The 70,492-nt window shown below is 46.2% G+C and overlaps 2 protein-coding genes and 1 long non-coding RNA gene across 5 annotated transcripts; 1 reads left to right on the top strand and 2 right to left on the bottom strand.

The window, feature by feature from the left end:
- Positions 1-11,176: 11,176 nt before the first annotated feature.
- Positions 11,177-13,086, bottom strand: LOC116577755 (C-C motif chemokine 2-like). Its single transcript, XM_032321412.1, has 3 exons — positions 12,953-13,086; positions 12,096-12,213; positions 11,177-11,696 (listed from the first exon to the last, which is right to left on the bottom strand). The coding sequence occupies exons 1-3, from the start codon at positions 13,026-13,028 to the stop codon at positions 11,591-11,593; spliced, it is 300 nt and encodes a 99-aa protein (XP_032177303.1). The 5' UTR covers positions 13,029-13,086; the 3' UTR covers positions 11,177-11,590.
- Positions 13,087-15,833: 2,747 nt separating this feature from the next.
- Positions 15,834-47,644, top strand: LOC116577756. Of its 3 annotated transcripts, none has more exons than XR_004280609.1 (5): positions 15,834-15,935; positions 40,232-40,385; positions 41,804-41,877; positions 42,205-42,364; positions 42,630-43,090. It is a non-coding gene; the product is annotated as an uncharacterized LOC116577756 (long non-coding RNA). The 3 variants fall into 3 exon arrangements; XR_004280610.1 differs by lacking the exon at positions 15,834-15,935 and adding an exon at positions 47,469-47,644 and having other exon boundaries at positions 40,207-40,385; positions 42,630-42,865; XR_004280608.1 differs by lacking the exon at positions 15,834-15,935 and having other exon boundaries at positions 40,207-40,385.
- Positions 21,062-23,011, bottom strand: LOC116577754 (C-C motif chemokine 2). Its single transcript, XM_032321411.1, has 3 exons — positions 22,848-23,011; positions 21,955-22,072; positions 21,062-21,593 (listed from the first exon to the last, which is right to left on the bottom strand). The coding sequence occupies exons 1-3, from the start codon at positions 22,921-22,923 to the stop codon at positions 21,482-21,484; spliced, it is 306 nt and encodes a 101-aa protein (XP_032177302.1). The 5' UTR covers positions 22,924-23,011; the 3' UTR covers positions 21,062-21,481.
- Positions 47,645-70,492: the final 22,848 nt, after the last annotated feature.

Here is a 70,492-nt window from a genome sequence, read left to right as displayed (position 1 = left end):
TTTGTCCCCTGTGCTTCTGAGGGACTGGCTGTAGCGTGGAGGTTCCCACGACCCACCTCTTCGGGTTTGATTGATGTGCTACAGCGGCTCACGGAATTCAGAGAAACACTTTTACTTATGTGATTACTGGTTTATTGTAAAAGATTTCACTCAGGAAGAGCCAGATGGAAGAGAGTCATAGGGCAGGGTGTGGGGAAAGGGCATGGGGCTCCATGCTGTCTTAAAGGGCACCACTCTCCCCAAATTTCCACGGACTCAACAACCAGAAGCTGGCTGAACCCTGTCCTTCTGAGGTTTTATGGAGGCTTCATTATATAGCCGTGATGGATGAAGCCACTGGCCGTTGATGATGCCTCCATCAGTCTCCAGAGTCCCTCTCCCCTCCTTGGAGGTTGGGGGTGTGGGACTGAAGGTTCCAACCCTCTAATCACATGGTTGGCTCCTCTAGCAACCGGCTCATTCTTGGGTGTTTCCAAAAGCCATCACATTAACATAAGAAAAGGCCTCGTTAAGGCTCTCATTACAGGAAACTCTGAGGGTTTTAGGAGGTCAGTGCCAAAAATAAGGTTGAACCTCAAACATACATGTCTTATTATAAATCAGAATATCCCAGTATTATTTACAGCCTCAAGACCAGCTGCGGCAGTGAGGAGGGGGCCTCGTTCACCCTACTAGCCCTCCTCTTACAAGTTTCGTGAGAAGAAGTGTCCCATCAGATTCCCAGAGGAGTTTTCTAGGACCTATTGTATCGCTGAGTGGGTGTGCACCCAGCACAAGGGCTGGGGCGGGATGGATTCCCTGGTGGGCAGCCAGATCCTCCCACCCAGGACCGCTGTGCTCCTTCCCCAGCTACTGAGCGTGTGCATGGGCAGCCAAATGCTCTGAACTGTTCAAACTGCCTTTGGCTGATGAGGGCTGTATTGCCTGGAGTCATGACCTTTTCCGGGAGCAGCTAGCCCCAGTGACAGATTGATACGGAGTATGAAAGCCTGGGTCTTCCTGCCCAGTTCTAAAGCTTCCTGTGGGATTGGCCAAGACCTGCATTGTGACTTCTACAACACACATTCTCTCTATTGGGTCTTGCTTCTTTACCCTCCAGTAGTCTCGTGCTCGCTTCGGCAGCACATATACCCTCCAGTAGTCTCTTCATGACAATTGCCATCAAAGGGTCTGCTCCCCAGAGAAACCTTTTGATGATATCCCTAGTTCTGGGTTGGGCATCTGTGTGCCATTAGAAGACTTTAAGACCCGCCCCTCCCCCACGCCGCCAATATTTCATACCCACACTTTGGTGCTCCAGGGGCAGGTGATGCTGTGCCACTTAAAAGGGAGTTAGGTTTAGGATTCCTTGAAAGAACAGATAAAGCGTTTGGCATCAGGGATGTGAGCGAATTCTATTTAGTTTTTTGCAAATGGAAGGTACTTTCCTTTCCATCTGCTCTCGGGTCTTGATCCCCTCTTCAAGACTTGTCTGGGACCAGCAGAGCTGCTGACCCCAGTGAACTATCATGTGGTCACCCTGCTGGTGGTCTGTTGGCATCTGCCTCCTGACGCTGGGAGGTGAGTCCCTGATCCGCTTTCCGGGCTGAAGTCGCTAGGTAGCAGGAGAGGTCCGGAGGCTTGCTGCCCCTGAAAGGAACTCCAGTGATTTCTCTGAATAAGTGCCATTCCCTAGAATTTCTCTGCTGGCTCCTGTACTTCTACCTGAGTCTCTCAAAGAGAAGCTTCTAAGAAAGGCTCAGTCAGAAAGAGGGTGGGTGTGCCAGGGACCTCGGCCTGCCTGACTTGGGAGCGCGCATACAGAACCTTTGCCCAGCCTTCGCTGCTCCAGTGGGTGGAGATAGTCCTGTGTTCCAAGAAAAGCGCTCTCAGGGCAGATTTTGTGAGGTCCTTTGTCAGAGTTCTTAGTTCCCTCCCTGAAACTCAGTGATTCTCAAATGATGGACGGGGTTAGTCGAGGCCCAGGGTAAAATAGTGAGAGACACAGGCTCTAGGGATAAAATGGAATTCACCTGTCTCCCTGGTCAGTGTTCTTCCCGGTGTCTCATGCTGCCTCGTGTCACAGCCACTACACATAGTGATCCAAGGTTGGTTACATCGCCTCGTGTCACAGCCACTACACATAGTGATCCAAGGTTGGTTTCGGTGTGAGTGGTGGCCCTTAGAGCTATGGAAAGCAGTGAGCCTGCTGGATGGAATGCAGGGAGGGGGCCATCGGGCCTCCAGACTGGTAACCTCAGACCATATGAGGTTACACCAATAGGGCACCTGTGACCCTTTCCTGCTAGGATGACCAGATGCTTTGGGAAGGTGTTAATTTACATATTTTGTTCCAGCATAATTATCAATTAACTTTAATTAATTAATTAATTAATATGATTTTAACTATATGTTATATAATATACGTTATATATTTATATATTATATAAAATTAATTATAATTTTATTATTAAAAATAATTAATTTTATTCTCAAAACTGTCTTAATTGGGGGTGATTAAAATGACATGTTGCTATGACACGTTCATCTAATTACTATAGGAGTGGAGCACAAACTCCTCACCTTCCTAGACTGACTGACCTCAGCCTTCCTTCCCAGATTCCCCCACTGCCGCACTTTGACCCTGACCCTAACACCTTCCCAATGGGCTTCCACCCAATTTGATGAACACATCACATTCTAGGCCTTTGCTCAAGCTGTATCTGTGTCCTTTCTACCAAGCCAGAAATACCTTTTAAAAAAACCCTGCACTTGTCCATCCATCAAAACCTGGCTGAAGTCCCAGGATGTAGCCTCTCTCAGTGCCTGTAAAGCCTTAGTCTCTATAAAGCTCTCGTCAAGGGCCATCTAGACTTCCTCTGATTTCCCAATGTTTTTATTGTCTGAGTATTTGCGACTGGAGAGCAATCAGGGCGGAAGGTCAGGCGTAGGGAGAACACCGCAGGTTGTAGCAATAGGCTGTTGGAGAGGCTTGGGACAAGCATGAGGTTGACTAAGAAAGGCTTTGTGATGGGGGTCCTTCTGTGTTGAGTGGCTCAAGTACTTGGGGTCTGGAAGACCATTCTTGGGGGCCACAATCAGAAGGATGGAAAAGGTGTGTCTGCTCCTCTCAGACTTACCCTGAATCTCATTGAAGACCAGTTGGGCCAAAGGCCATTTATCAGGAACACAGTCCCTTCCACTAACCCCACAACCATACCACTCACCCCTCCTTCCATCTTTCTCCCCCCACCAGCTCAATATAGATTCCCCACAAACATTACAAGTGTGAACTGTGATGAAAAATATCTATTCTTATATATTCTTAAAATAACATTTACTTTCATTTAATTTTATGAATCATATCCTTGGTTTATAAGAGCAGTGTTTTCTTAAAAAAACAAAACATCTTCATGGGGATGATCCTTGCCAGGACTTTCACAAAATTCTAGGGAGATAGGGAGATGAGAAGTCACATTACTCATACTTTGCAAGGGTTGAGGTGGGGCTAACAGAGCAAAAGGGACCTACCTGACCCAAGCTTGATATTTTAAAAATGACTGATACTCGTGGCAAAGAAGTTTTAAGATGTCAGTAACTTAAATGCAGTATATTTTATTAAAATGATTAAACAAAAGCTTTTCCTCTTGGAATGATGATGAGATGATCTTAGAATGAATCTTAGGAAGACCAGGGAAAATGAGTCAAGCATTTCTCAGGCTCTGGTTTGGTTTCAAGAAGGTAAATGTTTATGACTTTGATTGGGGTCTTGAGCCAAGTACCTCATGGCATCCTAGAAACACTTCTCCCTGGGACCATTTCCCTTGGCCTGTTTGGTGGGAAAGAGGGGAAACAATGGGACGGATCCTCTTCAAAAGTTGTGTCCATCTAACCCTAAAAATTCCAGGACCACCTGCCATGGGGTAAATGGGTTGCCATGGGAGAGGAGGAAGGGGACAGAGGAAGGAGGGAAAACTGGGGGTTAGCTGTCCCTCCTGATGGCCCAGTAAAACCAACCTTGCTCATGACTCAAAGAAACTAGCGTAAACTGAACAAGTCTCCAGGCAAGGAACTAGGAGTGAAGATTTCCTGTTGTGGAAATTCATAGATTGGATTACAGATGTCGAACTCTCAGAGACCATGGTCCCAAGTAACTTTGACACAATCCTATGTCTGACTCTGCCCCTGGGAGACGAATTTTGGGACTGAGAGAGGGTGAGTTTTCTTCGACTTATATCACAGTTTTCTGCTGCTGGTGATTCTTTTGTAGTTCTGTATGAGTGAAAGACTTCCTACTGGCCACCTTAAAGCAGCAGATTGTTGGGCTAGAAGCTGAATCTGGGGGAGAACTTAATAGAAAGGATGAGCCACTAATGATATGTAAATACTTAAAAGCATGACTTTGTAAGAAAAGAAGGATATTTCAGAGACGGTAAGGAAATGTAAGAGGTGCAGGTAAACCCATCTGTTCTGAGGTCCTGTGTCTCTGCCTTCGACTCAATGTCCCCAGCTGGGACCCATCCCCACCAGCAAGGGTATGGGAAGATCTTGGTCAATGCAATAAGCTCTATTTCTGTCACTATGAGGAGCTATGTGGATGTGTGATAGTCCCAGTACTGTTCACCAAATAGTCTCCATTCTCTGCTTTCTGGATAGTTGGTAGACTTTCATTTCTTCGTCGCTTTTGGTTGATTGGGACCATTAGCTAGTTTTGACCAGTAAGTGAGGAGATAAAGTGGCAAGCCTCATTTCTGAGCCAGAGTTTGAAATTGCCCATGCAAAAATCCCAAGAACATTCTTTTCCTTTATCACAATAAGCAGTGATATTCCCAAGAACAGCTGTTCCTCAGTCAAGAATCCCAAGTCTAGGGGCGCCTGGGTGGCTCAGTGGATTAAAGCCTCTGCCTTCAGCTCAGGTCATGATCTCAAGGTCCTAGGATAGAGCCCCATATCGAGCCCTGCACCGGACTCTCTGCTCAGTGGTAAGCCTGCTTACCACACACACACTCTCTCTACCTGCCTCTCTGCCTACTTGTGATCTCTGTCTGTCAAATAACTAAAAATCTTTAAAAATAATTAAAAAAAAAAAAAAAAGAATCCCGAGTCTATGAGGTTAAAACTCTAGCCCATACATGATAGATATTTGGTACAGTGATATTTGGTACTAACCTTTGTTGTTCTAAGCCACTGGTAATTTAAGATTTTTTGCTACCACAACATGCATTATCTCACTTGGATTGACACGTGTAATAAACTGAAGTCATCAGAGGATGGAGAAATGAGTCATGATACAAATACCTAGACCACATTCCTGAGCGGAATCAAGCATGTCACCCTGAGATTCTACTGAGACCTCATTCCCCTCATCTCACCCCTGCTCCTGAGGGTTTCCAGAAATGCCTGGGTTGCACTTGTGGGAGATGCGGGGTCTCCAGGTTTTTGGCTGCTGTGGTTGAGCAAGTATGTTTCCTTGGTAGATGTAATTTCACAACTGCTGGGTGATTAGAGGGCCTTATCAGCAAGTGACTTTCCATTTTTGTGTTTTCCTTCCCGAACTTTGGATTTGACATGGACCACAGATACCTCAGTGGGAATAAACAAACTGAAACTTAGATGTCCAAGTTCAGTAACTGCCCCTCCAGCTGCCTGGCTGTCTCCATAAGTGGGGGCGGCTTCTTACCCAGCCAGAAGTGACCTAGGCTGGATCCACTACTTTCTCTGGTCTGGTGTCTGAAATATGTAGGGCGTTGGTGGGGAATGACTGAGTGATAGGAAGGAAATGAGTTCCTCATTGTGAAAACAGAATCTTAGCTTTCTGAGTGTTTTCCAAAGAAGGATGAATGATCAGTGGAAAAGGATCCCAGGAATCGGGCTTTTTTTTTTTTTTTTTTTTTTTTGGGCAGCTGTGTTCTAGATTTCCTCTAATAATGTGAAGTTATACACAGAATTGAAGAGATATTAATTTTAACTTTATTCTAACCCTATCTGATTTTTTAAAGTTTTTATTTATTTTTAGAGAGAGAGGCAGCAGAGGGGTGAGCACAGGGAATCTCAAACACACTGAGCTGAGCATGGAGCCCAATATGGGGCTTGATCCTAGGATCCTGAGATCCCAGCCTGAGTCGAAATCAGGAGTAGGGAACTCAACTAACTGAGCCACCCAGATACCACTTAGCCCGATGCTAAAAAAAAAAAAAAAAAATGAGAGACCTGGGGACCAGCAACATAATCCCTAAGGCAACATGGTGTGTTTTAGGCTGAGCCTGATTCTAGAACCTCTGTCTTGTGACTCCCCATGTTGTGAAACTTTTACCACATCATAGTCCCTGGACCCCTTTTCCCTTGTGCAAAACGGAACCAAGTAGGGTGCGCTACCTCTCTTCCTCTCAAGGGTCACTGAGACCACGTCTGCAGTTTCTTATTACTTTGGGAGGAAGATTACCCCAAATATATGTTAGCATAAAAATTCTAACCCTGTGTCTGAACAGACATTTCTGCAAAGAAGACATCCAGATGGCCAATAGACACCTGAAAAAGTGCTCCACATCACTCAGCATCAGGGAAATACAAATCAAAACCACAGTGAGAAACCACTTGACACCAGTCAGAATGGCTAAAATCAATGAGTCACGAAACGACAGATTTTGGAGAGGATGCGGAGAAAGGAGCCCTCCTACACTGTTGGTGGGAATGCAAGCTGGTGCAGCCACTCTGGAAAACAGTATGGAGGTTCCTCAAAAAGTTGAAACTAGAGCTCCCCTATGACCCAGCAATCACACTACGGGTATTTACCCTAAAGATACAAATGTAGTGATCCGAAGGGGCACAGGCACCACAATGTTTACAGCAGCAATGTCCACGATACCCAAAATATGGAAAGAACCTAGGTGTCCATTGACAGATGAATAGATAAAGAAGATGTAGTGTATATATATATACAATGGAATACTATGCAGCCATCAACACCACCCCCCCCCCCCGGAAATCTCGCCATTTGCAATGACATGGACAGAACTAGACGGTATTATGCTGAGCGAAATAAGTCAATCAGAGAAAGACAATTATTATATGCTTTCACTGATGTGAGGAATTTGAGAAACAAGGCAGAGGAACATAGGGAAAGGGAGGGAAGAATGAAACAAGATGAAACCAGAGAGGGAGACAAGCCATAAGGGACTCTTAATCTCGGGAAACAAACTGAGCGTTGTTGGAGGGGAGGGGTAGGAGGAATGGGGTGACTGGGTGATGGACACTGGGGAGAGTATGTGCTATGGTGAGCTCTGTGAATTGTGTAAGACTGATGATTCACAGACCCGTACCCCTGAAACAATTAGTACATTATATGCTAATAAAAAAATTCTAACCATGTTTCTAGCAATTAGCAAGTTCTCAGTAATGATGCCAACTTGCTCAACGTACACAAGCAGTACATTGCTTCATTTCCTGCAGGTTCACTTATTTAAATACTCCAACAAACCTACAAATTAGGAATTCTAATTAGGTTCATTTTAAAGATGAGACAACAAGGCTTAGGGAAGGTAAGCAACTACCTCTTTCATGAAATCATTTATAAAAGTGAAGTCTGCTTTTCAGAGCTGCCCTGAGAAAAACCAAAGTTCTCTTTTTAAAAATTTTCTTACTGTTTATCACATTATCTTGTATAATACTCTTGGGGCAACCAACTTGAGTCCTTTGCACGACGATTAAAATGGGACAGGTTGGTGAAAGTACTTCCAGGCATCAGTTGGTCACAACAACGCCAGCCTATGCTTCCACAACAAGCATGGAAATCTCAGCATCTCACTGCAAAAGGTATTTCTTTGTTGTTCATTTCACCGCCTGACATTGGTCAGGCAGCTTGCCCAAGGCACTCTTTTCAAAGGAGTAACTCAACGATCCAGCTTCTTATAAATCATAGCCAGCATCTGGGACATGGAAGCTCATGTTCCAGATGCTGTCTGTGATTTACAAGTAGCTGGGTTGCCCCATGTTCACTGAGGCAAGGGAGAGAAGGCTGATAGAATGTACAGGGGGCTTTAAAGAACCAGGCATGGAAGCAACTTCTACCACATGTGTCTCCACCTTGTGGTCCTAAGTCATCCTATGGCTCCAAGTGCAAGGAAGGCTGAGAAATGAAGAGGAACACATGAAGACTTGGTAAGAACTAATAGTTTCTGTGCAGTCTGTCCTTTGCTCACTGCTTCTTAAAATAGCTTAATGAATCAACCAATCCCCAAGAGAGACCAACCCAAAGTCCTATAAAGTCATTGCACCAAAATAAATGCCCGGGATCTCTGGATGGCAAGTGGTCCTCTCTGTCAGGTGAGGGCATGGATCTACTTTGTTCAGTGACCTCTGAATTTGCCCCTGACATAATATATCAAGTTTGAGGAGGACAGGTACTTGCAACCAACACCTTCACTGGTGGAGGGCAAGATGGCACATCACTGGCCAGTGCTCTGTAGAGACCCTGCAGTCCTTCAGGCAGATGTTGTCTAAGTCCCTTACCTTCGGTTAGTCTTGATTCTGCAATCTGGGGAAGCTCTTTTGTCTTTTTGATCCTGGGTCCTGATTGCTTTCATGAGGTCCTTCCTTCTACATTATTTCTCCTGGCCACCTCTGAAGTGGGCATGGAAGGAGCATAGTCTCCTACAGGGCTCTGCAGCGTTGGAAGATGGCTTGCTTGAAGTTTGTTTTCCTTTTGAATGGTCAATGGCTATGTGTTTTTAGTGCAGGATTTCATGGGTTTTTTGGCAATATAGTCTAGTTCTCTTGAGAACTTAGCAGGCTTCTGATCTCTTTCCATCCAGCCAAATCTATCTGCCAGTAGTCACAGCCCATTTCTTTCTAGATACATTTCTAAAATTATTTTTCTGCCTTTTCCTCTCTCCTCCTTCCTCTTAATGAGGCTTGAAATGTCAGGGTGACAAATTTAATCTGATTTTTGCCTTTATTCACTTCATCCAACTCAGGTTTTTTTCCTGGATTTTTGTTACTGAAATCTTTTTACCTTTTTCTCCTTAAATTAAGCCTTTTCTTAGTGTTTGGGACGTACAAATGACTATAGATGGCTTTTCCAACAATGTAAGATTCTGTTTCATTGTTGCTTTAAAACAAGTCAATGCTTTCTTGAGTTCATCTCTTTCTCTCAACACCCTGACCAATACAAACAAAATCAACCAATGCATTACTAATGCATATTTTAAAAACTTGTTCCTTGGAGCTGTAATTTCAGCAGAGAGGACCCAACAGCTCTGACACTTTGTAACAAGATTCTCCATCGTTTCAACCTGAGATAGTTTCCTCACTGTCGGCTGCCAAATGTCAAGTCAATGCTACACATTTTAGGTTTCTACTGGCTACACACAGTCATGACACCAATTCCTCTATTAATTGGGGTTAAGCTAAGCTCCCAACTTCATGACTTAATATAACAAAGGATTATTTATTTTGTCTGTCACAGAATAGGGTAGGCCAAGTGGCTCTCCTCCAGTGGTTTAAGGGCATGGGATGCCTCCATCCAAAGGCCGAGATAATTTGGAGCACATTGACTCCAAGGTCAACATGACAGAGGAAGAGAAGCCCAGAAGTATGAGCTGTCATGGGGAAGTGGCTTACATCATTTTGGTCCTCACTTGGTTGGTTGGAATCCAGTCATATGGCCCTAAATAAATGCAAGGTAGGCTGGAAAATGCTGAAGAGCACATGAGCATTAGGTGGGCATTTACAACTTCAGCTCTTTCCAAGCTGGTGCATGTCCAATAGCTAAGTCTAGGAGGTAGGAAAGTTCAGACCAAAGTCACTCTTCATGTCTAAGCCGGAGGCACAGATCAGGCCCAGAGACTGCACTGACCTGAAAGAGGACATCAGGGTGTACCCTTCACACTTCTGGAGACAGGGCTGAAACCAGTTAAAAAGTTGGAAGGGGCACTTTGTCCACCCAACACTCTGTATTAGAATCTTTGGTGATGGTACTTGGAATTCTGAATTTTCATTAATGTCTAAGAGATGTTGATGCCAATATGAGAGCCATAAATCTCCACAGATGGGGGCCCAGTCATGAAAAATAACTTGCCCTAATTTACTAGGCACATTGGTTTTACACCCAGACTGATTTTTGAGTCCCATTAAACTCCATGCCCAGTTATGGATCAGCTTCTGTTCCTGGTTGTGGTTTGGAATTTCTCTTTAACGCTCTGTGTCCAAAGAGGCCCAATGAGGACAATGAGTTCAGAATTCCTTGAAAATGAAAAGACAGTCTTGGCAGGGAGAGTGTAATCAGATTCCTTCAGGCCCTGGGCACATGGAACCCATCTCTTCTTCCTCATTCTACGACCTGACACTGCTTGATATTTGCCTGGACCACGGGACTTGCTGTGTTTCATCGCACTAGAGTATCCTTCTTTTGCCTGGTTGGGCTACTGTTGTTCCCCACTGGCATTTGAGATGTTTGGGGTTGAGGACAATTGGGAGGTAGGGAGGAAAGGGCTGTTGGACCTGGCCTGAGCATCCACGAGTCATCTATGAATTGTCTGCTTGCCACCAAAGTGTCCAATTTCTCCTGGCACCTTGAAATTTCTATGGGAGTTTTGAGCAACCCTCTTTCTCCAAGAAGCTCAGCTTAAAGTTATCAAGGGGTTTTCAGCATGTTGCCTTGTCATGCCCTCCTTGCTCATACCCTTCTGACCCTCCTTGCTCTTCCTCAACATATAGAGTTAGAGATTTTATATGACATGTGGTTCCCAGATGTGGAAGGGAAGGTCTGAGGTACTACTCTGTTAAGTCCTTCCTTGGTTCCTCAATGCAGGTGATACTTGTATTATTCTAGATTCAAGGGTTAGAAGAAAGAATAATGCAACAGCTGAGGGGAGAGGCTCTTGGGAAGGATGTGGGATGGTGAGAAAGGAAATAATTTCAGAAAGGAAAAAGGTATTTGAATGAATGGCTGAAGCTGATGTCAGTTAGAGCTGTGGAGTTGGCCAAACCTGGCCCTAGGCAACCTGACTCCTTGCTGTGCAGGTTAGCCCAGCCTGGGGAGAGACCAGAGTCCATCCTCTGCTCATTCCCCCAGAACACTAGTCCCATCTTCTGAAACCAGCCCTCCTCTCCCTGGTACTCCCACCAGCTTTATCTTGTCCTTTAAAAAGTCATCAAAGTCAAGTTTTATCCAAAAATACATTTTACGTAAAAATTCAAGAGTTGTACATATAAAAATACTCATTTCTAGAATAATCTTATGGTTTCGTAGGGACATCTCCTCTTAAAAATTAAGTATATGTGTATTTGCTTTGATTCGTGCAAAGATCTTCATGTTACAATGAGGTAGAGAGGAAGGGAGCATCCGGCTGTTTTTAGGGGGCTGAAGTCATGGGATATGTCCGAGGGCTTACATTTAAATTACATTCAATTCCAGAGCACATTAAATTAAAATATTAACAACTTAGAAGACATAAAGAATTACTTAAGAAAAACTATGATTCACATTATTACACAAATCTCATATTCCTTAGAATTATAATAGAACAATCTCAGAAGGTATGTTGGAAAAGATAAGGAACATAAACGAATTGTTTCCTGGGTACTGCCTTGCCTTCACTGTGGGCATGAATGTTCACGGCTTTCGGGTTTGGGTTTTCTTGTCCAGGTACTCCATGAGATCCCAGACCCACTTCATCTTGGGGTCAGCACAGACCTCCCTGGCCAGTTTGGTCTTGAAGCTGTGGGAAGAGAGGGCCATTAGAGTGCACTGAAGATTCAACCTGGGAGTGTAACTCACTCTGTGGGAAATTGGCCTGTCGCATTAGCCTGGGGTGATGCAGGAGGATGATGGAAGGAACTCAGGGGAAGCAGCTACTTTTGCTTGCCCGGGGAGAAACCAGCCTGTGTCCTGGATGAAGGAACCAACATCTGAACTAACAGCTAGACAGGGAGCTGGGAATGAGAAGTCTCTATGTTCTCCAATTCCCTTTTCCCACAAAAAATTTCTGGGATTGGATTAGAGCTGATCTAAGCATCTGAGGGTTAAACTCCAACTCGTCTTATAATAAATCTATCCACTGTCTGGGAGCAGAACTCAAGGTCAAGGGTTGAGTGCGGGTGATCATGGGGTCACTCACATCACAGCTTCCCGGGGACAGTAGCTGCTGGTGATTCTTCTGTAGCTCTTCAGCTTCTGGATGCGGATCTTCTTAGTGGCAAATCTATAGCAACAGGTGGCTGAGCTATTAATCCCGTCTGTTGAAACAACAACAAGGGTTATTTAGGGTGTGTGCTAGAACTTCCTATTTGTAAGGTAGGGAACGGTAAGGAGGAGAGTCGAAGGAAAGGGATCCTGGCCACTCTAAGTGCTGTGTCTCTGGTCTGAACCTCTCAGTCTCATCGGCACGGACTGTGAAATGGAAGGATACCATCACAAACTGAGAGGGGAAGAGGAAGTGGCGACAACTCTGGGTGTTGTTAGGGGGACTCATAGGAAAGCCCAATTCCTTAGGATGGGGGACTGCAGCTGTGGGTCCCCCTCTGGTCTCTGAGCAATCTAGGCCTGGTTGTGAGTTTCCCTGATCCCCAATGCCTCTGTGGAGCCCTATCTCTGGATGCTGGACTCAACAAAGCACAGTCCAGATTCTGGGTCTCCTCCTTTCCTTTCTACCACTTCTGGTAATACCTTGCACACCCTCCACCAGAGTCCCCCTCTTTTTGATCACCCCAGTTCCCCCAAACATGGCTACAAGGAGCAGGGGCACTGAGGGGATGATGGTAGAGCTGGAGACCTGGAAGGACTGGATTTGGGGTCCATGGCTGGAATTCCCGGGAGCAACCGAGTGATCAGTTTCACTCTTTGTCCTTTTCTGACTCTCCTGATCTCAGAAAGCAGTCATGGACAGGAGACTGTGTGTGGTCCTCCTGCTCTGGTGGCCCATGAGAACCCAGAGGTGTGGTGATGGGCTTCAGGGGGAAAGCGAGAGGGCCTTACCTGGCTGGGCAAACACCTGGGGGCAGAAGGCAGTAGCTATGAGCAGCAGGCAGAGAAGTGTGGCGGCGACCTTCATGTCGGCGGGGAGCAGGGAGCTTGGGCGTGAGAGCTGGAGGTTTCTGGGTTGGTCTTAGCCTCTCTGCTCCTCTGGTGGCTTTGCCCTCCTTTTATAGGAGCAGACAGGAATAGAAAGAAAGTGAGTGGGTGATAGGCAGGACTTCATTTTGGAATGAATCATAGGATGGAATGGTACATGTGCTGACCCATTGCCCCGCCCTGGGAAAGATGCTAGAAAACGAGAGAGAAGGCATGATTGATGTTGGCCTGACTTCCACTGAATTCAGGGCTGGTATGCAAGGTGTGGGCTATGCCCAGGCGGAGTGTGATCTATGACTCTCACTAAGGGTTCTGCTTTTTTGAAATAAAATGCTTCATGTAGAAAAAGAAAGGAAGTAGGGTTACCAAATCAAAGAGATGTAAGGGATTTCCCCAAATTTTCCTTTTCAGATAGCATCTCTAGGACACCTGGTTCCAGAAATCCTTTCCTGCTTTAAACCCTGCGGGCTTTTCTTAAATCCAAAAAACACAATAATAGAACATAAGCAGAAAAGCAGGTTTCAGTATTCTTAGAATAATACCTAAAATTGTAGCATCTATTGTCATAATCAACTTCCCTCTAACCACCCATCAGAAAACAGTGACTGAAAGCAAGAGCAATCATTGATTTTGTTCTTGAATAAGCCAAGGCAGTTCTTCCTCGGGGTTTTTTTGTTTTGTTTTGTTTTTTGTTTTTACATCTTTGCAGCTGGGTGATGGCTGGGATTGGGGTCATCTCAAGACCTTCACTCAATGTCAGGTGTCTGAGCTGGCAGGTCTTAAACAGCTGAAGGTTGAATCCAACGGAATCTTCTCTCCCTTCCAACCCCCATCTCTCCGGGGGCCCCTCTCCATAGCTGGATGTGGATATTTTACATGATGGTTTAAGTCTCCCAAGTTCAGAGTTAGAGAACACAGACCACATCTCTTAATTCAATGAACATACAAGAATTTGCAGGCAGGTTTTTAAACCACTACCTGTTCCATAGGCTACAAGGCACATAATAAGATCATGGAATGCCATGGTTTTTAAAATATGTGATTAGCTAGGAAAATATCTCTCCAAGTAAAGCAAGGGAGGGAAAGCCAAATTTATGAACAAAATCAAAGTATACCTACTCAGTTTGAAGCAGAGACAGGAGTCTTCACATGCTTTCCCCCACATGTATTTTAAGGATCCAAAGACTGGATTTTGAAAACCAGTAGTCTGACTGCCCATCTCAAGCTGCCCCTCTCTAAACACACACACTACAAGCTCATCAGCCAATTGCTTATGATATCAATGAAGAAGGGGCTTGATGGGAAGCTCTTAGCTTTGTCCATCTTTTCTACTGTTTTTCAGTCTTTATTTATTTCTGCTCTGATCTTCATTATTTCCTCCCTCTGCTAACTTTGGGCTAAGGTTACCCTTTCCCTGGTTTTTTGAAGTATAAAGTTAGGTTTTTTATTTGAGATCTTTCTTTTTTCTTCTTTGTCTCTTACAGCTTTTGGCTTAAAGTCTCTTTTGTCCACTGTAAGTATGGCTACTCTTGTTCTCTTTTGTTTTGTTTTGTATTATTTTTTTTAAAAGATTTTATTTATTTATTTGAGAGAAAGAGTGTAAGAGAGAGCACGAGCTGGGGTTGGGGGTTATGGGGCAGAGGGAGAGGGGGAAGCAGGCTCCCTGCTGAGCAGAGAGCCCAATGCGGGACTCTATTCCAGGACCCTGGGATCTTGACCTGAGCCGAAGGCAGAAGCTTAAATGACTCAGTCACCCTGGTGCCCCACTCCTGTTCTGTTCTGGTTTTCATTTCCATGGAATATCTTTTCCATCCCTTCACTTTGAGCCTATATGTGTCCTTCAAGTTGAAGTGAGTCTCCTATAGGAAGCATATATTTGGTTTTTTTTTTTTTTTCATTCTATTCATCCACATATGCCTTTTCTGGAGAATGTAATCCATTCACATTTGGTGAGTATCCATAGGTAAGGACTTGGTAATGCCATCTTACTGTTTTCTATTTTGTAGTTCCCTTGTTCCTTTCTCCCTCTCTTGCTGCCTTCATTTGTGAATTGATTATTTTCCATAGTGGTATGCTTTGACTCTTTTCTATTTATCTTTTGCGTATGTAATATAGATGTTTATTTGAGGTTACCATGAGGTTCACATAATACATCTTACAGATTTAATAGTCTATTTTATTCTTGTTGCTTAACTTGGACAGCATACAAAAGCTTTACCCTTAGGGGCACCTGGGTGGCTCAGTCATTAATCATCTGACTTCAGCTCAGGTCATGATCCCAGGGTCCAAGGATTGAGTCCTGCACTGGGCTCTCTGCTCAGCAGGAAGCCTGCTTCTCCCTCTCCCACTCTCCCTGCTTGTGTTCCCTCTCTCGCTGTGTCTTTCTCTGTCAAATAAATAAATAAAATCTTTTCTAAAAAAACTTTTACCCTTTTATCCCTCCTTTTATGTTTATGTTACAACTTTACCTCTTTTTATATTGTGTAACCATAAACAAATCATTATAGTTATAGTTATTTTTTATACTTTTTGTCCTTTACCCTTTATAGTAAAGTTAAGTGTATTTGAGTGTTCTGAATTTGACTATTTACTTAGTTTTCCTAGTGTGATGTATATGTTTTCATGTTACTAATGAGCATTCTGCCCTTTCAGCTTGAAAAACTCCTTTCAGCATTTCTTGTAAGGCAGGTCTAGTGGTAATGAAGACTTCCAGTTTTTGTTTGTCTGGGAAAGTCTCCAGATATCCTTCATTTCTGTAGCACAACTTTTCCAGGTAGTGTTTTGATTGGCAATGTTCTTCTCTCAGTGGTTTCACTACGTCATCCCACTGTCTCCCCACTGTAAAGTTTCTGCTGGTAAATCCCGATTACCGTCCCAGGCTTCCTTTGTAAGTAACAAGGTTCTTTTCTCTTTCTGCTTTTAAGATTCTTTTTGCCTTTGGTTTTTGACAGTTTCATTCCAATATGTCTTTGGAGAAGAGCTCTTACAGTTGAGTTTGTTTGAAGACCTATGAATTTCATGAACTTGGATATTGAAATCTCTCCCCAGATTTGGGATGTTCTCAGACATTACTTCTTTAATGAAAGAAAGTAAGCTTTCTGCTCCCTTCCCCCTCCCTGTCCTTCTGGGACTCCAAAGACTGCTTCTTTTGATGATATCCCATAGATCATATAGGCTTTCTTCAGCCTTCTTTATTCTTTTTTCTTTGTTCTTCTCTGACTAGAACATTTCTAGGCGCTTCTTCACAAGTTCTTTCCTCTCCGTGGTCCACTCTGCTCTTGATGATATCTATTGTGTTTTGCATTTCCTTCATCCCACCTTACACTCCAGATCTTCTTTTTAATGGTTCCTCTCTCTTTATTAAGCTTATTTGGTTTCTGTTTTGTTTTCCTGATTTTATTAAAAGGTCTTTATTAAAAGGTTCTCTTGTATCTCACTGACTTCTTTAAAAATGTCTATTTGAAATTCTTTTTCCAATACGTCCTGGATCTCCATGCTTTCGGGGTCAGTCACTGGAAAATTATTGTAAGCCTTTGGTGGTGTTATGTTTCCTTGATTTTTCATGTTCCTTGAAGCCCTGTTTTGTTTCTTTGAATTTGAAGTAGAAGCAGTAGTCACCTCTTCTGGTTTTCACTGACCAACTTTGGGAGGCAACTTCCTTCCATCAGCTCTGCTAGTGATTTTGAAGCTTTCTCAGAAGTTCTATAGATAGGACTGTTCCATGCTTCCTGCTTCCTCTTGTGACAGAATTCTTAAGCTTGCATGCCTTCTCTCAGTCCTGCAGTACACCCGGCTAAGTGCCAACAGTCTGCCATGCTTTCCCAAGGGTGGAGCTAAAGTCCATGTTTGTGGTCTCGCCCTGGATCATGGCTGCAGGTGGCTTTCTGTGCCGGCCCCCCAAGCTGTCTATCACAGCTTGCCCTTTCCCTTGTCAGGAACACTCACAGGAGGCTAGCCATAGGTTGGAGGGGGTGTTTAGGTGAGGGTCATGGAGTATGGGGGTGCCCATGGGCCGTTTAAGGGGGATCTGCTGCTTTGACATCTCCAGTGGCTTGCAGGCAGGCTTCTTAATGGAGTCTGTGGTGTCATTAGTGGGATCCATGTCCCTTGAACCCCGTCAGAGTCTTATCTGTGTTTGGCCAGCTCCTTTTTGCCCACTCAGTCATGCAGCTCAATGAAACAGTGCTTCAGAGGAGGCAGGAGGCAAATGGGTCTCTTTGGCAGCTTTGTCTTAGCTCAGAAGCTGGGGAAGCTCCCCCCAGTGCTCTTGCTTCCCACCACGGGAGAAATCACAGTTTGAGAGGGTCTCTCTTGGCTCTGGTTGGTGTCTCTTTGGGGACAGAGGGGTGCAGGTAATGTCAAACTGTTCTTCTTACCCTCTCCAATGCATGCAAACTTGACTTGTTGTTGTGTTTTTTTCTGAGAGTGTGCTGGAACTTCTCTGCCTAAAACCTGGGCTTCCACAGATGTTCTCTTATTTGTAAGAGATTGCCTAGGGCAGTGCTTTCTGAGGGGCTCCCAGACCACAGCCAAGAGAGGTCCCTGCAGGTTCTACAGCCAGGACTGGTATCTATATGCTTTTGACCCGATGAATGGGTGAGTGGCTCCTTCCTTGGTGCATGGTGCCAGATCCCACAGCCCCCAAAGTAACTTTTGTCCATGGATAGGTGCAAAATTGTTGTTTAGGGGGAGATATGAGCAAGGGACTTCTTATTTGGCCATCTTACTGACTTCAGTCCTTTTTCTATTATCGTTTTGTGATGCACAGAGAGTACCATTTTATTAGACACCATTTTATTCTGCTTTTTTTCTTTTATTATATATACATTTTTAGTTATTTTCTTAGTGATCACTCTGAAGAGTAACATTATCATGTATCACAACCTGGTTAAGATTAATGCCATCTTAATTTCAACAGTATGAAAGCTTTGATCCTTTGTAGCTCCACCCCTCCCCACTTTAAAGCTTTGATGGATGGAGAAAAGTGTCATGAGCTAAAGAATGCAGGTGGACTCTAAAAGTTAGAAAAAGTGAGAAAACAGATTCTCCCCCAGAGCCTCCAGAAGGAGTGCAGCCCTGCTGAGTCATTGCAAACTTCTGAACTCCAGCACTATAAGGTAATATATTTGCATTGTTTTAAGCCATTAAGTTTATGATATATTGTTACAGTAGCAATAAGAAATTAATAGAGACTTTGATACTTGGAAGAGGAATGTTGCTGTAATGAATACTAAAAATAATAATAATAATAATAATAATAATGTAGAAACAATTCTGGAATCCAGCAGAGGCTGGAAGGATCTTGAGTACAATAGAAAAAGCATAGATTTCCTGGAAAAGATCGTTGGCAGCTGCAGGAAATGAATACACCGCACTTGGCATTCCTTCTTAAACCAGGGCCTCTTGCCAGGGATTCGTGCTAATAGTTTCGTCACACGGAAAGCAAGGACTCCCATGCTTAGCTGCAGGAAAAAAAATGGATTGAAGATTGAAAAAAAAAAAAAAGGTTTGGAAAGGGAATGTGAGCAGATTTCTTTTGGGCTTGAGCTCATAGACAGACCCTCTCACAGCTTCCCCTCCTTTGAGACCCCCCATCTCAAATCTACCTGGCTTCAGAGGGTCTCACGCTCAGTAAACTGTACGGGGATGTACCATTTGCTTGCCCTGCATTCCCTTCCGCCTCCTGGCATCCACTGCCATGAGGGATTTAGTCCCGGTTGGCAAACAAGGCTGCAGATTGGAGAGGTAGAGGAGAGGCAGGGAGGGCTGGTGGACAGGGCATTTGGGTCAGTGAGCTCCGTAGAAAACAGCCAATAAATCGTCCTCTGACTGATGTTTCAGTGGACTTTGGGGAGTGTTACTTGGAGCTTTGATGGAATCCCTCAGCCCAAACCAGGTACCTGGACTGGCTTGAAGATGGAGAAACAGAATCCCATTTTTTCCTCTTCAGCTCCAACTGGTAGAAATGGAAGTTTGCCAAGACATGCATTCGCAGATCCTCGAACCTTGGTTCTGTGGAGTTCCTATTTGTAACACATTATCATCCCCACTTTGCTGGTGGGGAGTCAGAAGACTCAATCTGCCCTGAATGACAGAGTGAGTCAATCCCAGTGCTGGGATGAGAACTTGAGTGCCTCTGTCAGCCAGCGTTTTCCTCAGCTACAGAAGGCATTGCCCAGTTTAGCTTGATACACCAGCCATCTCCCCACCAGATTGGCCTGATGAATCTGCACATTTACCACACAGAACTTATTCAGTAGGGCAAGATATTAGGGCACCTTTGTGGTTCAGTCTATTGGACAGCTGCCTTGAGTCAGGTCATAATCTCAGGGTCCTGGGATAGAGCCCCACATTGGGCTCCCTGCTCAACGGGGTGTCTGCTTCTCCTTCTCCCTCTGCCACTCCATGCAGAGGGGCTTGTGCACCATGCTTTCTCTCTCTCTCAAATAAATAAATAAATAAATAAACAAACAAATAAATAAAATCTTTTTAAAAATAGGGCAAGATATCTACTTTCCTTAGTGAAAAGGCTGTCTGTACCTAGAGGGATCAAATACCTTCCAGGTAAGGTCAAATGCCATTCAAGGGAGTATAGACCTTAGGCGGACATTCAGGAAAAAGAGGCTTATCCATATAAATGGATGATCCCAAGCTCCTTGAATTGAAATGGGGACAGTGGTGGACAGAAGTACATTCTGATTTCAGGGAAATTGTCTCCTTAGAATGTGGGTTGTAGAAGGGACTTCTATGTCTTATGTGATGGTTCCTTCTCCATCTACAATGCACAGCATTTCACTCTACCTAGTTCATTCTTCTCCAAAGTTGCTTCTTGGGTTTCATATTCAGGAACACATCACCTCTTGCCTCGATCATGGCAGTAGCCTCTCCCTTGTCCATACTTCTCCAGGCTTTTCAGAAGCCAGTAAGTTACTGGCTCACTTCTGAGCGTCCAAACATGACATGTCCTTACACATTGGTGCAAACATTTTCAACATCTCCTTTTAACCTGTGAGGTTGAGTACTGACTTACCACACTGACATTCAGAACCTTTGACTCAACATTCTTTCCTAAACTTCCCCATCCCTTGACACAGATATGGACCCCCACTCCCATCTGATGGGTTTTCACCCTCTTTTATGTACATGTCATCATCATTTCTAACTCAAGGTGTTGGCTTCCACTCTTCTTTCTCCTCTTCTAAGGTTTTATTTATTTATTTGGAAATGAGAGAGAGAGAACGCGTGAGCAAGTGTGAGGGTGGAGATGGGAGGGGAGCAGAGAGACAAAAGAAACTCCATGCTGAGCACAGAGCCAAGGCAGAGCTCAATCTCATAATTCTGAGATCATGATCAGAGGTAAAATCAACTGTTGGACAACGTTCAACCAACTGAGCCACCCAGACTTCCCCCATTTTTAAGATTTTATTTATTTATTTATTTGGGACAGAGAAAGTTCTTCTTCCTCTTCTAAATGATACTGTATTATTTTTCTAGAAAAATCTTGTGCATTCATCAAAGATAAGTTGAAGTCATATCTTCTTTATGAAATCTTAACATAACCATTTTAACAATGGTCATTTAATGACTCCATGATTTCCCAAAGTTTGCAGTGTCTATATTACTCTGAGTTGGAGATGACTTGGAGGAAGAGAGACTGGGGGCAAGTATCCCAGTTCAGGGGCAGTAGCCTTAGGTTATGGGAAAGATTGAGGGCAGGGGTCAAGGGCTGTGAGAAAGGAGATAGGGGTGTTATTAAACAGAGTACAAGGATAACTAGGATCTAGGCAGTTGGTCTCAGGGATTGGAGTGGTAGGACTGGAATGCCTGACTGAGTCTGGCCTTAAAGGTTCTTCTATAGTTACTCAGAGGAGCCTACCCAGTGGAAAAGACCAGGGCCAATCCACAGTGTCATTCCTCCCAACACAAACCCACCCTCTGTAACCATATTCCTTCTTCCTTACCAAGATTATGCTCAGCTTTTTAATTTCCTTCAAGAAAACACCAGAAGTCAGATTTTGTACAAAAATATATATATATATGTATATTGATCAATAGTTACAGAATATACATTTCCACAATACCATTGTAAGCAAGCTTTGGAATTTAAAACGTAGTCTTGCCTTAATGATCCCTGCAAGGATCTTCACACCAGCCCAGGGGTTGGAACTGGGGCCCCCAGAGGAAAGTAGTTTGTTTCCAAGTCTCCATATTAAATCAAATCAAAACAAACAAACAAAAAAACACACACTAGTATCCATGGGAGATAAATTTAAAACATCAATAACTTAAATAAGATTAACATTACTTAAGGCATCGTGTGCATATCAATATGGTTCATAACCTTTGCAACTGTAATAAAATATCAGAGGGCATTTAGGGTAAGTTAGAAGAAAATAAATTAGTTTCAGATTCTTCGGTTTTCAGAGTGAGTATTCATGGCTTTGCAGTTTGGGTCTGGGTTTTCTTGTCCAGGTGTGCCATGGAATCCCGGACCCACTTCTGACTGGGGTCAGCGCAGATCTCCTTGTTAAGGAATGTCTTGAGGCTGCAGAGGAGAGAGGATGGAGTTAGATAGAGTCCCCCTGAGATCTCTGCCTCAGACTCCAGCCCATTCTGCCCTGAGCTGCTGCCATGGGAATGAGAAGAGGAAGGCAGGTGGAAAGAGGGCACCTAGGCAACTGTCCCAGTTTTAGCCATCCTGACTTCCTGCTGGGGAAATTGGGAGGATGTGTATAAGCTCCTGGATGGAGAGTGATGGTGGGGGTCTGTTTTGACCTTGTGGCCTCAATATTCCCATTATGGATATTAGATTAGATGACCCACATCTCTGACTCTAAGTTTGTAAGGCTTTCTTCTCGCTCCCAGAAGAAGAAATGGACCAGGGAGGGCTGAGGTGCTCAACTTACATCACAGCTTCTTTGGGACACTTGCTGCTGGTGACTCTCTTATAGCTCACCAGCCTCTGCACTGAGATCTTCTTATTGGTGAATGTATAGCAGCAGGTGACCGGAGAATTAATTGCATCTGGAAATAAGACCACAAAGAAAAAACATTTTAGGACACCCCGTAGATTCTTCTGATCTTAATCGTAGCAGAAAGGAGCAGTAAGGGGAAGGCAAAGGGAAGTGAGGAGTGGAGGTAGGACCCATACATCCCAATATTTCTGCCTATGCTTCAGAGCTTGAATGTCATACAAACTCAGTTTCCTCTACTTTATAATGGGTGCATAGCACCCATTAAGTATTATAAGCGGGAGTTGTTAAAACTGGATAATTCCTGGGAGTGTCCTTAATCATCAGTCCTGGGAAGAACAGATAATCCAAATATCCAGGGTCAGGGAAGATCAGCTGAGGGTCCCCCTCCAGGCTCCAAGTTATGAGTTTCCCTGACCCCCAATGCCTCTGTGGAGCCCTGTCTCTGGATGCTGGACTGAACAAAGCACAGGCCAGACTCTGGGTCTCCTCCTTTCCCCTCTACCACCTCTGGAAATGCCAGGCACACCCACCACCAGTCCCCCTCTTTTTGATCACCCCAGTTCCCCCAAACATGGCTACAAGGAGCAGGGGCACTGAGGGGATGATGGTAGAGCTGGAGACCTGGAAGGACTGGATTTGGGGTCCATGGCTGGAATTTCCGGGAGCAACCGAGTGATCAGTTTCACTCCTTGTCCTTCTCTGACTCTCCTGATCTTGGAAAGCAGTCATGGATGGGAGATGGTGGGTAGTCCTCCTGCTCTGGTGGCCCATGAGAACCCAGAGGTGTGGTGATGGGCTTTGGAGGGAAAGCGAGAGGGGCTTACCTGGCTGGGCGAGCACCTGGATGCTGATGGCGGCAGCCGTGAGCAGCAGGCAGAGAAGTGTGGCAGAGACCTTCATGTTGGCGGGGAGCAGGGAGCTTGGGCGTGAGAGCTGGAGGTTTCTGGGTTGATCTCAGCTTCTCTGCTCCTCTGGCTCCTGGGGCTGCTCTGCCCGCCTTTTATTGAGGCTAAGAGAGGGTGGAGCTAAGAGAGAAAGTTTGGCCCAGGGCAGCATTATTCTCAATGAATGACGAAGAGGAATCAAAAATGTGCTGAGCAAGTGTGGGGCCCTTGGGAGGTTTCCAGGAAGTAGGAGGAAGCAGTGAGTCCGGGCGGGACACTTTTTCCATCTGCTGCTAAGACGAGCAGAAGTGGAGGTGGGCGGTGAACAGTTATGTCCAGAGCGACTACAGATGTGAACAAAGCAGATTATTCTGAGGAATTCCAGTTTCTCTGAAGTGAAAACTCTGCAGTAAAAGAGGAAACAAGGAAAGAGAGGTCACAGGAGAGGACAGCATCTCAGGCTCCCCCTCACTCGCCTGTCTTTAGGCAACAGCCCTTGAGGTTTCCAAGCCAGGAATGGGTCCTGATGCCTTCTTGCTGGGTTCCCCAGCAGCGTACTAAATCCATTTGCTTCTTAAAATCCAGCACAATCGAAGCTTAGCAGAACTATAGGATTTTGTAACCATAGAACCAAGTTCTAAGTATCGCTGGGTTTAAGACTTGGAAGAAGCCATATAGATCATATAGGGCTACAAAGAAATTTCCATGTCATACTCAGACAGGGCTTACTTTGTGCTGGGAAGACCCTAAGCCCTTTACAAATGCCAGGTCTTTCAATTCTCCAATCCCACCTGGTAGGTAGGTATTGTTAATTCCCATTTTATGGATTAGACCACCGTGGCACAGAGGGGTTAAATAACCTGCCAGGGTTCCCAGGGCACAGTGTCTGTGACTCATCATCCAGCTGGCTGTCTGCTGATACACCTGGGTGTCCTCGGTCCTCCACATCTGCCCAATTAGCAGGCATCGAAAGGCAAACCGAAGAACATTCCTTGTGGTTTAAGTCGCTGTGGGATTTGGAGTCTGTGGTTAACAGCACAGGCAGCAGCAGGCACCAAGGGCATCCCTGTTGTGGGGGGCTGGTATCCCAGGTCCTTTCTGTTTCCCAGGGAGCCGGAGTGAGCAGAGGAACGGTATTACAGAATTCAAATGCCTGCCTTAGCACTATCCCCAGAAACCCCCAAATCACCATCATAAAACCCTAAAGACCTTCACACTGATTTCAGCGAATTCCTTTCTTTTGCAAATACAATAGGATTCCGTGAGGCCCCTTAGCGGCTGAGTCAAGCCTGAGACTAGAACTTGCAGTCTCAGCTCTGTCCTTCCAGGGCTTCGTGCTTCTGAGCTCACTTTTGCCCAGTCGGCCATGGAAGGATCTAGTGACTCTACTTTCTTAAAGGACTGTGGAGACGAACCCTCTGAAAAGGCACAGAGCTTCCCAGAAGAAATACTTGCCAGTCACTACCTGTGGGATAAGAAATGGGTCCTCCTGAGCGTGACCGTGTCTGGTCCACAGTTGGTGGTCAGCAATGGCAAGGGAAAGGGAGAACCGCTGGTTTGGAGTGCCTCCTAGCAGCCGGGCCCTGTGCTGAGGGCCTTCCCAGCATTGCGTCAGTCCCCCACACCCACCATCTTCCTTGGGTGGAGACCGGAGCTAAATAATTTGTCCAGGATCTCACAGGTAAGAGCAGGTGGAGACAGGCTTCCCACCCAGGATGCTCTGACTCCAGAATCCTTACTCCCAGGTGCTAGGCTTGTCTCCTGATGGATGCTGGTTTCCTAGAGAATCTGAGAGCAGAGACTCTGCAGAGAGACCATTCTAGACTCTTGGGTATAATTGCGAAAACACAGAATAAAGAGAACAAGTCAATATGTGTGCTGCTTGGCTTGTACCCCTCCTGGAGCCTTATTTTCATTCTGTCTTGCTAGTCCTCTAACCCCCTGCCCTCACTGAAAGCCCTCTGCATTTGGCTCAGTACTCTGCCAGTCCATTCTTCTTAGATGAATAAAGCATGTTTTGGAATGTAGACTGTGCAGTTTCATCCATGTCTTCCCAGACCACCTCACCTTAACTTCCCAGAAGTTTGCCCTCATAGTAATGCAAACCCTTCCCTAATCACGCAGTTTTCCCTGCCATGGGCTGAGAGGGTTGGATCCCATTTCCCCGAGGAACCCACCCATTCTTTCGGTTCTGTCCAGGTGAACAGGTTTAAAGATGCTGAGATCCTGGGTCAGCCATGTCCCGGTCAAGCCTAGAACCCTGGAACATGGAGCCAAAAACTCCGGAGAGATGACAAGCTCCCACATCTTCTCTTCCATGTGAGGAAACTGTATTCCAGAGGGTGGGGGTGGGGGGAGGGGTGGGCAACTGACCAGGGTCCCACAGGAAATCTTCTTGGCTTTTCAGAGTATTTAGATGGACCTCTAATGCTTTGAAACTAAGTCTCTACTTCCAAGAAGGATCATCAGTTTGGGAGAGTGACTTGGTCTCTGCCGAGTGTGAGACAGTAAACAGATCCAAGATGGGGGGGTGGGAATAGGAGAGAAAGTGTCTGGATAGCTATCCTCCTCCTACCTCCCCTGTCAAGCAGAGAGGCTCGCCTCTGCGGGAAGGTCAGTCACGGAGGAGAAACAAGTGGAAATTCCCACTCTGAGGCAGCTCTGGAAGTTCCCGGATCCCATGGAACACAGTGCGTTTGGCTGGAGCCTGCATTCCAGTTGCTGGGCCTGGAGCCAAGGCCATCTCACGTGGAGCTGTGCTGGGAACGTCCCAGCACAAGATCTGGGTTGGGTCGCTGCTCAGGAGCATACAAGGGAAAGGCCCAAAGAAGGGTACTGAGGGAGGCAGGGTCAAGATTTGGCAACTCCCTGAAATATGCAACCCCTCCTCCCCCCGGGCCCCTGCCCATCCCCTCAGAGATGAGGAATGGAAAAGTTCTTCTTGGTGAATAATCTCTTTTCCTTCCTTCCAGTGGGCTGGTTCCCCATAGGCATCCTCCGCGTGGACTTTTGTCATCATCCCAGACTCCCACTCATTGTCAGGGGTGACGGAAAGAGGAAATAAGACTGAGCTTTCTAGAAATATCAGAAACAGCACCTGGCCCTCTGCCTCGGCTCTCTTCTGCAGGTCCCTTGCTTCCCCCTCTTCATCTAGCACAGTGCCCCCTTGCCTGTGCCTTCTGTGTCCCTTCCCCTCCCCAACCCTGCCACTTAGGCCTTTGAGTGAGACCCACAGTGGGCTCTGCACTGGTTAAGTTCTTCCTAGACACCTCCTCCAGGCCTCTTTCCAGGTTTGCTTTTAGCTCCAGGGATACCAGAACCAATTTTCCTGGGGCCCCCTACTCTGGGACTCCTGTCCTTTCAAGGACTAGAAACCTGTATTCTTGTGCAGAATGCCAGATGAGCACAGGACCTTAGAGATCATCTCCCTGTTTTCTTGATGAGGAAAGCGAGGCTGAGAAAGAGGCAGTGGGAGGCCCGGTTGGCATGGAAGGCGGATGGCATAGCGTGTGTTCATTTCCAGGCTTCCAGTGCCGCACCCTTGTTCATAGCCGGCGCTGTCTCCCTAGCAGAGCATTCGTGCAGGTAGCACCAGGAGGGGGACTGGGGTAAGCCAACCAGACCTGAAGCTTGTTTTCCTGAAAGAAGGGTTAAGTATCCACGGGCAGTGGGGCTGAGTGAAGTTCACCCCAAGCTTCTAGCTGTAGGCATTTCCAGTGTCCTGGGCTGGATCTGCCCCAGGTTTATTTGCATGCAGGACTCATGATACTACCTGGGGGTTGGGGGAGTGAGGAGGGGTGCATGGTGGTGGAGGGGGGCAGTCGGGGAGGTGGAGATAGCCTTGGGAAGAGAAAGGGAAGATTCACCTGCAGTGGCTGGGTTGGTCGTGGGGCGGGAGTGGTGTCCCACCTGAACCAGGAGCTGGTCCCTTAGACTCCCCTCTGGGCCAGCCCTCATGGAGCAGCACCTGCGCCCTGCAGTGAGAGGCTGCCCTGGGCCAGGGGGCGAGTGGAAAGAAACTGCTGGGATAGTCACAGCGTGAGTCACCGCAGCCCCTCCGAAAGACAGTAGCCAAGGGGAGCAGAGTAGGGAAGAAGTCACTTTCCTCAGTTGGGGATCTCATTGCCGGAGGTGGCCTGAGCAGTGTGGGGGTGTGGGGGTTGGGTGGGGGAGGGTGGCTGGTGAGCACACTTGAGATGCCCGTGTGAAGGTGCTGACCTGGGGGTGGACCTTATGGTCATGAAAAGCAGGCAGATAGAAACAGAGAAACATTTCACAACCTCACTGAATTTTTGCTTTCAGGGAGAGTCTGGAGACAAGCGGCAATTGCAAACTGGACAGACGGGGCTGGGAGTCCCTGCTAAGGGCTCCAGAAGGTTACGTGGTGGCTCCCTTAAGATGGGCACCCGGGTTGGGTTGGCAGGTTCTGAGGTTTGGGGGATTTTTCAATGGGGAGGGGCGCATTTTGGAGGTGACTTGCAGCCACTGCAAATTTAAAACCCTGGCATGTCCCCTTGGGATTTTGTTAAAGAGCCAGTTCCGATCTCTGGGTCTTGGGTGGGCCCGAGATCCTGCATTTCCAACCAGGAGATACTGTTGATACTGGGCCAGGGTCCTACTAGAACAACCTTAAAAGGATTGAGTGTGGGAAATGCTGGTCAGGTATGGGGAATAGCGAGCAGTTCATGCTGTCCAGTCCGTGGTTCTTATCTGGGGCTCTTGGCTCTTGGCTAGGCTTTGAGAACCATCTGGAATTGTCTTCCACACTTATGTGTTGTGTATTTCTCTAGAGAGAGCGACCATAGCTTCCATCAGATTAGCAAAGGCATCTGTGACCAAATAAAACTAAGTACCAAGGAACCTATCAAAAATACAGAGTTCTGGTCTTCACCCAAGACCCGCTGAATCACAATCTGTAATTTTATGATGTAAACCTGTATTTTTTTTCCCTAAGCTGTCCCTCCCACCCCTCCCAGCCATGTTTGGACAACCCTGGCCTAAAGCAAGAGGTACACAAAATAGGGGCGGTGCTGGCCAGGTTGGGCGGCCCCAGCAGAATGAGGCACAGGTAGAAAAGGGCAAAGAAACAAGAGGAGAAAGAGTGAGTGAAGGGCAAGGAAGAAGAGGCCCCCTGGACTCATGGAGAGAATCCTGGGCAGTGTCAAAACCCCAGGGCCAGAGGCCCGAGTCTGCCTCTGTCTGGCTGTGTGGCCTTGCATAAGTCACTTGACCCCTCTGAGCCTCTTCTGTAAATTGTGATTAGTAAGACAGCTGTTTCCAACGTTGTCATGAGACTTGCATGAAATAATAAGCCAAGGGTGCTTTGTAAGCACCGTGTAAAGAGCTGTGTCACTCTGAGGACCTGAGCAAACTACAGTGGGAGGGCAGCCTGGGGCGCCCATGCCGGCCCGGGCAGCAGGTGCGCCTCCCTCCGCCTTCAGGTCGGGCTGTGGAAGTCCATTGGACATGCGCGTTACAATGCGGTGAGGTTTCGATTTCCTAAGTTTTCTCTCATCCCTGTTCTCTTGTCTTCTTGGACAGAAGGAGAGCCTTGGGCAACCGAAAAAAGCTGTTAGGACGGAACAACCCCAGAATCACGTTCGGGCCCTGGCTTGTCACACAGCCAGCTCTCGCTGGAGAGCTCACGTCCCAACAGGCCCCTGTCTGCCCTAGAAGCTCGTGTGGCTCTCTCGGCCTCTGCCTCTGCTTCCAGAGCCCTCTGTGCTCCAGCCCGCCTCGAGGCTCTCACCTGGGCTGGATCCCAGCCCCCAATGCATCCATGCAGTTAAGTTCTCCTGAAATACTGTTTGAACCTACAGCCCGTCCGGGAATCTCGAATGGTTTCCCCAGTACCTGAATTAGAGGATGGTCTAGTGTCAGACAGGGAAACGAGTAGAGAAACAAGACTGCTGGTTTCCCGAGTTGCCCATGGCTTCTATTTGGGGGAAGAGGTAGTGGCAAGGGTTGGGGGGCCAGCAAAAAGGCACTAGGCAAGAGTGATTTTTAGGGGCCACATGGATTCTTCTTTGGGGACGAACAGCTTCTCTCTTTTGGTTGCAAAATGCCGCCTCCGGAAAAGCGAAACTTCCCCGGCCACAAAAAGCTCCTTCTTTGTTAATGGTTTCAGCTGGCGCGCTGGTGCGCTGGTGCAGCCCCAGCTGGCAAAGCTTTGGCTCTATTCATGAGCTTCTTCTGCATTTACTCTAAGGCAGAGCCCGAGAAGAGTCTGCAGGAGCACGCAGATGGGATCTGCCTAGGGGAGGGAAGAAGTTGAGGGGGACGGTTGCGCAAAGCACAACCATTTTTTTTTTTTTCTGACTTAAATCGAGGATTTAAAACAAAGTGTTACCAAATCATTCAACTTTGCAATGTCCATGTTGCTCAAAAATAGAGCCAAGGGGACGAGAGAAACGTCACAAGCACGCTGCTCTCGGAGCTCTTGGTAACGCGGTGGGGATGGCAAGCAAGCAGGGGACAGACACACTGGCAGACGGGGACTCGGGTGTGTGTTCACTCTTGCGTTCACTCTTGCATTAAAGCCTAGCCTTGGCCATACCACCGGTGGGATGAATGAATGAATGAATTTGGGGAAAATCAGGACTGCTGGTGCCGTCGAGATTCCTCCCTGAGAATCCCTGCTGAGGTTCATTTAAACTGGGGAAAAGAAAGTTGCCCAGGATTTCGGTGCCCTCCCAGATCAGTGCAGAAGAGCCATGCAGATGCTCGTGTGTGCTGTGGGAAGTGCCTGGTGACACAGATCTTAACTTTTCCAGCAAGACTGCCAGCTACATTTTTTGCTTCTTTGTTTGGAGAAATCTTCCTGAGGCTAGAGAAGTAGGCATTCGTTGCATTATGGAGAGTCACTCAAGGTCCTGGGGCAAGGGCGGGGGAAATGTTGGGTGGTCAAAGGGAGAGACTGCCCCTCCCAACCCCCTTGCTCTGCAGAGCTGGGCATGGGGGAGAAAATGGATACATCTTAAGGACAAAGAACATCTTAAGGGGAGAGGAACTGAGGCCACCTCTTTTGAGTCCAACGTGATCAGACACTCTCTCTGTTGAGGCGGTCATCATGCTTTAAGGCTGTGTCCAAACCTGCCAGGGTAGATGGATGTGCTGCCGCGTTGGGAGCCCCAGGGCGGCCCGACGGCCAAGACTGGAGGGGGCACAGTAGAGCGAGAAAGAGGGACAGACTTTGGGTGGTGCAGGGGACAGTAATCCACGGTCACTGGCAGTGCTGGAAGTGATGGCAGCCAAGAGCCCTGGCCACTGTGGTTGAAATACCACAGCAGGACTTGGCAGCTGGAGCCAACGGGTCCCCACGTTTCTTGGGAACTATGACAAAGTTGGGAGGGGACGCTTAAGCCCAGACTGTGCGATTTCCTCCTAATCAGGACGACTTGGGGTTCTGGTAATGAACTGAACATCATAAAGGAACTGAGAACCATTTGCACCCCAAGATGACAAAAAAGGACCATGTCAGCTACACACACATTTCTTTGCTGTGGAAAGTTCACCGTTTCAGCATCTCACAAGCTCCCAATATAGAACGTACTTCTATCCCCAAGCAATGACATGCTGGGCCATGACACGATTCTGATTTTGTGACCATGATTACCATTGGTTTTAAGTGTTTACCGAACGCCTTCTAGAACTCCTGTGTGGTTAACAAGGAATGATTTCAAAACTGTGGGCCACGAGGCACCCGTGACTCTAATTCTTTGCATGTGTTTTATGATTCATAGAATGCTGTGACTCTAACAAGAGCATTGCAGTGTCCATGAGGCTGGGATCATCATTCCCATGTTACAGATGTGGACACTGAGGCTCGGAGGTTGACTTGCTCAGGGACGAGGGAGCTGAGAAGCAGCAGGGCTAGGACTGAAACCTGGGTGTTCCCACCCCAAGGCCAGTCTTCCCCATGCCTTTCCAGTCCTTCCCTTCTGCTTATCGCCCTCACCCTTCCCCCTAAAGCTCACCTCTGTCCACCCTGTCCACGGAAGCTTTGGAAAGGAGGTGGTGGGTGGGTCAGGGGAAGGTGAAGAGCAGGGGTGTAGAGGCACAGATAGGGAAGTCCTCCAACAGGTCCCTGTTCAAGCGAACTCATCACATCATTTTAGCCTCTGCCGCCTGGCCACTCTCTGGACTTTGTCATCTCCCTGAACTTCTGCATTTCATGAAGTTCATCTTAGTAATCCATTTCTTTGACCGCAGCCTTCTGCTTCCTTCCCCTTCAGCAATTCCACAGGCCCTGTGTCAGCAGGTCCAGGCCCCTCCGCCCCTACCTGGCTTCCTTTCCTTCCCGGCTTGCTCATGTCTCATTTCCGCAGGGGTCCGTCCTGTCTCCCCATGGGCCAGTGCCCCATTGCGGGCCATGTGAAGGCCCCCTAATTCCTGACCCTCGGGCCATCAGGCTGGCTGGAGTCTCGCCATCCTAATGACCACACCAGCCACGCTGGCCCCACGTGCCTCGTTCCCTCTGTCCTCTGAACCCCGCACAGGCACAGCACCCGTCACCAGGCCCTCACATCTCAGGCTCCAGGCTCAGGACACAAAATACCTCTTGGGGAAGCAGAGGCTGTGCAGTGGTTAGAATTCCCCCGTGCCCACACCCCCATTCTCATGCTATTGCCTCTCTTCTCTCCTGCTGTAGAAGAGCTCGTCCCTCGTGTCAAGGGGCACTGCTCCATCTACATCCATGAGCTGTTGCAGACTTTTCCAGAACCTGGCATTCTCCTTTCCTCCATGCGATTCCTGGCTCTCTCTTTCTACTCTTCCTTCCCTCTCCCCAGCCAGCAATGCTCAGGTCTTCATTGTTCAAAAAAACGTATTTCCCTTATGCCTGCCTTCCCTCAAGCAATGCCGTGCTCTCTTTCCTCCGTTTCCTGGGAAAAATTCTTTCTTTCTTTTTTTTTTCAAGATTTTATTTACTTACTTGAGAGAGACAGAGAGAGAGAGAGAGAGCGCAAGCATGAGCAAGGGGAGAGGCAGAGGGAGAGGGAGAAGCAGGCTCCCCACTGAGTAGGGAGCCCGATGCGGGGCTCGATCCCCGGACCCTGGGATCATGACCTGAGATGAAGGCAGATACTTAACGACTAAGTCCCCCACCCAGGTACCCCAACCTGGGAAAAAGTCCTTGAATAACTGATCTCTATGTGTGGTCTCTGTATTCTCACCTACAATGAGGTCCTCAAGCAGTTGCCATGTACTTTCTACATCCATCGCTTGAGCTGAAATCCTTAGGGTCTCATCAGGGACCTTCTTATCTCTTCCTGCAGTGGAGTCTTGACAACTCTGATCCCGGGGATCACTGCCCCGTTAACACCATCTGCAGCTTGCTCTTCCGGGAAATGCTGCCCACTGTTGTGTCCAAGGCTCTGTTCTCTTTTCGCGTTCCTCCCTGCTGCTCCCTTGGATACTGTGCTCCCTTGTTTCTCTGCTCTGTACCTCCTTGGATATCGCTGTTTGCAAGGCGCTCGTGCTTCAACTCCCACTGGCGTGAGCAAACTGGTGACCCATGACTTGGTTCTGTTTGCATGGTGAATAAAAAGAAGACAGTTGGGGTGCCTGGGTGGCTCAGTGGGTTAAGCCTCTGCCTTTGGCTCAGGTCATGATCCCAGGGTCCTGGGATCGAGCCCCACATCGGGCTCCCTGCTCAGCGGGGAGCCTGCTCCCCCACCCCCCGCCACCCACCTGCTGCTCTGCCTACTTGTGATCTCTCCCTCTCTGTCAAATAAATACATAAAATCTTAAAAAGAAAAGAAGACAATTAATTGCTAACGTGTAAAATCAGATGGTTTCTCACTTAAAATTGGGGGCATCTGGTTTGTCTTGGTAGAATCGGATCTGGCAGCACCAACCCCCAATCCCATGTGGCAGAAACCCATGACAACGGAGTGACAGCTGTCCCTTTGGATGGAGCACCGGCTCTTGGCTTCCCTGGAGATGGCCCTCCCACCCCCAGGGCTGCTCTGTTGCTTGCTGCTGGCCTCCTCGCACTCATGTGTCTTCTCTACCTGGCCCCCGTGGTAGCTAAATGTGTTACCCTGGGTCTAGACTCTCTTTCCTCTGGACTCCCATATTCAAACTCTCATTATCCAGCACAACTCTGCAGGCAAGCTCTAGACTTGTACTTCTCTCCACCTCCTGGGCCTGTACACCTGGGTGTCCCCCACTTCCAAGGGGACATCCTTCCTTCTTGGTATCTCCCCTTTCCCTCCCTCTCTCCCTTCCTTTCCTTCTTCCAACCAAGAAGCATTAAACCGCTGTGACGAATGAGACCTCTCTACCCAAGAGGGCTTCAGGGAATCAGTTTGGTTGGGAGATATGGTAGAGGACTGTGTTGGGGTTGGGCATGCCTACGAGAAAATCTTTTTCCTTAGTTTATTCCTTTGGGGTGGCTTTGGGCAGAAAGTCTATGGAGAATTTTTTAGAAGTTTTTATTTCAATCCTTGTTAGTTACCATACAGTGTGATGTTAGTTTCAGGCATACAATACAGTGATTCAACAATTCCATACATCACCCTGTACTCACCGCAACAGGTGCCCTCCGTAATCCCCATCACCTGTTTAACCCATCTCCACCTCCCACCTCCCTTCTGGTAACCCTAGGTTTGTTCTCTATAGTGAAGAGTCTGTTTCTTGGTTTGCATCTCTCTCTCTCTCTCTCTCGTCTATGGAGAATTTTTGAGGAGGGGTTTTAAGTTCCCCAAACCATGCCTTGATGCTATCTCCATTTGCCTCTGCTTCCAGGTACAGTGCTGAGTGTGAGGAAGACAGGGACATCCTCAGCCCCTGGTCTCGTGCCACTCCCAGACCAGCCTCGCCCACTAAGAATTCACCCATCTGCTCCCAGAGATGGCCAAGCTTGAAAGCAGGGCTTAGATTTCCACGCTCACCTCCTGCTACATCCATTTGGCCTCCAAGCCCTGTCCGTTGCACTACTGAGGCATCTTTAGCAAGCATTTCCTCTTCCTTGTCCCAAAGGACCTGCCTTCCTTTAAATCCTATTAAAACAATTGAATATGATTTCCTGCCAAACAGAAGATCCACCATCTGGTCCATGCTTTGTACTGATAGCAAATCGATCTACCCCAAGCCATCAATCTGGTCTACCAAGAGAGTTTCAGCAGCTCTCTGTTTTGACTTGACGGAGTTCAACTCGTTCCTAGAGCCATTCCTGGAGCTAACTCCTTCCATCTAGCCATCAGGCCGAGTGCCTGGCCATGGCTTACCTTCCAGACCACATCTCATGAGTTATTTCTTTCAGTTACTCTAGGATCTAGTTAACACCTAATGGCTCATTCTCGAAGAAACCAGCCCAGGCTCTCATTGTTTCCTCTGCCTGGAATGGTTGCTGGGCCTTCTCCAAGAAGTCTTTCCAGACTCCTTTTGACATGTGAGCCTTTGTGATCCCGTATGTTACACTTTTCTTTCTATGATGTTGGGAGCACCTTGTATTTTAAAGGTTCTTTATCTGTTTATCTACTGCACGATGCTGTAAGCAAGGATAGGCAGGATCTATCTGTTCTCTGACTTTATCCCAGCATATAGGAGAGGGCCTGACATTCATTCATTCATTCACCATTCATTTATTCATTTACTTAACAAGTGGTAATTAAATGCTTTGTCCATGCTAGATAGGAGCTCTGTACGAGGCCCAGGTTCGCTGAACGCATGAATGGAGAGCTTGGGTGTGACGAGACCTCAGCTATTAAGGGAGTTAAAACCTGAAAGAAATCTGACTCTGATGTTTTGACTGTATTTTGACTGGGTCTGAGCTGTCCTGGGCATTGGCCCAATGGACACCTCCCACTGACTCAGTGTGATACCTTGGCTAAGGGGTTAGCTATGTGGGTCCTCAGCCGTAGAAGGGAAATGGTAAAATTATGACCCCCTGTGTAATGCCGAGGTTCCTTTGCTCCATCGCTTCTCTTCGAGGGCAGCTGCGGAGGAAGGAAGTCTCTCAGTTCTGGAAATTCCCCCATCGGATGGGCCGTTTGGCTTCATGCCCACAGGTCAGAATTAGCATCATTGCACCTCCTACCCATAGCAACCCTGCGGGATGGGCAGGTCTGGGGACAATCATGCCATCACAGGGAGAGGTCAAATGACCTACCTGCCTAAGGTCAAATGTGAGAAGGTACCCGAGCAAGGTTGGAAGGAAGCAGGTCTCCCGTCTCTGTGTTCCGAGCCGGCTTGAACTCCCCCCACCCCCCTCACTGCTCTGGCGGGCATCCTGGTGAGAAAGTGGGTCTGGACACCCAGAGTAGAAACCCAGTGTGGTCTAGGCTAGGCTCTGCTCTCCCATCTTGGCCCACACTGCACCCCCCCCATTCCTGTCTCTCGGATGGGTTTTGCAATGCCATCCTTCTTCTCTTCCTTGCTCTGGGCCAAACATCAAGATCCTGCTTCCCTTTCTAGACATCCGCGTCTGCTGCTCAGTTTTCCTTCCAGTGGTTTTTGCTAGTTCTCCATTTCTCTTTTCTCTCTCATTTCATTTCTGTCTCCTTGGGACGCATCATCCTAATGAGACATCCCGTTTTGAAGGATGACATAAGTTTTTCCGGGAGTGCTTGAGTCTGTAAGCCTTCTAAGAAAAAGAAAGTCATAAAACCCCCTCTCTCTTCCGTTATTTGCATCTGGCAAAACAAAGGAACCGCACCTGCCCAAGCCCCTGCTGGCTTCTCAACCAGGCCCACAGGGAAACCAAGAGGCAGCTCTGACTCTAGAGCTTTCCTGCAAGCCAACCAGAGCTCAGAGCGACTAACTCCCTGTGAATGTAAGAGACCACCCTGTCTCTGGTGGGTGCAGCCCCAGGTGAAGGGGCTGTTCGATGGGTGCACTGCAGCTCTGGGTTGAAAACAGAAAGGCGCCAAGGAGGACGTTCAGCACCCACTCCCCATCTTGGAGACTGAGGCTCTTACAGCCGGAGGAAGCAGTGACTTACTCAAAGTCACAAATCAGTGACGGCTAATTGGGGCTGCCACCTCAGTCTCTGATTCCTCTCCTGGGAGGGGGTCTTTCCTCTCCCACAGGGTTCTTGGAGCATCAGGGCACTCTGGTAAGTGAACTGCAGAATGGATTCTGGATCAATCCCTCACGGTCAGTTACTTCATGCCTTTGAGCTTGATGACATTGCCTGGAGGGGGTCATATCGTTGGGTCACATGCTGGCCACAGAGTCTTTACTCGTGTGATTTTGGCCCTCTGAGGTGCTGGTGAGGGAAACCGAGGCAAGGACCTCTTAACTGTTGGTCATCCACATGTCTGTCCCCAAAACGCACAGTCACCTGCTTGTGTCACAGAGTGGGAGATGCTCTGAAGCCAGCAGGGGATCCATCCCCAAGGAAGAGTCGTCCTCAGGGTTGCCACTCCCATGACTGTGGTGGAGGGACGCCGCACCTCACAGCTGGTCAAGACTGGTCAAGGCTGTTTGCCTATCATCTCTCATTTCCCAGCTCCACAACAACCCAGGGGGATAGACACTCCGTGTTCCCCTTTGCCAAGTGAGAACTCAAGGTTCAGAGGAGTTAAGCACCTCAGACGGGGCCCTGTAGCTAGAACCTGCCAGAACCAAAGCTCTGAATCTGGGGCTTTTGGGCTGTCCTGCTCTCCCACACAAATTCATAGTCCTAAAGCTCATCCGTCCTGAGCATCTCCCACAGCCAGGTTTCCTCAGGCCCTCCCAGCAAGCTGGTGAATTCCCCCCTCCCCGAGGGTCAGTGGTGAAGTAGCTAAAGTGGGCTGCACATTCGGGGCACGTTCTGTGGCCCGGGCTTGCCCAAGCTCGCAGCCTGGAGGAGAAATCGGGAGCCCTCCAGACTGACGGGCCAGGCTGGGACTTCCTGCCCAGAGGTCTCTTTCTCTCTGCTGAGTCCCGCTGGGCCTCTGAGAGAGACAGAGAGGCCTTCTGTCGGAGCAGCCTGGGGTTTCCTGTTCCCCTCACCTCTTCAGGACTCTTCAGGACCTCCGCTCTCCGGAGAAGGAAGCTAAGCCAGGAGTGGATAGCCAGTGAGGATTGGACAGCAGGGCTCTTAAAGGAAGATTGCATTCATTCATTCACTCATGCACCCACTCATTCATCCATCCCTGCATCCTTTAACAAAGCTCTATAGTGATCTATTCTGCGAGAGGCACTGCTCGCTGTTTGGGGGTCTGGGGTTGGTAGAGCATGGCACAGGACTTCAAGGAGTTGAGTGTTGGTCCAGCAGGTTGAATAGAAAACTGTCAGTTGTCCTGAGCTCTTCTAGCTATAAAATCATCCCCTTCCAGCCCCTTCTTTGCCATCCTCTTCTGTGGGTTCTTAAAACATTGTTCCTGGGTATGAAAAGGCTCCCGGCTGGGCTCTCAGCCATCCTCCACCCCAATGCCGAAGGACTGAGATGCCAATCCATTGGGTCTCTTCCATGCTGAGAATCTCTCAATGGTCCCTCTGTGTCCTCAGGGTAAAGTCCAAGCCCATCAGCATGTCTATCCGGAACTTGGTCGTGGCTCAGTCCCTTCCTCTCTCTCTAGCTTCCCTTCAAACTTCAGGCACTCAGGCTCCAGAAAAACCAAAGTGGTTTTCAGGGACTCCCCCCACTCCCTCCTCTACCAAGATCACACTTCTGGGTCTTTGCACATAAGCCATTTCCTCTTTCTGGAGACTCTTACCCTTCTTCACCAGCCAACTTCTACTCATTCTGCAAAACCCAGTTCAGAGGCCCTTTCCTCCTGGAAGCCAAGGCTAGAAAAGACGCCAGTATTCTACATTTCTACAGCATTTAGAAAAGTATTTCAGAGTTTATCTATTCTCTTGGTCTTGCTAGTCTCCCCCTCCCCATTTATCTGGGAGACCGTGGTTCCCCAAGACATAGATAATGCCTGGACAAAGACAGTGCTTAATAATGTTCTACTGAACGAACACAAGGGAAATTCCAAAGACAGAAACTTATTTATCCTCTCTGCTCTAAAACCACTTGCAAAATGCAGCCAACTTGGTCCACCCTCCAGGGTGTCTGGAGCTCAGAAGGAAGGAATGTGTCTGTGATTTTCTGGAGAACAAAAGGGTTACTTTCAAGCCCACAGATGTGGCAAAAAGAAGGAGCAGCTGTTAATCATTGTAACTGGGAAAGTCCGCACACTTTCCTGTGGTTTTTCGCTACAACATAGGTCCTTGGACAGATTTCAAGAGGAAAATAACAAGCTATTTGACCTTTTCCTCTTGCTAGCCAGCATTTTTTGCTCTCTGCTCCACGGCCACGGTTTCAATCTAGGATGATTCCGTTCTTCCCACTCTAGGGCTGGAGCTTGCAGAACTAGCCCTGTGCACAGGTGTCTTGCTGGCCCCAGGAGCTGGGATCCGTGGACTTGCCACCTGTTACATGTCTTGGAATCTAGAGAGAGCCATTGAGTTCCTCAACTTCCTTCTTGCTGCCCTGCTATGGATTCATTCTCATTGCAGAAAAGTGCCGTAGAGAGAATGACAGTTATCAGCAGGCCTACCACTTCCGAGGAAGTTTTAAGAGGTGGGATATTTCCGCTGGATGCTTTACATCTTAATTCATGAAAATAATCAGAATGTCCCACCAGAATAGATACTGGGTCTATATGGACCCATTAAACAGGGGTACTTCCTGCCTTGGTGAAGTTCACCTCTGTTAGTTCTCTCTGCAGATGAAAAAACTGGGCTGGCGGGGTAAAGCGACTTGGTCAAGGTCACACAATCAGCTGAAATCAGAACTGAAATTAGAATCTAGGGCTTCTGACTCTTGTGTGGTCTGCCTTGGGCACCGTCTTGATAAGTGACAGCCTGTGCTCTCACTATCTAGCTGTCTGACACTGTGCAGACATGTCTGGGCACATCACCCTGATTCAGAAACATGTCTCATGTGCGCCAGAAGCAACTTTGCTACCGGAACCCAGGAGTCCCGTGTGTACCTTGGCCCACCTCCGGCTGTGAACCCAGACCCCAGCCAACCTGTAACTCTGGGGATTTGGCCTGGCCACCCCCTCTTCCTCCCCCCAGCTTCACCTCCCAGAGTCCACACCTGATGCTGGATGAGACCCCATGTTCAGAAAAATTTCATCTTAGTCTTTGGGTTTTGGATTTTTTTTTTTTTTTTAACATCCTTACCTGAATAGACAGAAGGAAAAAGACGGCATTCATCCTAGAGGTACAATCTACCTTTGCCGCTGACGTTTGTGTGCACATGACCAAACGCTGGGATCCAAGCTCCTCACCCACCAGTGGATCCCAAGGGCCCGGAATTCTCCTTGTTAGGGTGTGTTGTTCAGCTAAAGCTCATCCTGAGTTTTGGCATTCTACCTTTGCAATGTTTTCACATGTCTTTGTAAAACCGTTCTCTGACATACCTAGTGGTTTTCTTTAAAAAGACTCACATTTTTTTTTTTTACTCAAATACATGTGTTTTGAAAGGAAACATTTTATGACTGCTATAAATGTGAAACCAATATTGTTTGCTATTCTTGCCATCAAAATAAACATTGTTTTGCGATTGGAGCTGGATGCACTTGCCTGCCTGATGTCGGAGCTCTGAGCTTACTCTCTTGTTGAAGAGAGGGAGAGGGAGACAGAGAGAAGGGGGAGGAGGTTGGTAAGTGCTGAGGCTTTCTCCTTGACTGGATCAAAAATGTTAAAAGACAGCTGAAAAGGGAATGTCTTTCCCTACGAGAGGTGATGCTAATGGGTGATGGGGAAGCCCCAAGGGAGACTTGGCTCAATCCGATTTGCCCAGCTGTGGCTCCAGGGGGACTCTGGGGGATCAGAGTGGGGGGAGCTGGCTGCTGTCCCCTAGAAGGGGACTTGGGGAAAGCAAAGTCTGGCCAAAGGCCCTCTGGGTGGCTGCACAGAGCTCCTCACGTGAACCTTGGGGAAAGGCCCCAGGGCTGAAGGACTTCCTCTTCTAATGGACAGAACAGCCCCTAGTTGCTCTGCATTTCACAAAAGAGAAGGGAAACTTCCCAGAAAAACCACAGGAGATATGCTGACGGTGGGGCAGGGGAGGTGAAGAAGGGCCGCCAAGGGGCGCCTGGGTGGCTCAGTGGGTTAAAGCCTCTGCCTTCGGCTCAGGTCATGATCCCAGGGTCCTGGGATCGAGCCCCGCATCGGGCTCTCTGCTCAGCAGGGAGCCTGCTTCCCTTCCTCTCTCTCTCTGCCTGCCTCTCTGCCTCCTTGTGATCTCTGCCTGTCAAATAAATAAATAAAATCTCAAAAAAAAAAAAAAAAAAAAAGAAGGGCCGCCAAGTACAGTGGTTAGAAGGGGTGTCCGCGTGCAGCATGGGGAGGGGAGACGCCAGTTAACCTCACCATTTCATCATCTCTAGTGAACCCAGGAAGAAATGGAGGCCCAGAGAGTCCGCACCGCCGAAGATCACACAGCTGGGGAGAGACCTTGAGCCTCCAGGTTGGGAACGTAGACCCGGCCTGATGTGCATGGGGCCTGGCCTCCCTCTGAAGAACAGCTGGACTGTGGACAAGGTGAGGCTGTGCCTCTAACAAGCATAAGATCACGGTCAACCGCCACCCCTCAGACCTGCGCTGCCCACGCCCTGATGCATCTTACCTTCATTCTGTGAAGCTACTCCTCTCCCCCTTTCTGGGGCAAAGTGACAGAAACTGTGAAGTTGTGTTCATGCACGGAGGTCCCTCTGGCCCCGACCACCAGAGTGCCTGCAGTGGCTTCATCCTCTGCTCTGGGTGGGGAGAAGCCATAAGGAACAGGTGGCCTGGATGGCAGCTGGGAAGAGGGACAGGGTAGCTGGGTGGCCTCACCTCGGGCCACTGGGCAGCTCCACCAGTGGGGCTGGAAAAAGTCCAAGGTCATGATCTGCCTTCAGGCTCAAAGGACAGGCTTATTCATGGGGATGATTCTCCTTTTTAGGGATGATAAACATAGATGGGAGTTTCCCAATTTCAGGGTCTGGGAGGAAATTCCAGACTTTCTGTTGAAGGCTGAGAAAACAGAGGGACTCTGGCCTTTTGAAAGTGGGGACATCAGGAGAAGTGAGGGGCAGAGGGGTAGGGGACATGCACAGAGGAATTGGGGCTTGGCTTGGATGCCTGGCCCCGGCTTCTTTGGGAATCAATGAGGAGAGGGCAGCAGGGCAGGAAATGTCAGGAAGCTCACTCTTGTGGTTGAGCTTCCATCCCTGGCTCTGTAGGGCCGCGAGTGTATGGCTGCATCTTGGCCCTGGTGTTGCCTCGCTTTCCTTCTGTCCCCCTGCAGAGAACCGAGCCAAGGACGTTTGTGGGAAATGACCCTAGAAGATGAAATCCTATGGCGCTGGTCCCATGACCTTCCCCGGGGGATCCCCTTCCCATATTGTCATCTCCCCAGTGGCAGTGACGCACATGCAGTGGGAGTCGGTGTCCAGGGGCTCCCATGATAGAAACAGCATGTTGCCCTTTATTAAGATAGGGTCATCAAAATGGGAGTGTTGGAGCTCCCCCGCAGTGGGTCTGGGTATATTGGGTATACTGGGTGATCTATGGAAAAATCCTGATCTGGAGTTCTCAGGGTCTCAGTTCTTGGGGTCTGATGGGAGGCAGAGGGAGGCAGTGGGGAGCTAGGCAGCCTGGGGGGCAGGGGTGGAATTGCAGCTCCCGGGAGGGGGTGCAGGGCAGCTCAGCCAGGACAGTCCCCGCATGGGTAACTGGAAAGACTCTAGTGCAGAGCGGGGGCCCAGGCACCCGATGAGGACAGCGGGGGGTGACAGATAGCCTGTCAGTGCTATTTACACGTGGGGTCTTTCCAAGTCTGGGCTTGCACCCACTGTGCAGGGTGAGGGACGACGAGCTGGAATGGGCTCCTGGCACTTGGTATGAGGCTACAAGGTGCAAAACATGTGCAAAGAAAAAAAAAGATCACTATTTGCTTTTCTTTTTATTCCTCCCAGTACCTGCAAGAAATCCTTTCTGCAGCTGCCGAGAGTGAAATGTTGGTGGTTAAGGGTTTGAGTCTGCACAGCCGGTGAGGGGCCTGTCCAGGGTCACAACACTGTTCCGCGTGACCTGAAGAATGTCTTGGGGCGGCCGGTCACCTTCCTGTGTGTGTGTGCATGTGGGGGGCGGGGGTGGAGGATAAGACAAACGCGCTAGTACCTATCCTCTGTGACAGGCTGTGAACCACCCGTGGGAGGTGCTGTGTGTCCCAAAGGGGACCCCCTCATCGCACGTACAGTGGCCAGTGTGGAGAGAGATGGTGATGAGATGGAGGTTTGCCCACCGAGAGAGGAAGGGGGGTCCCACGTACAAAACACTGCAAAGATCAGCTTGGGCATCTCTCTCTTCCCCTAAGCCTTTGTCCAGACTGTCAATGACCGGAACCGGCCCTGGGACCCAGGCAAGGCCACTCTTGAAGTTTCCTCGAGTACCTGGTGCAGACCAGGGCTTCTCAACACTGAGCTGGGCTGAACCACGGATTGGAGCCCAGGCTTCAAGAGGAGGGAACTGACCAGGTTGGGAACTGACTTTGACTGTGTTCAGTGGGATGCGTTTAGACTCACTGATCCTCACCTTAGTCTCTACAAGACAATCAGGGACGGGGTGAAGTGTTCACAAGGAGCAGAGGGAAGAGAGAAGAAGTGAGATGAGGAGGGTTGGGGATGAAAAGGAGTGAAGAGGGAAGGACTCGAGCTGATTGGCCTGTGTCATCTTAGCAAGGGGCATCGCATTGAATCCTTGCAATGTTCACGGTCAGTGTGTTCTGCTTTTGTTCATTAGGCTGAACCTGATGGTCAGTGAGCTACAGTGACTTGCCTGAGGTGATCAGGTTCACACCTGACCTATTTGCGGTGTGCCCCAAGACTGCTTGACTGCAAAGTCCAGAGTTGTGTTCCCTCCTCCACTTTTCCTCCCAAGACCGTCTGCACACTGATCCCTTCACCAGAGCATTCTACAGTGGCGACTCTCCATTCCATTTTAGTGACGGCTACCTCAGAGCCATCGAAGCATCGAGAGTAAGTCTTTCAGTCAACTCAGAAGAAGGAGACCTGAGCAGCTTAAGGAAGGGGACTATACGATTGGAAAAGAAGTGTAGAATGCCCTGTCTCATGTTTGGGTGGCTACCACCCAGCCTCAGAAAAACAGCTTCAATTCAAAGCCTATGTCCTACTTTTTACTTTTCCCTACTTCCTGATTTGGAAATACAAGTAGTAAGCTGTATATAGCGGCCTTTCATACAACGCACGCATCTATTACTTTTTCCATGTCTCCAAGTCACTGGGTGTGGCTTGGTCTACTTAGTTCCAGAAACCACTTACAAGAGCCAGGTCACAGGAGTAAATTTAACCTCAAACCAGATCATTGGGTATGTAGGACGTGACCTCTTTTTACACTGATGATTCATGTATTGAGTCAAAGTTGGGTTTGGGGCCTTCTAGAGCCAAGAAGTCTAGTTATTGGGTCTTTTCCTCTCTTGGAGATGGTTCTTTTCTGATCGGGCTGTGTTTTATAAACTGCATGTAGAAAATGGAACATTTGACCGACCTTCCTTCTTTCCTTCTTCCTTCTTACATTTATTTGAATGCATATTATGCTCCTGCCCTTATTGTGAGGAACGAGGAAAACTCCCTGCCCTCAGGGAGGGTGTTCAGGGTCTGCAGACCCCCAAATGACTTGGCAAATCCCAACATTACACCTACTGCAATGAAAGTTTGCATAGAACCCTGCATCCAAATCTGCCAAAGGAGGAAAACTTCAGTTACAAATGTTCAGAGCCTGGATACGGCCTTTGCGATGGAAGAGGGGTTTCCTCTAGGATCTAGTTCTTTTCTGTAGAGCCACGATGGTCTCAGGGGACCACTGCAGCCCAGCCAGAAACAGGTAGGTAGTCGGGACAGGTGAATCAGGAAAGGGGGTGATCTGTTGTCTTGAGCTGAAGCCCACTGATGAAGAGAACATGGTAACAGGTCTCCCGGGACTCACCTGGCTCCTCCCTCAGAGATGTTGGGAACTCAGGGCCCAGGGCTGTTGGAGATGTCGCCTTTAAGACAGTGGTGGCTGTGGCTGCCTTCTTGGGCCTTGTGATGGTACTTCTAGTACCTCTAGGCCCCATCAGATCAGTTACCTGCACAAGGAAAGAACCATGATGTTAAATCACGAAGGATTTTCCAATAAAGTGGTTGAAGGGGGAAAAAAAAAAAAGGGAAGCCAACTGGGCTTCAGAAGGGACAGAGGCCAATTTCCTTTAGTCTGGAGCTCCAAGTACAGCAGAATTTCCTGATTTCTTGTCTCAGATTTTAAGGCCACCTTGGGGCTATCTGGCCTATGGTGTGTACCAGAGGTTTGATGTTGTGATCTCAGAGCTGGACAGGGACCATCCCTTCCCCAGCCCCTGTTGTCTCCCTCCCAGAGTCTGATAGAGTCTCACACAGTTCTGGAGAAAGGGCAGTTCACCAGTAACTAAGAGAACCATGAATGGTTAACAGAATGGGAGCCCATTCTGCACCATGAAGGGTATGGGGGAGATTAATTTCTTCTCAACAATAACTGTTCTCCCCACCAGTTCCCAGTTCAGCCAGTAGCTACCCCAGGCACGAATAGAAGGAAGGGGACCCTCTTTTTTGTGGGGTTTCTGATGTGAATATTCTGTACCTGTGTGTGCACGTGTGTGTTGGAGTGGAAAGAGCTACCATGCTGTTGTCGCAGTAGATTCCCGAAGAAAGCAGAGAAACAAGAGTCATTGGAGACCAGGTCTTTGGGTGGGCAGGTATGCGCTTTCGAGTATGGCCAACTGTTGAGAGAAATTTCTGGACCCATACAAACGTTCCCATGCCCTAAAATGGGTATGTTATTATTTGCTTTCACTTACCCACAACCTCCACACAGCCCCAGGCCTTGGTCTCTGACTCGAAATGACAGACACCATGACAGATACGAAAATGAAGATGAGTCATCCTCAAATTTTGCTTTTTTGATCGATAAAATACCTGCTGTGCATGCAGGCTCCCATCTGTAACTGCTGTTTGCAACCAGCCCATCAGGTTGCTCTCAGGACAAGCTCACGTTCCAGAAATTAACCTATCTATCTGCAAGAAAAAACATGTTACCGCGAGAGCCTCTCAGGAGTGTGCTTTGACGTCAGTGTTCCATGAGAGAGGAAGGGATGAGAAAGGGGGTTGACGGAGGACAAGGTGTGATGGAAACCATAACTGGTATCGTTGTTTTTGACACAACTCTCTGGGCCACCCTGGTGCACTGCCATCCTCTCTCAAGACTGACCCCTTTCATGAAACTCTGGTTTTCCAGAATGACCCGAAGGCTTTCTGAAAATGCAGATTTCTGGGCTCTTCCTGCCAAGATCCAGTAGATATATGCAGCAGGGAAAGCAAATTTTACACCAGCCATCCCACTGTGTCAATGCCTGAACGAGATAATGATTCATTTCTCAAGCCACAATCCAGTATAAGTTAGTGGGGTGGAGTTCTCTGGAGTTGATCTGGACATATTCTTCTCCTGGTTATTCTGGGACCCCAGACTCCTCCATCTTGGCTTCTACCCTTCCTTGTAGCTTCAGAGTCCTGAGATAAGAGCATGAAATGAAGGGGTGCAGAGACGACACACCTGCTCTTAATTTCTGCAGCAAAGAGGTGACCGTGTTACTTCCATTCACCTCCCATTCGTGAGAACTGGTTCCACACCTCCATGCTGCGCCCCGGGGAAACAGAGTCTAATGCCCAGAAGAGAAAGGGATCTTGGTGAAAAGTTAGCCAGACCCAGCCACTATCTGGGATGGGGACATACATGTTATTTGCTACAAGCATCCTTGGCAAGTCTAACAAAGATGGCGTGATGCCCATATTCTTGAGAAATACTTAGCCACAGACACCTGCGTGGGTAATAGCAGGTGGGTGCTAATCCACTTACAGATCTTGGAGCCTGGCTCGTGGGGGCAGACATGTAAATATACAAAGCAAACCTCCAGAGCGATCTAGTGTTTTCAGGGTGGTGGTTCTTATCCGCACGGAAGGTTCTTGTCCGCACGGAAGGTCTCCAGCTGCTGCTCCAGCCCACAATTCCCTGTCCCCGGGACTGGAAGACTCCTCACATCCCTTGGGAACTTGCGTTCTTCTTCTATAAAGTGGGAATGTGAACACACGACATCAGATTAAGTCAGTCGAAGGTGTATTAGTAACCAGCCGTGCAGTAGGTATACAATAAATGTTACAAGTATTTAGCAGAGGGTGGTCAAAGGGTTATAAACTTCCAGTGAGGACATGAATATGTTATGGAGTTGTCACTGACCCCGTGGACACTATGATTAACAATATTGTATGTTTCAAAGTTGCTAAGAGAGTAGATATTACAAGTTTGTCACACAGGGGTGAGGGCGGGGAGAAATTGTAACTACGTGAAACAGGTTGAGTAGACTCATGGCAATCATTTTGTGATACACGCACACATCAGATCATTATGTTTACGAATTTAACTAATACAAGATTACATATCAGTTGTATCTCAGAAAAACTGGAGGAAAATTATCGTCAAAATGAGAACTTAAAAAAACTTGTATCGACCACTGTGAGCTTGATAGTTTCCCAATACTTAAAGGTTTCATGGGTGCGTGGTGGCTCTGTCATTAGACATCTGCTTTCCGCTCAAGTCATGATCCCAGGGTGCCAGGATCCAGTCCCGCATCGGGCTCTCCACTCAGTGGGGAGTCCGCTTCTTCCTCTCCTTCTGCTTCTCTCTCTGTCTCTCATGAGTAAATAAATAAAAGATTTGAAAAAAAATAAATTCAAAATACTTTGCTGGTGAGATTAGTGAATCTAATATTTGACACTATGTAATAAAATCTGTCAACATTTGAATGTCTGCCTACCTGCATAAAGCAATACTTTCCAAATGACCAATGTTTAAATTTTTTTTAATTTGGTGAAAGCTTTGATCACAATTCAGAACATTTACATAAGAGGGTTTCATCTGCTTTAAACTAATGAGCTTGGTTTACTAGAAAGTGCAGAATGAAAAATGAACAAAGTTTTAGGCCCAATAAACCAATATGGGAAGGATTGATTTGGCCCATAAGAGCCAGATCTGATCCTCCTGACTGCTTTGTTATGTTGTTAAATTGGTTCAATGCAGCATGTGAACAATTTTTGGAAGCCTCATCTTACGATGATTGCATGCTACTTTTTCAAAATACAAAAAGAAAAAAAAAAGTTTCGTGGATATAATTCTGGCCATCTGTTCACAAAGGAAACAGGATTATTTTAAGTGAATTTTTAATTTTAGCATAATATTTATTTTTTTAAAGATTTTATTTATTTATTTGACAGATAGAGATCACGAGTAGGCACAGAGGCAGGCAGAGAGAGAAGGGGAAGCAGGCTCCCTGCTGAGCGGAGAGACCGATGCGGGGCTCAATCCCAGGGCCCTGAGATCATGACCTGAGCCGAAGGCAGAAGCTTTAACCCACTGAGTCACCCAGGTGCCCCAGCACAATATTTCTTAAAGGGGACTGTTAATTGGGTAGGTAGTGTCTGAATTTCTTGAACTTCTTTAAAATTAAAAAATTGTTTTTGTATTTTTGACATTCTTTTATTTTTTAATGTTTTGTAGCTGTCAACACTCTGAGGTTTGGAGCCATGCAGACCCAGGTTCAAGTACTCTCACTACAACCTACTAGCCCTGGGGAATAGAAGAAAGTCTACTTCCTTTTTCTTGACCTTCATTTTCTTATTTTCATAGTCATAATTGATACCAGTATCTCCATGAGGTTATTTTGAGGATTAAGTCAAGTAAATTTTTATAAAGCACTTAGCATTGTGCCTGACCCCTAGGAAATACTCAGTAAATGTTTTCTGTTATTTTATATACCACCATCAACATCGCTGACAGATAACCACTAATGATCTATCCTGATTGCTATCTGAAGGAAGATTCCTTAGACGATGAAAGCAGTGTTAGTAGCAGGATAGCATAAAAAGACAAAAGGGCCTTCAGGATAACAAACAAAGTACTTCATAAGCTGTTGTCAATAAGCTATTGACATAGGGAAGCTTATATTTCTATGATAGGGACTAAGCAATCGCAAAAACCAGGGTAGTAAATATTCAATGTACATTATAATTGGAACTCACCATCTTTTATTCCTCATGTAAAATACTCCATATCCATCAATTTGTCAATGATTAATTTGCATGATGTGATCTACAGAAGAAATTTTCCATACTTCAAATGTATTTTTCAATATATAGAAATCATTTTTTTCCCCAGTTCTACTTAGGTATAATTGACAAATATAAGAAATTTTTTTCTTAAAATGTATTTAGCAGAGGACTGGGCTTCTAAGGTCCTAGGAGAATGATGAAATCCATAGTCCAGGAACAGAGTCCACCCTTCTTATTCAAAGTGTGACACACTCACCAGCAACATTTTCCTCACTTGAACTTACTAGAAATGCAGGCTCTCAGGCCCCACCTAGGATCCACTGACTCAGTATCCATAATTTCCCAAGGGGGTATAGCTCAGGGGTAGAGCATTTGACTGCATAATTTCCCAGGACCAGCAGGTGATTCTGCCATTTGACAAGATATGCACACAAAGAGAGACCACCTGGGGCCTCATTAGCACGAGTCCCTGCATTTGAGGAAGACGCTCTAAGAGTGGAGTGTGAAGGGGTGTGGCAAGCACAGATGGCCTGGGAGAGAGCAGATGGTGGCAATCATGCTGGGAAGTTGTGATCTGCATGACCTCACAGACCTATTGGGCTATCCTTGACCTTCCAATTGAGGGCGCCATTTTGGAGCTATCCTTCTCTCTGTCCTTCACTCAGGTGTGTGGTCCATATCTTGCTGAGACCTCTCTATTATTTCTTAGAAAAAGCATCTTTTTTGTTTTTGAGATTGAGGGATGATGATCTAGGACAGACATGGGCTCCTAGAAAAGGTGGGCACAGACTGAGTGTTGAAACTTTAGCATCCTAACTGGTGATGCCAACGGTCTAGAGAAGATTGTGGCTCCAAATAGTCATTATGGAGGGGTACAGTTATGTTACGCTGACAAAAGATTGAAAGCAGATTGGACAAGACATTGAAATAATGGAGGGGAAACCCCACAGTATATAACCTTTGCATTGTGTGTGAAGAAGCCATAGCCCACTCCCATGGGCCTGGAAGACAGCATAAGTCAGCAGTCACATTAGTAATAAATGCAGGATCTCCGTCTCTCTCAGATTATCTAAATTCTGTTAACTACATAATAACAAACAAATAAGTAAAAGAATAAATAAACAATAAATAAAATAAACAAAACAAAACAAATAAAAACAAACAAACAAAATAGCAACATTTATTTGTACGGAGCTTTACAATTATTTAACAATTTATTTATATGTTTGTTTATTTTTGGAAATATTTATTGAACATTTTCTGTGTATCAGAAGCTGGGCCAGGTACCAGGATTACAGTAGTGAAGGAACCATACATAAGCTCATCTCAATAGAATTTATGCTGAAGTGGTTTTTCACCATAGTGGGTTTGCTGAAGTTCTGTTGAACATTTACTATGTGTCAATCACTGGGCCAGGCACAGTAGCTCCCCACCCCCTGCCAAGGAATCATCACAACTCTCTGATTTGATACCTTTACTATCTTCTTTACCCAACCAGGGTTGATCAGAGTACACACGTCTCAGAAGTTCAGACTTTCCCAAAGGGATTTAAATAGCTGTTGGTGGGTCAACGAACAACCCACATTCTTGACTGTTAGATGCTCACCCTTTACGACCTTGACCTATACATATTCTGACAATTACAATGGACCTGAGCCTTGAAACGGGGTAGGGTTTAAGAGATGGAGAAGAGCATTCCAGGAGCTGGAGCTTGAGTAAGTGGGTGAAGGTAATGAAATGACAGTATCCCATGGGGATAGGGAATCATTTCTGGAATTAGGAGCCGAGGCCTCTAAGTGAAGCCTGCCCTTCAGAAATGACAGACATTGCCCAGGGTGGATAGAACACAGTGTCTGCAGAAGCCATGGCCGGAAAGGTTGGATTGGTTCAGATTGAGGGGGGACCTGAATGCCACTTCAAGAAGTTGGTCTTTTATCCCTAGGCAACACTTGGAGGGCAAGGAGGTCAGAGTTCTATAGAAGGAGATAGCTCCCACAGGGGAGTATATTCTGGCATAGCGTAGCAGAGATGGTGAACAGTGCAAAAAGATAGAAAATGGTTAGAGATCTGTTGCCATACCCCTTCCCAGCCTCTTTACCCTGTCAGATAGTGAGCTAACCACTTCCCCCTCGCTGCAATGCCTAAACCTATCAAAATGCAGATTCTGATTGGACAGGTCTGGGGTGGGGTATGAGATCCTGCATTTCTATTAAGATCCCAGGGGAGGCAGGTGCTGCTTCTTTGGGGACCACACCTTATGTAGCCAGATGCCGAAAGTGATGACAACACATGCAGAGACACAGAGCCAGAGACGCCTACCACGTGTCTGCGATTTTTCTGGGTCCTTTGCACTCTGCCTTCATTCAGATGCTTAATAACCAAGAGACAGGATTGTTAACCCTATTTCACTATGAAGGAACTGGACCTCGGAGGGCTTAGGTATCTTGTTTAAAGTCACACACACCATTTGGTCCAGTCTCTCCGCAACAGAATAGACAAAATGCAGACAGACAGCCCCTGAACTTCTAATTAAATTTAGATTCTGTCTGCAGAAACCCTGTCGCCACATATGAACCACAAGAAAGAGTCAGTCATTACTCACATACGGAAAAGGAAGGAAGAAGCAGTTTTCTCTTTTTATCTCGTGACCAAAAGGGTTGCCTCTAAGGAACAGGCCTGCATGATGGCAGGTGAAGACAGGGAAGTCTACCAGATCCGTGAAGTAAGTGTCTTTAAAGGCAAACATTTGATGTGGCATCCTTCTGCCGTGGGGAGGAAGCAGTCATGACAAGCCACAGAGGGTGGGCAAAAAGCCATTTGTATCTCTGTGTAAACGCTCCTGGCTAGGGACTCAACCTGGCAGGCAGCCCAGGAATGTCTCATGTCTCCGGTGGGGGAATTCATGATGCAGAGAGCACTCAGTTGTGTTAAATAATCTGTCATTGCAACATCCATGCCTGGGCTTTCCCGCTTCCTCCGGCCAGATCTGGAAAGCTAATCAGAGGCCACAGAAGGAGGTGAAGTTTAGGGTCTGGGCTGAAAAATGCCACGGGAACAGCAAGAGGTAGAGGCTGAGGATGGCTCCAAAGGTCTCCCTCTCCCCTCCAGAAGAGGCTCTCTGCCCTTACTTGGACTGGCTTGGCCAGGAAATAAGCCAACACAGATTTGACACACAGGGCGATGCTCGAGAGTTGACTTTCAGAGCCCAGTACGTGGTGGCAGGAAAGGCTGTTATTTGTGAAGGACTAGGTCTTCCTCAAGGTGTCCAAGCCTCACCCTGGACCTAGTGAATCAAAATTTATAGAACTGAGGATGGATCTTTTTTTTTAAGCAATTTTTCCAGGTGACTTCTATGCACTTTGAAACTGGAGAACTACTCAGACTCTATTAGCAAAATGGGGAACATGGACAGTATAAAGAAGAGAATATAGGCTCCAGGGTCAGAGAATCCCAGAGTTGTGTCCCATCCCTATGGCAACCAGCAGCGTGACTTTGCGTGAATCATTTGACCTCATTGACTCTTCTATAAATGGGTTCATGACGATCTGTGCAGAGGATGGTTGCAAAGGTCCCATAGGTATGAGGTCTGCAAATGCCTGCTTCATGTCAAGTGTCCCGTAAATATTCAGGGACTTGATTTCAGCATCTCCTGGGCCCCAGTCTTGTTTCTTGTTGAAATGGCCTCAGGAACTCATCTACATAAGACGTTTGCAATGGGGGCAGGCAGCAGAGCATGGGGAGATGGGAGGAAATCAGATGATGTAGTAGGATTTATTTTCATTAGGGTTGATGCTTTGCATTAAGATGCTTTGCTTTAAGATGGATGTGACCATCAGGACCTCAGCAGCCTGGGACGTGTGCTGACTCCAACAAGATGTATTTTTAAAAGACACAGGCATCAGCTTAGAAAAATAAGTAAATAAAAGGTTTGGGAAAGATACTGGTTTGTGATCCACAATTTTAGGGGCAACCAGGAGGCTCTGGATAGTCCTGGGTGGTCCCACCCCGTGGCATAAGGGGTGCCCTTGGGCTTCATTAGAAGAGATACAAGCTTTGAAAGGAGGCAGTCAGAGATGCCCTTTTTCCTCTCCGCTGGTCTGAGCAGCTCTCAGACCTTCCCACGCTGTGGGTGGTGGCGGCGTGGGGGCTGTGTGTGTGGATCTTATCCCTAGAGGAGACGAAATGTGGTGGTGAAGGAAGTCGTGTGTTTGGGGAGCTGTTCAGGGAGAAGAGTGGTTTAGCTTTAACAAAAAAGGGGCAATTGCAACGGCTGTTTGCAAGATCTGAAGGTACCGACAGGAAGTTGGACGGAAGGATCAGCCTTAGGGACAATGGGTGGAAACTACCAAGACTCAGACTTCAGTTCCTTCATGGAAGAACCCAGTAACAGCTGTATTGTTGATCGTTCTACTGAACGTGCCCGACGGCTTTATGTCATCAACCCTCGGACAGCCTTGCCAACCAGGCATACTTTTCCCTGTTTCTCAGATGAGGAAACGGGTTCAGAGAGAGGAAGTGACTTGGCAAAATCATGCAGATCAGAAGAAGGGTAGTCAAAGATCTAAACCTCTAGACTCTCAAGACTCCTCTTGTTTCCCCTGTGCTGGCCTGATTTTCTGACAAGCAGAGGGGCGGGAAAGAGGGATGAGTTGGTCTGGAAGGTAATGAGCTCCCTGTCCAAGGATTCCACGAAAGGATTCAGTGGAAGTTGATCCTAGGAGTTAAGGTCTTAGACTCTGGAATCATATGCCACCTTATAAGTAAGCCATTTGTGGAGGGTTTTTTGTTTTTTGTTTTTGTTTATTTGTTTTCTGTTTCATAGACCAGCTAGAGTGTAAAGACTTGTCAGGGACCCAGATACTCGTAGTGAGGGCCCAGCAAAAGACAGCTTTTAAAATGGGCTAGAGTCAGTTGTGATGGCCTTGAAGTTCCCCCCAGTCCTAAGAATGCACAGGTGGTTTTGGCTCATCACACATAGGGCAAGCCTGCCTTCCTCCATTCTGGAGATTCCTTGGAATTAGCTTTGACTCTAAGTCTCTATGACCAAGTCATTGTCAACTCCCAAGAGCTAACCTTTCAGTCTCAGACTTGGTGTAGACTTCTGTGCTAGATTAAAGCCAGGGTCACCAGTGAGCACGGAAGAGGAATGCCAGTGGAAGTTGAAGGTGTCTTGCTTCTTGGAGCAGAAAGAACATGACTTTGGGTTTGAATCTTGTGTCCTTCACTGCTTGATGGAGAGCGTATGTAAGTCACTTAACATATTTGGGCCTCGGTTTACATGTCATTGAATGGGATTATCAACACCTAACAAAGCTAGGTAAAATCTAGAAGGCTGCATATATGCACAGCACTGTGCATAGGCCAGGAAAGTCTTTTTACTTTTATTTTTAAAATATTTTATTTATTTATTTATTTGAGAGAGAGAATTAGAGAAAGAGAGAGCATGAGAGGAGGAAGGTCCCTACTAAGCAGGGAGCCTGATGCAGGACTCGATTCCAGGACTCTGGGATCATGACCTGAGCTGAAGGCAGTTGCTTAACCAACTGAGCCACCCAGGTGCTAGGAAAGTCCTAGGCCAGGAAAGTCTTAAAAGACCCTAAGTTCTCACCTCTGGCTAACCCTGAGACACTAAGCAAGCAGGAGGTGAAAGCTAAAGTTGGGTTATAAGCACCAGCTGAAGTTGAAGGTATGACCCAACACAAACCCAGGGCCCTTTGGCAAAGACTGGGAGACTTACTGGTTCCAGACATCTAGGGAAATCTTCGTCCAACCACTACTTTACAACAAGCTAACTAAGAAGGGGTTTCTGTGGTCATGCATAACAAAAAAATGCAGACTTCATAGAATTAGTTCAGAAAGATCACTAACAAACAAAAAAGAAACAATAACAAACCTTGGGCAGAGGAGAGTCTCTGATTTTCAGGGTTGCCACATTATATTATTCCAGATTCCAACAAAAAACTTGTGAGACATGAAAAGAAACAAGAATGTAAGGCATATACACAGGGAGGAAAAATCAATATAAACTCTCCTTGAGGAATCCCAGATAGACTTCCAGAGGAAGACCTTAAATTATGTATTTTAAATATCTTTAAAAACTAAAAGAAACCATATCTAAAGAACTAAAGGAAAGTATGAGAATGGTATGTCACTAAATAGAGAGTATTAGTAAGTATATGGGAGTTATTAAAAACAACCAATAGAAACCGTGAAGTTGAAAAATACAACAGAAATGAAAGATTTCCTAGAGGAGTTCAACATCAAATTTGAGTAAGCAGGGGAAAGAATCAAGAAAGATGAAAATACGTCTGTTGAAATGATCCAGTCTGAGAATAGAAGGGGAAAAAAAGAAAAAAAAATTAGAACAGAAATTTGAGATTTACAGATCACAAAAATTTGTACCAACATACGCAGAATGGGAGTCCCAGAGAGAGGGAAGAGAGAGAAAGGTGACAAAGAAATATTTGCATAAATAATGGCTTAAAAATCTCCAAATTTGATGGAAAATATTAATCTACCAACCTTAAAATCTGAATGAACTTCAAGTAGGATAAATGTAGATAGATCTATACCAAGACACATCATAATCAGACCTTTGAAAGCAAAGACAATGAGACAATGTGAAAGCAGCAAGAGGGAAGTAATTCATCACGTATAAAATGTGCTCCATAGTATTAACAGCTGATTTATCACCAAAAACTACATAGGCCAGGAGGCAGAGGCTTGATTTATTTAAAGAGCTGAAAGCAAGAACTATCAACCAAGAGCTCTGTATCGGACAAAACAATCCTTTAAAAGTGAAGAAGAAATTAAGGCATTCTCACTTACATAAAAACTGAGAAATTTTGCTGCTTAGTAGATTAGTTCTACAGGAAATACTAGAGTGAGGGGGCCCTGGGTGGCTCAGTTGGTTAAGTGTCTGCCTTCAGCTCAGGTCATGATCCTAGGGTCCTGGGATCGAGTCCTACATCTGGCTCCTTCCTCAGTGGGAAGCCTGCTTCTTCTCTCCCTCTGCCCCTCTCCCTGTTAGTGCTCTCTCTCAAATAAATAAATAAAATCTTTTTTTAAAAAGTACTAAGGATGAGTCCCTTCAGGCTGAAATAAAATAGACTAGGCAAACACTAGAATTCACATAAAGAAATAAAAAGAATCAGTGGTGCCTGGGTGGCTCAGTGGGTTAAGCCTCTGCCTTCATCTCCGGTCATGATCTCAGGGTCCTGGGATCGAGCCCCATATCAGGCTCTCTGCTCAGCAGGGAGCCTGCTTCCCTCCTCTCTCTCTGCCTGCCTCTCTGCCTACTTGTGATCTGTCAAATAAATAAATAAAATCTTTAAAAAAAAGAAAAGAAATAAAGAGTATCAGTAAAAGCAATATATAAATTAATATAAAAGACAATGGGAATATATTTTTGGTTTCATTTTTCTTTTACTGCATTTTTATTTGTTTGTATTTTTATTTATATTTTTCTCTTATCTGATGCAAGAGACAGCTGTATAAAGCAATAACACTAAGTACGTGTTGACATAAATACAATGTATAAAGATGTATTTTGTATGACAATAATAGCAAAAAATTAAAAAAAAAAACCCCACAGGGGTTAAGGAATGAAGTTATATGGAAACAACATTTTTAAAAAATGTTTTATTTATTTATTTGACACAGACAGAGAGAGAGACAGCATAAGCAGCTGAATGGCAGGCAGAGGGAGAGGGAGAACCAGGCTTCCTGCTCAGTGGGGAGCCCAACTCAGGGCTTGATCCCAGGACCCGGGGATCATGACCTGAGCTGAAAGTAGATGCTCTACTGTCTGAGCCACCCAGGCACTCCTTGAAACAACACTTTTAATATACCACTGAAATTTGGTTGATATTAATACAAACTAGATTATTATAAATTAAGATGTTAATTGTAATTCCCAAACATGCAGTAAGAAAATAAATTTTAAAAAGAGTAGTTAAGGGGCGCTTGGGTGTCTCAATGGGTTAAAGCCTCTGCCTTCAGCTCAGGTCATGATCCCAGGGTCCTGGGATTGAGCCCCGCATCGGGCTTTCTGCTTGGCAGGGAGCCTGCTTCCCCCTCTCTCTCTGCCTCCTCTCTGCCTACTTGTGATTTCTGTCTGTCAAATAAATAAATAAAATCTTTAAAAAAAAAAAAAGAGTAGTTAAAGAAAATAGGAGAGGGTGCCTGGGTTGCTCAGTTGGTTAAGCAACTGCCTTTGGCTCAGGTCATGATCCCAAAGTCCCAAGATTGAGTCCCACATCAGGTTCCCAGTTCCACAGGGAGTCAGCTTCTCCCTCTGACCATCTTCCCTCTCATGCTCTCTCTCACTCTCTCTCTCAAATAAATAAGTGAAACCTTGGGGCGCCTGGGGGGCTCAGTGGGTTAAAGCCTCTGCCTTCGGCTTGGGTCATGATCTCAAGGTCCTGGGATCCAGCCCCACGTCGGACTCTCTGCTCAACGTGGAGCCTGCTTCCCTCTCTCTCTGCCTGCCTCTCTGCCTACTTGTGATCTCTGTCTAATAAATAAATAAAATCTTTAAAAAAAAAAAGGTAAAATCTTAAAAAAAAAAGAAAACAGGAGAATTTGAATAATGCATTAGAAAATATCTAACACAAAAGAAGTATAGAGCAATTGAGGAAAAAGAAAGAAAAATGACAAAAATGGCAGATTTAAATTTTATTTGATTAGTCGTCACATTAAATGTAAAGGGATTAAACTCTCTATAAAGCCTGAGTTTGGCAGGACGGTGTAGCAAAACATGATCTTCAAAGAAGATATAAAAAGAAAAGATACAAATGTCCAACAAACCCATAAAAAGAGGCTCAACACCATTAGTCATTAGGGAAATGCATATCATAAGCACGGGGATACACCACTCCATACACACAAGGATGGCAAAAATAAAAAAGATGGGCAATTCCAAGTGTTGGTGAGAACACAGAAAAATTGGAACCCTCGTGCATGCTGGTGGGAACGTAAAATGGTGCAACCACTATAGAAAGGAGTTCGTCAGCTTCCCAAAATGTCAAATACAGAGTTGCCATATTCCCCTTCCATTCTGTTCTGGGGGGCTCCCAAAGGACACTGAGAACATACGTCCATACAAAAACCTGTACATGAGTGTTCCCAGCCACGTAATTCCAAATAGCCCAGCAGTAGGAACAACCCTAATGTTCATCAGCTGCTAAAGGATCTGCAAAAATGTGGGTCATCCGTACAATGGGACCTCATTCAGCCACAAAAAGGGCTTATATTACAACATAGATTCATCTGGAAAAACATTCCACTCAGTGAGAGACACCTGTTACGAGATGCCCCCTATTCCATGAGAGATGTCCAGAGGAGGTAAGTCGGTGCAGACAGAACGTAGATTTGTGGCTTCCTGGGGTGGGGAGAGGGACGGTGGCTGCTAATGGATATGGAATTGTTTTGGGGAGGATGAAAATATTCTGGAGTTAAATGGTGGTGACGGTTGCGCAACTTTGTGAATATGCTAAAACCACTGAATGAGCGCGAATATTTATGGTACAGATTAATTCTCGATTTGAATAAAAGCCATGAGATAATGTGTGATAGATCCCTGAATATGACTCCTTCCTCCCCTCTCTTTCTCTTTCCCTTTCTCCTCTTCCTTCCTTCCTTCCTCCCTCTCTCTCTCTTTCTTTCTTTCTTTCTTTCTTTCTTTCTTTCTTTCTTTCTTTCTTTCTTTCTTTCCTTCTCCCTCCGTATTCTCTAAGAGGTTAATCTGGACTGCTTGCCTCTGAGAATCTCTGCCAGGTGACATCAGCTTTTTGGACCAAGAAGTCAAGTTCATAATCTCCATTTCCGGAAAGCCTGATATCTCTTTGGCCTCAGACTCACTTTCCTGATTTACAGGCCGGTCTCAGATCATCAGAACTGGAACTCACTCCCGGGCCCTGTGGATATTGTCCACCCCTCAGGAGGCATGTCTGGAGGGACTGGACCCAGAGGTGGGAGGTGCCTGGGCCAGACCCACAACCGAGCTCCCACCTGGCCCCTGAGCTCCTTAATCTCTTTCTGTGTCTCTCCTCTTCTGCCTTCCTCCTTCTTCTGGCAGGATCCCTCACGGCCCTGTCCAGAGGGACACACGGGATGTGTGATCAGAGGCCAAGCAACACTAGGAGAGTAGTGAGGTCTGTGTCTTTGAAGATGTGTGTGTAGTGACCCCAAAGAAAGAAAAAAACAAAAACAAAAACAAAAACGCGGTACAGAATGCCCCCAGCATCCTCGAGCTGACGGCTGAGGAAGGAAGGCTGTCACCCCACTGGGAAAACGCTCTCGGGCCCCCGTTGCTCGGCGTCCTAGATCTCCAGGCTTTGTCAGGAAGGGAAGGGCTGGAAACGAGGGGCTCATTTCTTGATGTAAGAATGTGGAAAGAGAACTTGCATTCTGGAAGCGACTTTTCCCAGAGAGGCATTTCAGTTTCCATCTGTGGGTGTAAGGCCAGGGGGACCCAAGGAGACGAGCAAAGCAGAGGTGGAGGAAGGGACTCAGTTCAGAGGAGAAGGCCACGCTGTGGGGGCAGGTGGGGTCTACGTCTGTCCTTCTCTCTTGCATGGGGACTCTGGGAACACCTGTACCAGGCCTGTGACAGAGCACCCTGGAGGGAGCTGTGGAAGTGCCAGGTGGGAGAAGGGGCTGGAGGGGGTGGAGGGAAAGCTCAGAGCAGCCGTTCAGCCTGAAAAGTGAAAAAAGCCACACGGAGAAAGTCACATCTTGGGGATCCTAACCCTGGGAGGTGGGGACGCTTCTGTCCTCTGTGCGTGGGATGGGGTCTGGAGGGATGGCGGGAAGTCAAGACAAGGTGACCTCACAGGACTGGTGACCACAGCCCTGATGGGAGCTGGATTCTTCTGAAATCTCAGAGGGCCTTCTGGAACTCTGAAAGCTAGAGTACAAAACGGTGTGTGTGTGTGTGTCTGTGTCCCCCCCAATTCCCATGAGCTACAAGTGTTTCTTTGCCACTGGTTTTGTTCCAGTCTCCTCCCGTGGGGAACCAGTACCGCCGTTCCTCTCCCCCCGTACACGCTCCCATCTCTTCCCGCCATGGTTCCAACATGCGTAACTACACTGGCAAAGCCCACGGGGTGCTTGCCGCCTGCCAGCGGTAGGCCACGGCCCTTGTCACTCCAGACAGGACTCTGCTTGCTTGTGCAGAAATAACTCTGGGGCTTGGCCGGAACAGATGATCATCTGCAGTCCGCATCTCCAGCCGTAGCCAAAGAGCTGCAAGGAGAATTTCTGGTGCTTCCTCCCCACCCTGCACCTGGGACTTCCGGTGCACCTGGACCCCCAGGTGGGGCAGGAGGGGGTCCTCTCCTCCTTTTCTGGGAACGGTTAATACAGACGTTCAGTACCGGCCATGCTTGTGCCTTTCTCCAAAAGCTTCTGTCTCCTGGGGGCCGCCCGTGAACCTCAAAGGATAGCATGCCCCACCGATGACTTGTTTCGGCTACAGCCTCTATATTCATAAACCAGGTATGTCCACATGTCTAAAATTCTGGATTTGTATCCTCAACGGGTGGTTTGGAGACTCTGAAGACCTTGAGGCCTCGGGGCATCTTGGTGGGCCCAGTGCTAATCCTTTCATCAGCCCTGTCCCCGCAGCCCTGCTAGGTATCCCAGCCCAGGGGAGCCATCTCTTCAACCAGGCCAGCCTGCCTCGTGCTGGGTCAGCGACGTGAAGACAATATGGCATCAGGGTTACAAACACACACTTTGGTGTCAGTCTGTAGGAGCTGGAAGCCTGGTTCTGCTGGGCTTAAACAAGGTAACCTTGGGAAGCTCCCTTAAACACACGGATCTTGTTCTAGTCCTCTATGAAACAGAGGTCGTGGCATAGATCTTCCAGGCTCCTGTGGGGGTTAGATGTCTGGATCTATGATGCCTGCCCCGTATGCGACATGACCAGGCTCCCTCTCTCCCCCCACTGCAGGCTCTACTGTCCCCTTCTGTTCTGTTCTGTGGGCCTACGCGCACCTTCCCAGGAGCTGACTTTATCTCGCCATGCCCTCCTCCATGCCTACACTGGCTCTGAGCCATCATAAACATCATTTTATCAAATACAGGGAAAGGCCCTCTTCGGGGCCCTCAGGAGCCTCCAGGATCTGCTCCTAAACTCACTGCCAGGCTTATTTCCAGCCTTTCCCCATGGGACCCTCCATCAGGTCTAGCCAGCCTCTCCATTCTCTTCAAATCGCCCAACTCGTGCCAAGACTCTCTGCTGCCCTTCCTCCATCTCCTTAAACCCTCTGCACTCTGGAAGGTCAAGGGCAAAAACGCACCCCTCCCCCACGAAGTCCTCCCTGACTAAGCCAAAATTCTCTGCTACCCACATGCTGATTAGTCACCCACTGAATTCTGTCTCTGTGGTTTTATTTTTTCCTGTACTTGCAAATGATCTTACCCCCCCAACCCAAGAGTTCTTGGCAGAGAGGCCCTGTTGCCATTGTTTATGTGTGGCACTCAGTAGGTACTCAGCAAAGGCTTGCTGACTGAACAGAGGGACATCCCTGGGTCTTAGGAGACTCCTAAAAGCTGGGGACCCAGGCAGAGACAGCAGTGAGCCCCTGCATGCCCCCAGGGTCCCAGTGGAACATGGTGGAGGGAGAAGCCATGCTTAGCCTCCCCTGGATGTTTGCAAGGAGCAAGACTGACACTCTCTTTGCTGCCAGGAGCCTCCTCTGTGTCCCCCACGGGGCTTGGTAAAACAGCCACGTAGTGAATAGTCCCCGGGGTAAGGGTCTGAGGTTCCAACGCCAGACCCCACTTTTACTAAGGGTGTCGCCTTTGCAACCTCGTCTCTCTCAATGCCCCAGGTTCACCGCCTGCCTTTGAAGGGGGAACAGAAACAGCCTCTCCTGGTTGCGCTGATTCAATGAATGAGTGGGCGTTGCTTTCATGAACACGCAAAAGGACCACCTGTTGGAGGCTGCCTCGGGCTTTCTGGCCTACAGGTGTGGACGGTGTTCGCTGGAGAGGAAAGTCAGGCTGGACCCCCATGTCCTCCACATCTAGCTCGGTGCGGAGGAACATCGTGTCCCTTTCTGGGATCTGTTTGCCTGTCTGCGGGATCAAGAGACTGGAGGCCACCATGCAGGGGGTTAAAGTGGGTAGGAGATCCTGCCTACCCAGCATGGAGAACAGTGCCTGGCATAGGTGGGGCTCACAGGTGTGTACCTATCCTCTCCGCGGTAAGTCTGCCTTTTCTGCCTGTCAGAGACAGCGGCCGTGGGAGGACAGCGATCCCGAGGAGACGGGCCATAAAAAGATCCTGAAAATTCATTTTGGGGTCTTTAGAGGCTGATGGGGGGCTGCTGCCATCTGCTGGGTTAATTAGGAATGGAATCTCTCGCGCTCTCTGGTGTCACCTGGTGGTGGAAGAGGTTGGTAACAGAGCGGTTCTCGTCTGCTTCTGCTCTGGCTTGCTTGCGACCCCCTCCTCCCCTCATTCCCCCACCGCTAGGTCTCGAGGACCCCACCTGCTTTCAGTCTGTATCTGCTTGGGGCACTCATCCTGTGCCAGGTGTCCTATGAGCTGCCATGAAAAGATAAAGGGGGCGGAAGCAATCTGGCAGAGATACATGGTGCTCATCCTTCAAACGCCATAAGAAATACCTGGGAAACCATTTTTTGAATCAAATGTATTGGTATACCATAAAATGGATGCGATTTAAATGTACGTCTCGAATTCTGACAAATGTGTATACCCATGGAACCACCGCCGCCATCAAAGTACAGAACATGAGCCTTACCCCTAGAAAGTTTCCTCGTGGCTTTTTGTGGTGTGAGTAAATCTGAAGATTTAATTGGCTTTATTAAAAGCAGCAGCCCATGTAACAAGTAGAGAGATGCTCCTAGTTGTACAAAAGGAAAGGCTTTTATGGGGAGGAGGGCAGGTCAAGCATCTTTTACAGAGAGAAAAGAAAAAATTGTTACAGGTCTTAGGGAGAAGGGAAAGGCAAGGTTTTGTTTAATGCGGATTATCAGAGTTTTAATGTAGATATTATGTAGATTCTGCATACATTATGTAGATGTGTAGATTATGTAGCCCTTTAATGGAGGTTTTTATGCAGATGACTTCACTAGATTTTTATGCAGATTAGTTCACTAAAAGCAGACCAGGAAATTTCAGAGTGATGGTTAAAGGGTCATGTTCCTGGGATGGGTTAAAATTGCAATTAAACCTCAGGTTTGCTCTGTAGGGGGCAAATGACTATTTTGGACTGGTTTCTTCCACCCCGGGCAATCTCTGATCTGGTTTCTCTTACCAGAGCTCAGTTTTGTCTCTTCTAGAACTTTCCGTAAATAGAGTTGAGCAATATGTATTCTTTTGTGTCAGCGTTCTCACTGACAACAAAGTGTTTTGATATTCATCCATGCTTTTCTACGTATCAAGTTTGTTTCTTTTTACCATTAAATGGCACTCAAATATAGAAATATAACAGCATATCCACTCTTGTTGATAGGCATTTGGGCTGTTTGCAATTTCATACTTGCCATGTTGCATAAGATTGCAGGAACATTTGTGAACAAGCCTTTGTGTGGACGAATGTTTTTATTTGTCTTGGGCAAGTTTCTAGAGTGAAACTGATGGGGCATCAGGGTAGATGCAAGTTTAACTTCATAAGAAACCAACAAATGGCTTTTCAAAGCAGTTACTCAATTTTACATCTCCAGTATGAGAATTTCAGTTTTCTAATAAGCACCAGTGATTAAAAGGTTTTTTTTCTTTCCTCTTTCTTTCTTCCTTCCTTCCTTCCTTCCTTCCTTTCTTTCTTTCTTTCTCTCTTTTACTTTTAGCCATTTTAATGTGTGTGATGTTTTATCACATTTTGGGTTGAATGTGGAATTCTTTAAGGGCTAATGTTGAACATCTTTCCAAATGCTTATTGGACATTTGCAGATGTTTTTGAGCAGAGACTATTCGAGCTGTTAGCCTATTTTATTATTGACTTGAAACAGTGACTTTTATATTTTGGATACAAGTCATTTGTCAGATTATGTGGCATTGCTTTTCAGATTCTTAGTGGTATTTTCTAAAGAGCAGGAGTTTTCGGTTTGAAGTTCCCTTTAGCAGTTTTTTTTCCTTCCTTCCTTCTTTCTTTTGCTTGCTTGCTTCTTTCCTTCCTTCCAGGGGTGGTTAGTGATTTTTCTGTCCTCTTCAGTCAGTCTTTGCACTGTTAAAAAACAAAATTCAACAGAGTAAATTTGAAGATCTGATTGGGTTTATTAAATGATTCATGAATTGGACAGCATCTAACAAGTAGCAAGGAGCTCTGAAAAGTTACAGAAAGGGAAAGGTTTTTAAAGTCAGGAAAAGAAGTCATGAACAGAAAAAATGATTATTTTAGGTGAGGTCACCCTCTGGGGACAAAAGGGTTTTATTATGGGTGACCTCATCTTCCCTGGGGGTATGAAGAATGCCACGTGATACACTACCTTATTGGTGCTCAAGAGAAGATTCCTGACCGAGCAGTTAACACTACATTTCTGGGGGAGGTTGGGATTGTAATTAGGTTAGACATTAAGCCTCAGTGTGCTGATGTGGGCTAGCATGAGTGATTGCATGTTGACCCTATGGTTTTCTTTCCAACAAAAAATCTTTTTTTTAAAGATTTTATTTATTTATTTGACAGACAGAGATCGCAAGTAGGCAGAGAGGCAGGCAGAGAGAGAGGAGGAAGCAGGCTTCCTGCTGAGCAGAGAGCCCAATGCAGGGCTCGATCCCAGGACCCTGGGATCATGACCTGAGCTGAAGGCAGAGGCTTTAACCCACTGAACCACCCAGGAGCCCCTCATCATTAATTTTGTATTTGATGCTCCATCTTGAATTAATTTTTATTGTATGGTGTAAGGTGGGAGTCGAGTCTTCTGGATACCCGTAAAGCCAGTACCGTTTGTTGAAAAGCTTACCTTTCTCCCTTAACTCACCAAAACTTTCTCCACTGAATTATCTTCGCTAAAGCTGCTGACTGTAAGGGCCTACTTAGCCAGAGCGAGCCATTTTGTTGTTTATGCAGTAAACTTAGATTGAACCTGCCCCTTCCCCGCAAGAGGAAAGCGCTTAGAAACAGAACTGGTGAAATATGACTGACCAGCCCCTGATAATGGAGCCCACATACAAGGACGTGTCTGGCCAGGTGGAAACGTCCAATCAGTAAAAGTGCACATATTACCTCCCTACCGGCCAAGGATGAGCCAGGCCAGGTGGAAACATCCAATCAAGGGAAAGCACACGTATTACCCGCCAAGGAGTGTGAGCCCCGCCTATCAGGCGCCAGACAAAGGCACCGATTCCAGCCAAGGTCATAGGCTGAATTAAATGACTATCATGGGGTGAATTGTAATTCAATTGGCCACCTGTGTGTGGCCAGGCTCAACCACATGGCCTTTACTCTATAAAAGTTAGTCTGTGAGGCTGGGAGGGGTCGCCTTTTTGCAAGAGAGGGCCCTGGCCGGTCAGTTTGATTCTCGATGCTTGGCACGAAATAAGCCCTGCTTAACGTTCGCTTTGTATCAGTCTCGTCCTTTTGTCTACGGACCCTTTCACTGACTGTACACGGGTGGGTCTATTTCTGACTCTCTGTTGTATTTCCTTGATATATTTGACTATGCCAATGACAAGTGTTGATTTCTGTAGTTTTATAGTAAATTCTGCAATCAGGTACTGATTAACTTTGATCTTCTATCAAAATTATTTTGATTATTACAGGTCTTTTGCATTTTAAATAAGTTACTGGATTGTCAATTTCTATAACAAAGTCAACTGTAATTTTGGTTGTAGTTCATTGAATTTCTTAGATATGTTTGGACAGAAGTGGTATTCAAGCTTCTATTCTACAAACACGGTATGGCTTTCCACTAATATTTAAGCTCTTTTTAATTTCTCTTTATATTCTCTTGTAGTTTTCAATGTAGATGTCTAGCATATTTTTTGTAAACTTTATCCCTATGTATTTCAAGCACTTAGATGCTATTATAAATGATAGTTCTTTAATTCCATTTTTCATTTGTTTGTCAGTAGTGTATAGAATTACATTTTTTGGTATATTGATTATACTGGGTATCCTAAATCTTCAGTAAATTCATGTAGTAATTCTAGTGCTGTCTTTATAGATTCCTTAAGATTAAGAGTCACAATATGTGGGAATAAGACAGCTTTCTTTCTTTCTGATCTGTATGTATGTCTTTTATTTATTTATCTTGCCTTATTTTTATAGGCTATCATAGCCAATGCAATATTTATAAGTAGAGCAGATCCTTCAAAGGAAAGTATTTAATTTAGTACTATTACAGATTTTGTTATTTGTATATTTTTTCCCTTTATCAGACTGAGGATGTTCTATCTTATTTTGAGTTTACAGTGACTCTTAAAAAAAAATCATGAATTGGTATTGAATTCAACAAGAGATTTTTCTGTATATTTTGAGGTGATCATCACATGATTTTTCCTTTTTTATTTAATGTGGGGAATTCATTAATTTTTAAATGTTGAAAACCCCTTGTACTGCTAGAAGAAACCTCACACAGTTGTGATGTATTATTTCTATATTTTTTTGGAGAATTTTGTCTATGTTCATGGATGATATTTGTCTATAATTTTCACATTTTTTTATAGTGTTCCTAACTGGCTTTAGAATCAAGGTCTTACTGGACTCATGAAATGAGCTAGGAAGTGTTTCTTCTTCCTTTATTTTCTGAAAACTCTGAGGAATCCTGTTACAGAAGCAAGCACCTTGCTCTAGAAGATTCTCAGCCATGTGACTTTGGACAATTAAACTCTCTTGGATTTTATTTCCTCTTCTGTGAAGTGGAGTTGGTACTATCTATCTAGCTTAGTTGTGGGGAAGAATCCAGGGAGAAGTATCTGGACAACTGCCTATTAGGGCACCTAGTGGGACTTGACACATGAGAAATAGTTTCTTCATTAACGTGATAATTATCACATCACTGGGGGACTGGAAACCTAGCACATGATGATTCTCAAGGTCTTTTCTGCTGTAAAATTCCGACCCTCTTTTCTCTCAAAGAGCTTAACGTTGACCCATTGGATCACTTTTGCAGAGCGTTAAAAATTGATTTTAGCTTTTAACTCATGTGATGCATGAGAGTCTCCAAATGTTGTCATTATTGACACCATTTCTCCCTCTCACAGGTGAGGAGACTGAGGTTTGCCGGTTGGGGGGATTTGCCAGAGGCAACATGGTGCCTTGGCCATCAACATTGAAGCTAGAGGGCTGGAGAGGCGCTGGTTCTCCACCTCTTGGCCAGCAGAGGGCCCTCCTCACACCGTTTGGGAGGCCCTGGGGAGAAGACCTCTTGAAAGGCTTCCAACAGAAGACTCTGGTCAGGGCAAGGAGCTGTATTCTCTGCCCAGCAGTGTAACCTTAAGCACATTTCTGACCTCCCTGGGTCTCAGGCTTCCTATCTGGAAAAAGACAAGACTCCCAACATCCATTAGTTCTTGGATACCTAATATATGCTGGAGGTTTTACCGCATGGTTCTCCACATGACTTATTTAATCCTCTGAAGAACCCTATGAAATGATGAAAATATGAGTCCCAGGTAAGAAAAGTAGGGACAGAGAGACTAAATAATGTACCTAATTTACTGGAAAGATCCAGATCCAGAATTGAAACCCAGGATCACCTGACTTTCCTTCCCACATTAAAATTGACCAAAGTATATATTTTAAATATGGACAGTTTATTGTTAGTTATACCTCAATAAAAATAATTTAGGCAGCCTCTGGAATTAGATGTGAAAGTTGAAGAGAGGAATGACACCAACAACAAGTAATACATTCACAGGAATATATATGTGCCAACATTCATCCAGCCGCACGCTTAGGATTTGAGGATTTTATTGTATAGAAAATATGCCCGAATAAAGTAATGCTGAATTTTTTAAAAAAAGCAATTAGACCTCAAGCCATAATTCTCAAATATCATCTGGATCTCTTACTGGCAGAAAAATAGACTGCATCTAAAATAAATCATTCTCTCAACTCCTGCTCACCTTGAAAAAAAAGGGCATTTTTTGGCTTATTATAAAAGCAATACATGCTCATTGTAGGAAAATTAGAAAGTAGAGGTGAGGAAAAATATAAAAATAAAAGGCAGTCTTGGTTCTGTGTTCAGATATAACAAGATTTTACACTCTGGTATATTTCTTTCCACTACTCAGTGCCTATTCAGATGTATACCTAATTTTGTAAAATGCAGGGAGATTTAAAAAATGGATCTTATCCTATAAATTCTTTGATAATTTACTTTGAATCCATATGAGTATTCCATGAAAGGCTTACTATACCAATGAATGGTCATCTAATAGAAGAATTTTTAAATTCAGTCCCATGATGCCTTGGGGTTCTTTGGAAGTGTATCAGGTACTGGGTGCTGGCCGGGGCAGGTGAGGGGGGTAGAGAAAGGTCAGGTAGGGGGCAGAATGGAGTGCAGGCAGGTGAGGCCCGCATCTGCCACTCTTACTCAACAGAGCCACTTTTTTATTTGTTCAAACATTCATTTCCCATGTAAGATTTCATTTAAAACAATTCCATCACCAAAAACGATTTTAAAAAGGGAAATCAGGGGGGCACCTGGGTGGCTCAGTGGGTTTAAAGCCTCTGCCTTCAGCTCAGGTCATGATCCCAGGATCCTGGGATTGAGCCCTGCATCCTGCTCTCTGCTTAGCAGGGAGCCTGCTTCCTCTGTCTCTCTGCCTGCCTCTCTGCCTACTTGTGATCTCTCTCTGTCAAATAAATAAATAAAATCATTTTAAAAGGGGGGGGGGGCGCCTGGGTGGCTCAGTGGGTTAAAGCCTCTGCCTTCGGCTCAGGTCATGATCCCAGGGTCCTGGGATCGAGCCCCGCGTGGGGCTCTCTGCTCTGTGGGGAGCCTGCTAACTCCTCTCTCTCTGCCTGCCTCTCTGCCTACTTGTGATCTCTGTCTGTCAAATAAATAAATAAAATCTTAAAAAAAAAAAGGGGGGGGGGAATCAGGTAACATCATTCTAATTTCCACTTAATTTCTTTCCAAAATGAAAAGAGCTTGTTTTACAATTATAAATGCAACACCCACACAATTTTCAAGATTCAAACAATTAAAAAAAAAAACAAATAAAAAAATGGAAAGTCATCCATTCATCTCCCTACACGACATTTGGGAGTGTGTGTGTATCCAAATGTACTGTCCATATATTATGCCCCATCTTTGTTCCTTTACACAGCCCATCTCCCACATCGTTTCTTGGTCTTTAAAAAAATATGATTCTTGACCGTTTACTCTTTGTGTTATGTCGTTAGGTTATTAATAGACACAGAAAAGCTTCCACGTTAAATTTAAAGCTTAAGGAGAATTGGGTTTTCATTTTTAAAAGTGTGATTTTAACACATTGAATACCCACATAAACACTGCAAATCGAACACTGTGCGTATAAACAGGTGCCACCCCACCCCCCCGGACACCTGGGTGGCTCAGTGGGTTAAAGCCTCTGCCTTCAGCTCAGGTCATGATCCCAGAGTCCTGGGATCGAGCCCCATGTGGGGCTCCAGCCCCACGTTGGGCTCCCTGCTCCGCAGTGAACCTGTTTCCTCTGCGCGCTCTCTCTCTTGGCCTGTCTCTCTGCCTACTTGTGATATCTCTCTGTCAAATAAATAAATAAAAATCTTAAAAAAAAAAAAAAAACAGGTGCCCCCAGCTTTAGAAGTCCCATGAGGACCGATCTTCAAATCTAGAAGAGCTTCTCGAATAGATGCCCTTTTCGGTAAAGGAAAGTGTGATCAAGCATTCCCAAAGGTCTAAGGGAGGGGGTAGTTTTGGAAGAGCGTCCTGGACCCAAAAGAGCTTTGGTATTGTTTGTTTTTCTCAAAATGTAATGGGCTACGTATTTTTCCACCCCATGATTATTCAACCAGCCTCTTCTTCATACACACTTAGTTGGTGTCGAGTGTTGTTATGATCATAAAATCATAAACAGACCTGCAATGAATTTCCTTTTATGTAACTCTTTGCTGTATCTCTGATTATTTCCTTAGGATTAAGTTTTACAAGTGAAACTTTCTGGTCAACCAGTATAGTAATTTATGACTCTTCCTATATTGCCAAATTAGCTTGCAGGCAGGAAGTCCTAATTTAGAATCCTGTCATTTCATCTCCTCACCAGTTTTGGTGCATAAAAAGAGCAGTTGGTATATGAAAAATGTATCTCATTATTATCTTAATTAGTGTTCTTAAGTGACTACTGAGATGAAAGAAGTCTATGAATTTCTTAGACATTTTTGTCTCTCATTTTGTAGAATATATACTTTCATACTTTGTACATATTTCTATTGGAGCGTATTTGTATTATTATTATTGTTTAGAAAGAACTCTTTATATATAAAGGGCATCAGTCGTTTGCCCATATAAGCACTCTTGCTTTCCAATTTTTACTTTACATTTTATAACTAGATAATTTACATTATACTCATAATGCCTTGTCTCTAGTTTTTCATCTCTTTTTATTTTTAGGAAGATCTCCCTCATCTCTCACTGCCAGGATTACCAAATAGCTTCATGTGCTTTATGATTTCATGGTTATAGAAATATTTTATATCAGCAAATAAAAATTTAAAGATATACAGTATAGGTACATATGTTGAATGTATCTGTACTTAATTTTTGTGGTGGTTTAAGGATGGCATTTAGTTTTTTCCCTCCAAACTCGTCAATAAATTTTCCCAACTCTACTGTTGAATACTTTTCTTTTCCCTCACTGATCCAAAATAACTTCTTAATTCTATAATTAATTCCTTTATGTACCAAGGATTTTCTTGGCTTTCTGTTGTGTTTCATTGATCTATATTCTTAGTCTTCTGCTAATGCCATTATTGTATCATATATTTTGTTATTGTAGTCTTATAATATGTTTCAATATCTGTTTTCCTTGATTTTCTTTCATCACTCTTTCTCTTATGAATGTTTTTAATATGTTTTTACTTTTTTTATTGAAGTGCAATGCATGAATGATAGGTGCACATGTCACCTAAGTGAATGGCCTGGTACATTTTTACAAAATGACATTTGCCCCATCAGCAGGGAGGATATCAAGAAACAGCAGCATCCTAGAAATGCTACCCAGCCTTGAGTTCTCTTCCAGTCACTATCCACTCTAAGAGTGACTATGTTGACTTTGATCAAAATTAGTTTTGAGGGGCCCCTGCGTGGTTCAGTTGGTTAAGCATCTGCTTTCAGCTCAGGTCATGATCCCGGGGTCCTGGGATCAAGCCCTGCATTAGGCTCCCGGCTCAGTGGGAAGCCTGCTTCTCCCTCTGCCTGCCACTCCCTGCTCTCTTTCTCTCTCTCACTCTCTTGAATAAATAAATAAAATCTCTAAAAAATTGGTTTTGAGCTTTATATGATAAGAATCATATCGTCTGCACCTTTTATGTCTGTCCTCTTCAACTTTAC

The sequence above is a fragment of the Mustela erminea genome, chromosome 18 (assembly GCF_009829155.1).
Source record: "Mustela erminea isolate mMusErm1 chromosome 18, mMusErm1.Pri, whole genome shotgun sequence".
Classification (NCBI taxonomy): domain Eukaryota; kingdom Metazoa; phylum Chordata; class Mammalia; order Carnivora; family Mustelidae; genus Mustela; species Mustela erminea.
Note: the sequence above shows the minus strand (reverse complement) of the source record. Positions and strands in the feature narration are given on the sequence as shown.

Bases quoted from the DNA above. Each gene is read 5' to 3' on its own strand.
- LOC116577755 (XM_032321412.1), bottom strand. From the start codon at position 13,028: ATGAAGGTCGCCGCCACACTTCTCTGCCTGCTGCTCATAGCTACTGCC. The intron at 12,214-12,952 runs GTAAGGCCCTCT...TTGTTTCAACAG, and splicing joins CCAGGTGTTTGCCCAGCCAG to ACGGGATTAATAGCTCAGCC. The intron at 11,697-12,095 runs GTGAGTGACCCC...CTCTTCCCACAG, and splicing joins TGTCCCCGGGAAGCTGTGAT to CTTCAAGACCAAACTGGCCA.
- LOC116577754 (XM_032321411.1), bottom strand. From the start codon at position 22,923: ATGAAGGTCTCTGCCACACTTCTCTGCCTGCTGCTCACGGCTGCCGCC. The intron at 22,073-22,847 runs GTAAGCCCCTCT...TCTTATTTCCAG, and splicing joins CCAGGTGCTCGCCCAGCCAG to ATGCAATTAATTCTCCGGTC. The intron at 21,594-21,954 runs GTAAGTTGAGCA...TCTCCTCTGCAG, and splicing joins TGTCCCAAAGAAGCTGTGAT to CCTCAAGACATTCCTTAACA.